The sequence below is a fragment of the Ammodytes marinus genome, assembly GCF_949987685.1.
Source record: "Ammodytes marinus genome assembly, chromosome: 25".
NCBI classification, from domain to species: domain Eukaryota; kingdom Metazoa; phylum Chordata; class Actinopteri; order Uranoscopiformes; family Ammodytidae; genus Ammodytes; species Ammodytes marinus.
The window spans coordinates 1,488,394-1,549,341 of NC_137229.1; the positions used below are offsets into that span (position 1 = coordinate 1,488,394).

The 60,948-nt window shown below is 37.4% G+C and overlaps 4 protein-coding genes and 1 long non-coding RNA gene across 12 annotated transcripts; 2 read left to right on the forward strand and 3 right to left on the reverse strand.

Annotated features, from left to right (window-relative positions):
- The first annotated feature begins 10,369 nt into the window (after positions 1-10,369).
- Positions 10,370-14,263, forward strand: LOC307270261. The gene is made up of 3 exons (XR_013845540.1): positions 10,370-10,420; positions 11,543-11,662; positions 13,886-14,263. It is a non-coding gene; the product is annotated as an uncharacterized lncRNA (long non-coding RNA).
- A 3,167-nt stretch (positions 14,264-17,430) lies between these two features.
- Positions 17,431-23,367, forward strand: nudt17 (nudix (nucleoside diphosphate linked moiety X)-type motif 17). Of its 2 annotated transcripts, none has more exons than XM_080053447.1 (9): positions 17,431-17,468; positions 18,105-18,257; positions 18,737-18,850; positions 19,321-19,504; positions 19,863-19,888; positions 20,040-20,132; positions 20,781-20,879; positions 21,639-21,772; positions 22,675-23,367. In XM_080053447.1, the coding sequence occupies exons 2-9, from the start codon at positions 18,183-18,185 to the stop codon at positions 22,847-22,849; spliced, it is 900 nt and encodes a 299-aa protein (XP_079909573.1). In that variant the 5' UTR covers positions 17,431-17,468; positions 18,105-18,182; the 3' UTR covers positions 22,850-23,367. The 2 variants fall into 2 exon arrangements, with proteins under 2 accessions (XP_079909573.1, XP_079909574.1); XM_080053448.1 differs by lacking the exon at positions 17,431-17,468 and adding an exon at positions 18,003-18,012.
- A 3,465-nt stretch (positions 23,368-26,832) lies between these two features.
- LOC307270260 (apoptosis-associated speck-like protein containing a CARD) lies at positions 26,833-33,945 on the reverse strand. Of its 3 annotated transcripts, none has more exons than XM_080053457.1 (5): positions 33,885-33,945; positions 33,159-33,255; positions 28,607-28,872; positions 28,175-28,222; positions 26,833-27,574 (listed from the first exon to the last, which is right to left on the reverse strand). In XM_080053457.1, the coding sequence occupies exons 3-5, from the start codon at positions 28,860-28,862 to the stop codon at positions 27,312-27,314; spliced, it is 567 nt and encodes a 188-aa protein (XP_079909583.1). In that variant the 5' UTR covers positions 28,863-28,872; positions 33,159-33,255; positions 33,885-33,945; the 3' UTR covers positions 26,833-27,311. The 3 variants fall into 3 exon arrangements, with proteins under 3 accessions (XP_079909583.1, XP_079909584.1, XP_079909585.1); XM_080053458.1 differs by having other exon boundaries at positions 33,159-33,250; positions 33,885-33,909; XM_080053459.1 differs by lacking the exon at positions 33,885-33,945 and having other exon boundaries at positions 33,183-33,254.
- A 1,310-nt stretch (positions 33,946-35,255) lies between these two features.
- On the reverse strand, positions 35,256-43,983 carry LOC307270258 (uncharacterized protein). 4 transcript variants are annotated; one of them, XM_080053453.1, is made up of 7 exons: positions 43,909-43,961; positions 43,707-43,799; positions 43,176-43,273; positions 41,415-41,677; positions 38,830-38,877; positions 37,218-37,265; positions 35,256-36,756 (listed from the first exon to the last, which is right to left on the reverse strand). In XM_080053453.1, the coding sequence occupies exons 4-7, from the start codon at positions 41,665-41,667 to the stop codon at positions 36,479-36,481; spliced, it is 627 nt and encodes a 208-aa protein (XP_079909579.1). In that variant the 5' UTR covers positions 41,668-41,677; positions 43,176-43,273; positions 43,707-43,799; positions 43,909-43,961; the 3' UTR covers positions 35,256-36,478. The 4 variants fall into 4 exon arrangements, with proteins under 4 accessions (XP_079909579.1, XP_079909580.1, XP_079909578.1 ...); XM_080053454.1 differs by lacking the exon at positions 43,707-43,799 and having other exon boundaries at positions 37,218-37,259; positions 43,909-43,983; XM_080053452.1 differs by lacking the exon at positions 43,707-43,799 and having other exon boundaries at positions 43,909-43,983.
- Positions 43,984-44,990: 1,007 nt separating this feature from the next.
- Positions 44,991-59,111, reverse strand: LOC307270254 (uncharacterized protein). 2 transcript variants are annotated; one of them, XM_080053446.1, is made up of 14 exons: positions 59,015-59,111; positions 56,788-56,880; positions 55,744-56,015; positions 54,941-55,200; positions 51,522-51,595; positions 50,439-50,653; positions 50,068-50,327; positions 49,203-49,328; positions 48,747-48,906; positions 47,986-48,015; positions 47,659-47,706; positions 47,280-47,558; positions 46,877-46,924; positions 44,991-46,027 (listed from the first exon to the last, which is right to left on the reverse strand). In XM_080053446.1, exons 3-13 carry the CDS (start codon positions 56,003-56,005, stop codon positions 46,905-46,907), a joined length of 1,734 nt encoding a protein of 577 aa, XP_079909572.1. In that variant the 5' UTR covers positions 56,006-56,015; positions 56,788-56,880; positions 59,015-59,111; the 3' UTR covers positions 44,991-46,027; positions 46,877-46,904. The 2 variants fall into 2 exon arrangements, with proteins under 2 accessions (XP_079909572.1, XP_079909571.1); XM_080053445.1 differs by lacking the exon at positions 56,788-56,880.
- Positions 59,112-60,948: the final 1,837 nt, after the last annotated feature.

Genomic DNA, 60,948 nt, shown 5'->3' on the forward strand with positions numbered 1-60,948 from the left:
CTTTAGAAGATGAGATTTTTAGTTCAGATGCAAACACACGAGGTGTAGTCAAATACACACCTTAATGAACATTATGAACCTTTGATTTATATTAGTATGAAAGAAGACATGTTATGGAAGAAAAATAGACAAAAATCTCAAAATTGACCTGTTTTGAAGAAAAAAAGTTGTTTTTGTCCATAGTATTTTACCTGAAATGCATAACATCTTGTTTAATGCAGCAACTAATAATTATTTTCATTATTCATTTGTCTGCCCATACATTTCCAGATCAACCAAATGAGTTTTCAGTGTATGGAGCATTTCAAATTGTTGCTAAACGTCTTATTTATTCAAGGCGACGTCTGTGAACGCAACAGTGAAAGACAAAAAAAAAAATCTTTATCATTGAAACTAAATCCAGTTAATATTTGCTTTAGCGGTGACTCATGGGGATTCAGATCAACCCACAGATTATCACACAATCCCTGTATGAGCCTTTAATCTGCAATTAAACACTTCCCAGTCAGGTGATTCTCCTATGAGGTCACCAAGTTGAAACTGTTTTCCCATCACTTAAATGAATACTTCACCCATACGGAACCGGTGTTCTATCATTATAAAATCGCAATTATAATATAATGAATGAGGTTTTTCTTCCCTCAGTCTTCCCTTGGCCCAGCTGTCCTGTTAATCCTAATGCAGGGTTTGACAGTGAGACCATAAAACACTGTTTCTGCCTTTTCTCAGGCTAGGATGAACCGATTCCTAAAATGTTTGCACATTTATACATGTTAGTTGTTTGTTATGTTTTGTCTTTTGTTTTTGTGTTCCTTTTTTTGTGTACATATTCTCAAAAGAAATCCATAAAATAAAATAAATACAGTCATATGAAAAAGTTTGGGAACCCCTCTCAGCCGGCATTATAATTGACTCTGCTTTCACACAAAAAATTTAAAAGTGGTATGTCTTTAATTTACCAGGAACAGCTAAGTACTGGGATGTTTTCCAAACAAAGATTTTTTGAAAAGCAGTATTTGGTTGTATGAAATAAAATAAAATGTGAAAAACTGGCTGTGCAAAAATATAGGAACCCTTGTGGTTTTGTTGATTTTAATGCCTGTTACAGCATGTAAAACTGATTACTTTAAACACAAAGTTGGTTGGATTATGTTGTTAAGCCTTGAACCTCATAGAAATGTCTGTTTAATCATGAGAAAATGTATTTTAGGTGCCTAAATGCAAGTTGCACTTCTCTTTGACTCTCTGCTGAATTGAGACAGAATGGGATCATCAAAACAGCTCCCAAAAGATCTGAAAAACAAAGATTGTTCATTGTCATAGTTTAGGGGAAGGCTACAAGAAGCTTTCCCAAAGGTTTCAATTGTCAATTTCGACTGTAGGGAACGTTGTCAGGAAATGGAAGGACACAGGCATAGTGGCAGTTAAACCCAGGCATGGCAGACCAAGAAAAAAACAGGAGCGGCATAGGTGGAGGATTGTGAGAATGGTTGCACACAACCCACAGATCACCTCCAAAGACCTGCAAGAACATCTGGCTACAGATTGTGTATCTGTACATTGTTCAACAATTCAGCGCAATTTGCACCAAAACATCTGCTTTTTATAAAGACCAAATAACTTAATTTTTGTCTCATCAGTCCAAAGCATTTTCTTCCAATATGAAGCTAGCTTGTCTAAATTAGCTTTTGCATACTCCATGCAACTGTATCTGTGGCGTGGGCGCAGAAAGGGCTTCCTTCTCATCACCCGGCCATACAGATGTTTTGGTGCAAATTGCACTGAATTGTAGAACCATGTACAGATACACAATCTGCAGCCAGATGTTCTTGCAGGTCTTTGGAGGTGATCTTTGGGTTGTGTGCAACCATTCTCACAATCCGCCGCATATGCCGCTCTTGTACTTTTCTTGGTCTGCTAGACCTGGGTTTAACTGCAACTGTGCCTGTGTCCTTCCATTCCCTGACAACGTTCCTTACAGTATAAATTGACAATTGAAACCTTTGGGAAAGCTTCTTGTAGCCTTCCCCTAAACCATGACAATGAATAATCTTTGTTTTTAAGATATTTTGGGAGCTGTTTTGATGATTGCATTCTGTCTCACTTCTGCAGAGAGTCAAAGAGAAGTGGAACCTGCATTTAGGCACCTAAAATACATTTTCTCATGATTAAACAGACCTTTATATGAGGTTCAAGGCTTAACAACATAATCAAACCAATTTTGTGTTTAAAGTCCTCAGTTTTACATGCTGTTACATGCATTAAAATCAGCAAGACCACAAGGGTTCCCATATTTTTGCACAGCCAGTTTTTAAAATTTTATTTAATTTCATAAAACTAAATACTGCTTTTCAAAAAATCTTTGTTTGGAAAACATCCCAGTACTTAGCTGTTCCTGGTAAATTAAAGACATACCACTTTTATCTTTTTTGTGTGAAAGCAGAGTCAATTATAATGCCGGCTGAGAGGGGTTCCCAAACTTTTTCATATGACTGTAAATAAAAATATTAAAAAAATTAACCCAATAAAATTACTTATTTTCATCCGTAGTTTCTTCCACTACAACTCCTGCTGCTGTATCCACGGCAACAACCACAGCATCAGTTGTCGATGTTGTATCCACGGTAACACCCGGGTTGGACATTCCCTCGACAGAAGGACCGAGTGAGAACAGCAATACGGTCAACCCAAACACTAGTGAACCCACTGGGTAACTTCTCTTTCAATTCAGCTCATGGTGTGCAATTTATTTTACTGTGGTGATTTTTTGCAGCTGTTGACTTCGGTACAATTAAGTATATAAAATAAGAAAATCCTTTATCCGTCCCACTGTGGGGAATAATTTTTTTATTGAATTTTTTTTATTTTTTATTTTGATTTAATTTTTTTCATTTTTTTATTGTATTATTATTATAAATATTATTTGTATTTTACCTTTTCTAATACTAATTTATCTTAATCCCAATTTCAGTGGGATCGACATTCCTACAACAACAACAATTGCAACTGAGACCAATTCTACTGTCGCATCCACCAGTAACCAGACTATTGGGTAACATTTTTACTTTTTTAATTTAATTTGATTACATTTTTTATATTATTTATATCTAATCTTTTTTGTTCCTTTTTTTATTATTTACTTAATGCAATACAGGACAATCTTGATTTATCTTTAACCCAATTTATTTATCTAATTTTCCTTAATTTCAATATTTTTTCATAGCCTATATATGTAATTGTATTTATTTATTTAAATATATGTTACCTTATCTAAGTATTTTATCTAACCTTACATTATCTTGATCCCAATTTCAGTGCAATCGACGAACCTCCAACAAGTACAACTGAGACCAATTCTACTGTTGGAACCACCAGTAACCAGACTATTAGGTAACTTACTTTTGATAAATTGTCTGCACTTTTTATCCCAAGACAAATTTACTTCAGTAATTTAACTTTACTTAATTATACAAGTTTAGAAAATAAGAAAATTATTTATTTGTACCACAGTTGGGATTTTTTTTAAATTATTTTATTAATTTATCTTTATCTTTATATTTATATTTTCTTCTTAACTTGCATTTTTTATTTAATTATTATTATTAAAAAAAATTATTTGTAACTTACCTTTTCTAATCCTTATATATCTTTATCCCAATTTCAGTGCAATCGACGAACCTCCAACAAGTACAACTGAAACCAATTCTACTGTTGGAACCACCAGTAACCAGACTATTAGGTAACTTTCTTTTAATAAGTTTTCATGTGCAATTTATTTTAAGTTGATGTTTTTATGCAGCTGTTGTCAGCATATTTTAGACAAATTTACTATATATATAAGATATGAAAACCCTTCATGTTACAAAGTGGGGACATTTCTTTCTTTTTTATTTGATTTATTTATTTAATATTATTTATTTCTAATCTTAATTTATCATTATTCCAATTTTTTTTCCTAATTTAAAAAAAATATCAACATTTCTATATATATAGGGGAGAACGGGGTAATCTGAGCCACTTTTTACATTTGCTCCCCTCTAAGCGAGCTAAAATGATTTAGCACTCAAATTTACACATTTCCCATTAATTCAGGGTGTTTCCTAGAAATGGGCATTAGCAGAATTTTTTCAAGACAAAGGGCAGTGAAAATATGATTGTTTTAAAAAAAGTTGTCATGTGGCTCACTTTACCCCAGCTGTGGGGTAAACTGAGCCAGACCAGAAAAATCAGGGGGTAAAGTGAACCACTTACTTTTTCCACTCTGAAACTACCATAACAACATATATTGTAACAATTAGAATCCTGAAAGCTAGCCACACATTCCAGAACTAATGTCGGATTAGTAAAAGAATGATGGGGTTTGGTCAATTAGGCAAAGCAAATTTTCTAAACACTTGAAAGTAACTCTGAACAAAATCAAATACAACATATTATAATTCAAAAGGTTTTAATAAGATTCAAATGAAAGATTAGTTAAACCAGTTAGATTAGAACACAGTCTGGGGGTCAGAACACAGGACCCTTAGAGCCAGCTAGTGTCTTGGGGTCAAAGCATAGGAAAATCAGAACCAGCGAGAACAGCCTGGGACTCAGAACTCAGGAGAAGACCCAACTGGATTATAACATCAGCCTGTCATACTCTACAACTAGGCCTACTCTACATTCCAGCCCTGAAGGTTACAGGGAAAGATGAGAAGGTGCTCTTTCAGTGTGGTTGCCCCAGGTCGTCTTCCTGGTGTATTTCCTGGGCATGATGGCTTTTCTACAATGTGTATGACATTGAAATAAAACATATGTTATGTAATATTACATTAAAATATATTTAAGACTAAACTTAACTTGTGCCTCATGGTGGGGGGAGACAGTGGCTCACTTTCCCCCACAGCATTTGGCTCACTTTCCCCCACCATCATCACCATCATCACATGGTTTTTATATGTTGGTAGTTCATCAACACGTTGATAGAAGTTTTTCTACGTGAATACATTTGCTTTGGCACCACAGTTGATTAAGTTGACAGCAAGAAAATTTACTTTTACATGCAAAATACCTATTTTGGTGAAAATAGGTATTTTGGCACCATGAGGTCCTCTCTTTCAGGGCCACGGGGAAATGAGAGGGGCTTGAAAACATATATCTCTCATGACCATAAATGTTTCCCGTTGCCTAGATACAGGGGGTGGCTCACATTACCCGATGCCTCAGATTCCCCCGTTCTCCCCTATATTTATTTTAATCTTTTTAATTTTTACTTTATGTTACTTTATGGGGAAATTCTTCTATTTTTTTATTTAATTTAATTTAATTCAAATTAGTTTTTTTTTATATTATTTATATCAATTTATCTTTGTCTTTATATTTATTTTTTCTCCTTAATTTGTATTTTATTTATTTATGATTTTTTAATTAGTTTTTTTTAATAGATCTTACCTTATCTAACCTTAAGTTATCTTATCCCAATTTCAGTGCAATCGACGTACCTCCAACAAGTACAACTGAGACCAATTCTACAGTCAACCCAACAAGTAACCAGACTATTAGGTAACTTTCTTTTGAATTATTTTTATGTTGTACAATTTATTTTACCGAGGTGTTTTTATGCAGCTGTTGCCAGCACATTTTGGAGAAATTTACTTTTGTACAATAAATTATATAATAAAAGAAAATATTTTATTCGTCCCACAGTGGGGAATTTATACATTTTGTTTCGTAATTTCTTTAATTTCATATAATTTTTTAAAGTGTATTATTTATTTTGTAATATTATTTATATCTTTTGAAGATACCAAAAGCCCCACAAGTTGAAGAATGGGCCAATGCAATGACTGAAACTGTATCTTATGAATGCATGTTGAACCGATTAAGTGACAATTGGGGGGAGGGGGCATCCTCTTGGGAAGGGTTTTGGGACCACATAAAGGTGGATAGTGACCCAAATTAATATAGCCATAACTGCAAAGGCAGCTAACATCACCGGTCCCATGGTAACAAATGTATTTAGTTTTTTGTCATTGGCCTGTTTTTGCTTGTGGGGTCTGACCATGGCACACTGAGGGGAGAAGAAAGGAGAATAAATATTGGCTCTTATCTCCACATGGGGGAAGTATCTATCAAAATGTTTCTTATTATTTTACTTTTTTCTTTCTCATTTATTATTATTATTATTATTTATTTTTTATTTTTTTATGTCACCATGAAAACAATAATATGGAAGCCATGAAACATGAAATATGACTTTGTATTATGAATTGGTATTATGAATTTGTATCAGATGTCCCTGTATCTATGTGACCACCTGTGAACATTTAATAAATATGTGAATTACAAAAAAAAATATATATATATATATATATATATATATTATTTATATCTTTTCTTACCTAATCCTAATGTATCTTTATCTCAATGTCAGTGCAATCGCCATAACTCCAACAACAAGTACAAGTGAGACCAATTCTACTGTCAACCCAACCAGCAACCAGACTATTGGGTAACTTTCTTTTAAATGATTTTTATATTTACCGGGGTGTTTTTATGCAACTGTTGTCAGCACTTTTTAGACAAATTTACTTCGGTACAATATTTATTATAATATAATATTTGTATTCTTAAGAAAAGAAAATATTTTATAGGTCCCACAGTGGGAAATGTTTTTATTTTGTTGATCGTTTTTAATTGTGTTAATTTTATAAATTTTTATTTATTTTTATATATATTTTTTAATGTTATTTATATATCTTATCCCAATTTCAGGGCAATCGACGAACCTCCGACAAGTACAAGTGAGACCAATTCTACTCTGGGAACCACCAGTAACCAGACTATTGGGTAACTTTCTTTGAAATGATTTTAATCTTGAGCAATTTATTTTGATGTTTTGTGATGTTTTTATGCAGCTGTTGTCAGCACATTTTAGACAAATTACTTCTGTCCAATGAATATAATAAGAAAAGAAAATATTGTATTCGTCCCACAGTGGGGAATTTTTAAATTTAGTTTTTAATTTCTTTAATTTCGTATACATTTTAAAAGTTTAATAATCGTTTTTTAATCTTATTTAATCTTTTCATCTTATCTTACCTAATCATAATGTATCTTTATCCCAATTTCAGAGCAATCACCATAACTCCAACAACAAGTACAAGTGAGACCAATTCTACAGTCAACCCGACCAGTAACCAGACTATTGGGTAATTTTCTTTTAAATGATTGTCAGCACATTTTAGCACAAGACACATTTACTCTGGTACGATAAAGTATGTAAGATAAGAAGATAAGAATCCTTTCTGTCGCACAGTGGGGACATTTCTTTAAATTGTTATTTAATCTTAATTATCATTATCACATTTTTTTCTAATTTAAAAAAAATTATATTTCTTATGTATTTATTTTTTTGAATTTTGAATTTTTTTTAAACTTTTTTTTATTTATATCTTACCTTGTCTAATCTTAATTGATCATTATACCAATTTTCTTTTCCTAATTGAAAAAAATATATAAAATTTCTTTTCAGTTATTTTTACTCTATGTTATTTATTTCTTACCTTATCTAATCTTAAATTATCTTTATCCCAATTTCAGTGCACTCGACGTACCTCCCACAGAAGGACCAAATGAGACCAATTCAACAGTCAGCCCGACCAGTAATGGCACCAGTTCACCCGTTGAATTCACGTCAGCATTTCCTGTAACCGACGGAAACGCCACTACAGCAATGAATGAATCGACCAATCAAACGACAGCATCCAACGAAACCATGACAACCAGCTTTCCAAATAATACGGGAAACTCCACTACAACTATGAACGGTAACTTTTTTTGACTTCTCTCAATGATTTTGTGCTTGATTAAAGCTGGGTTGGAGGATGTGGGCAGAAAATGGCAGTTGGGATAGAGATTTGAATCCAAATACCTCAACTGCTCCACTTGTTCTTTTTGGTCCCTCCCCTATGGTCCCTCCCTGACACGCTCTACACCAACAACGTTGTGCCAAAGTGAATGGACAGTCCCAACGGCCAATAAGAACGGAGAATCGGAGCCTCGGTCTGATTGGTCAAAGTGTCAGCTCATGTTAACTTTGACCAATCAGAAATCATATACCCCAGCTTTAAGGCTACAGCATTTTGTGTTTTTTTTGTTTTTATTGCTAGTATTGTACTAATGTGTCCTTTTGTTAAAGTGTCTGTAAACCTTGTCGAAAATAGTAAAAATCAAGATATTATATCAAAGTTGGGTGTCTCAATACTATTACAAAAATCTAATTAAAAATAATGTTTATAAATATTATAAAAACGTCTTTTTAACTGTCTAGACCGTTTGACAGGACTATGTGGGCGTGGCCGTATCAAACAGTCTCCATGGCAACAGTCATTGTTTTTATAGAACGTCCGGACAGAGAACTGCTGTAATTGGTTCAAAATCCTTATTGTGTCATAAGAACCAGAGCATAGCCCATCGCCTCATCTAAACTGAATTTCTGCAAAGTTTATCCAACCTAAATGACAATAGCTTTAATGTGGATTGATGAATATACCTAACTCTTTTCTGAAGCTTTACTATCATGAAACTAACTCCACACATGACATAGTTTGAAGGATAGATAGATAGATAGATAGATAGATAGATAGATAGATAGATAGATAGATAGATAGATAGATAGATAGATAGATAGATAGATAGATAGATAGATAGATAGATAGATAGATAGATAGATAGATAGATAGATAGATAGATAGATAGATAGATAGATAGATAGATAGATAGATAGATAGATAGATAGAGAGATTAAAATCCACCTATCTAGTTGTAACATAGGTTTTGGAAATTGCTTAATAAATAAACTGTACTTAATTATTTTTACTTCAGCTTCAACTGGAACCAACGAAAACGCCACGACCGCCATCAACTCAACCCAGTCCACTCCTAGTCCGACCAGTGACGTCACAACCGTAACAAATGGATCAGCAAATCACACGACAGCATCCAATGTTACCATGACTACTCCACCTTTAATGTATGTATCTTTTTTTTTATAACTTTATTGGTTTAATTTTTTACACTTTTTTTGGGTACGAAAAAAATAAAACAAAGAATAATGCGGCAATAAGTAAATTAATTAAATAATCAAATATATAAAAATATACATTAAAACAATAGAAAGAGAAAAAAATTAAAATAAAATGTAATAGCAGCCACCACTAGTTTTACTATTTACGCCCTCCTGTCCGGTGCTGGGGATCCAACCAGATACCTCATGGTTACTGGGAGGAGGAACCAGAGACCTCATGGTTACTGGGAGGAGGAGCCAGAGACCTCATGGTTACTGGGAGGAGGAACCAGAGACCTCATGGTTACTGGGACGAACTCTAGGTCATCCTACCACCCAAACTGATATGGACGGACGGACAGACAGACAGACAGACAGACAGACAGACAGATAGATAGATAGATAGATAGATAGATAGATAGATAGATAGATAGATAGATAGATAGATAGACAATAAAGTTTTCTATTCTCTGACACACAGCTCTCCAAACAGCACCGTGAATCTCACCACTACAATCGGCCCGTCTGTTAACATGACAACAACAAACAACAACAACAACATCACAGTTACAACAGCCATGAATGGATCGACCAATGAAACGACAGCGTCCAACGTTACCACGACAACCAGCTCTCCAATCAGCAACTCAGGAAACTTCACCACAACTGCTGCAGCTACAAACGGTTCGTCAAACTTTTTAAATTAAAAAAAAAAATTATTTATATATTTTTTCATAACTTTATTATTCAATGAAAAAGCATTAAAATAACATGAAGCATACATTTACTATAGACATACATACAGTACATCAATAATAAGGGTATAGATTTAAAAATTCAAATAAAGAGGTGGTAAGGTAGGGCATTGTAGAAATGAGGCCTGTTTTTCTTCCATAGGCTTTTTGTCAGTTCTTTTAGATTTTCCAAATATGATTTACTTAAAAAACAAATTTAAATGGTTGATATCGTTATATTTTTTAGACCTGCATTTAAATGTTTAGCCTCAAATTTTAAGAAAATTAAAACATGACATTTATCTAAATAATGTCCTTCATAGCAAAAAAATAAATAAATAAATTCTAACTTATAATTTAACTTTTTTTTTACACCACAGTTTTCCCCGGCAACTCTACTACCATGACAACGTTAACTAGTGCCATGGCAACGCCCACCATGACAACGTTAACTAGTGCCATGACAACAGAAGGCGGAGCCACAGCGACCAGCACGAATGGACCAACCGCAGCCAACGTGACAACCTTAGTCCCGCCTCCCGTAGTCGAGGGTGATGAAGGTGTTCCGGGCTGGGCCATTGCTCTGTTGGTCCTAGCCGCTGTAGTTTTACTGATCTTGCTTCTACTGCTAATCGGACTGGTGAGTTTTATAGCATTGTTTACACTTTATTGCACGTTTTAAAGGCGGGTTTAATATGATACTTGTCTGGTTTAAAGGTGTAGTCAGTCAGTGCGTTTACATGCAGACTCATAATCGGATAACTAAACGAATAAGACCTCAACAGGACTTTTAAACTGCATGTAAACACCTTTATCCGATCTACTTCGGACACGAATCGGCACAATAACGGACAAGAGAAGTCGGATAAGAACACCTAGATAATTCGTTCATTGTCGGCTTTCTCTCTGCATGTATACAGGGATCGGATATCGCATATCGGACTTCTCGTTCTGTGCTTGTGTGCCTGCGCGTGATAGGCTACACCATGGGTTATTGACGGAAGAGAACCGGACGTGGCTCTAAAACCACTTGTTGAAAGCATGGTTGAAAGGGCTACAGCGCCACCTAGCATAGTGGAGACAGCCATGCATCGGACATTTATCCGATTTCTGAAAGGCCATGTATACTCAGACAAGTGACACGGTCCGTTCGAGTGTCTTGTTCGATATATGTGATAATCCAATCTAGTTGTGCCATGTAACCGCACTGAGTGATTCTGGAGAACGCTTGTTGTCAAAATCTGTTTTTGTCAAAATCTCCTTATGATCCACTACCTGTCTGTACTGTGTGTGCTCTGACAAAACGTATGCTGTCAATACACAACGTAGGTTCTGTAAACTGGCATGATGCTTGATACAGTGGACATACATACATACCAGTTTACAGATCCTAGGCTGCATATTGAAACTGGATTTTTTTCAGCACACACACACAGTACAGACAGGTAGTGGATCGTGAGGAGATATTCACTGATTTTGACAAAAAGTGATTTTGACAACAAGTGTTCTCCAGAATCACTGACTGCAACATAACAGAAACTATTTCAAAGTGCGAAACTAAATCATGTTTTGTCTTATTTTATTCTATTTAATTTAAACAGAATTTCTTGTTTGAAATGTTCTGTATAAATAAAGTTTATTATTAACTAAAAACATTAAGAAATTACAATAAAATAATAAAAGCAAAATTAAAATATTCACTTTATTATAGTCTAACGTGTGTGTGTGTGTGTGTGTGTGTGTGTGTGCATTTCCTTTGCAGTTGCTGTGGTGTTGCTGTCGGCGACGCTACAAAGGCTTCAGCCCGTACGATCAGCACAAAGACGAGATCCCGCTCTACCAAACACACAGTCGCTTCGAGGGGCCGGAGCGCACACCACACGTACGTACAATACACACATATTAAATTTGTATTTATTTTTCCTTAGAAATTTTTTTTTTACTCAATAGTTTTTTTTAATCTTGTTTCTGTTATAGTTTTGATACGTACATTTTAATTTAAATTTTTTCTTTAATTATTTTTTATTTTTATTACTTTATAATTTTTAAATTCTTATTTATGTTAATTTTTTTTAAACATACACGACATCCTAATTTACTTTTTTTTATTTTTTTTATTATTATTATTTTTATTTTCCATTCTTCTTTCTATTTTATAATCAAAGTCAATGATTCTTCAGAATGTGTCTTGTCGTAATCACTTTTAGTAAAAATCCGTGAATATCTCCTCATGATCGTACTGTGTGTGCACTGAAAAAAAATCCAGTGTTAATACTCAGCCTAGGCTCTGTAAATGGGCATGTTGCTAGCTACTGTGGGCCCCCTTTTGTTTACATGCCCGTTTACACAGTCTAGACTGTGTAATACGTAATACTGGATATCTTTCAGCGCATACACAGTACGGACATAGTGGATCATGAGGAGATATTGACTGATTTTGACAACAAGCGTTCTCCAGAATCATTGACCCCTGCTGTACATCCAGGTTTTTTCTTAGCAGTAGAATCAACAACTAAAACATTTCTTGGGCTCTTCTTGAGGATTTTTCTGAGCTCCTGCACCAGTGTCGGGGGGCCGAAACCAGTTTGTAAACGCTGCTATACTGAGGAATACAGAGAGAGAGAGTTTTGTGGAGCTGATAGGCTTAATCAACTTTGTGTACACTCATTTGGAGATTGCATAAATGTAACAGGCATTCATTTATATGAAAAAGCCACGCACTATAGCTTTAAGATAAGTTCTTCTGAGCCAGTGTTGCTTAGCAGTAACAACAAGAGGAGGTAATAATGAAAAGAAACCTGGATTAACCTGAGTACACTATGGATTATGGAATCGGTCACACACACTCTAAATATTATCATAACATGAGGACAAATGTGGTGTGTGTGTGTGTGTGTGTGTGTGTGTGTGTGTGTGTGTGTGTGTGTGTGTGTGTGTGTGTGTGTGTGTGTGTGTGTGCGTGCGTGTGTGTGTGTGTGTGTGTGTGTGTGTGTGTGTGTGCAGCAGACTAGGCGCTGCATGCGAGTCACTGGGTGTGTGTTGTCCTGAGGGAGGTTCAACAATTAATAGTTGTTTGAATTTTAATGAGTCACAGTCAACATTTACTCAGGAACACAGAGAGGGAAAAATGGGAACACCTAGTTATGAAGTCATTATTAGTGTGTGTGTGTGTGTGTGTGTGTGTGTGTGTGTGTGTGTGTGTGTGTGTGTGTGTGTGTGTGTGTGTGTGTGTGTGTGTGTGTCTGTGTGTCTGTGTGTGTGTGTGTCTGTGTGTGTGTGTGTCGCTCTTTAATATGGTATTTAATCACTGATAAACCATTAGTGTCACTAAGTGCTTAACAAACTAGGCCTCGCCTCACCTCACCTCACCTCTTAGTAATGACATTATGTAAGTGTTTTTTGTACGTTTTTGACAACATCTTAAAATATATACACATTTGCAATAATTTCAAATATAGGGATTTTTTCTGTAAAATTGTTTTAATGACATTACTTTAGTTATGCAGTTCTTTGAGTTCATCCTGTTTTCTAATTTCACCTCCCAGTAATGCCATTATGTATTCCAGGAGTTATTATATTAACTCTTTAAAGACAGACACCTAAAATAATAGACAGAAAATTTTACTTTTTGGGAAAAAATTTAAGCGTTTTTTGTAAGTTTTTGACTAAATTAAAAAATATAGGCTATATAAATTTGAAATAGTTTCAAATTCAAGGATTTTCTGTAAAATTCCTGTGTTTTTATGTTAGTTTAGTTAGTTTAGGTCCAACCAAAACAGATGTTCTGCCTATACCACTGTGTCAAAATGTGTCTCTAAAGTCGCTACGAGGAACTTCAAAATATCTCTGAAACAGTCTCATTTTTCCTCTGATGATCATAAATTACATGTAACAGTAACAGCAAACGAGACCATCAGTGCAAAGAATGCTATTTTTATATAGTTTTTCTTAATGCCTTTGTCATGGGTATACGCTCACCCAGGAACAACAGCTGGCGTGGTAAAAACACTACCGCTTTTGTCCAAAGGGGGGCGCTAGAATTAACACACACTGAAAGTTCCTCGGAGCACCTTTAATAAACAAATGTGTCTTGCTTTTTTTTCAGGGTGGGCTGGACAATCCACTGCAGAATCGGACAGGAACGTACACACTGAACCACGACCAGTGAGAATGACAAAGGAACCACTAAATACGTCGTACACTTTTACACAGTGTTGTACGTCTGTTAAAGGCACTTGTACTGTGTGTTAAAGGGTCACTATGCAGTTCCAGAGGAGGGGGATTTGTTTACATTTGAAGAGCTTTCAGTTAGTTTACTAAACATATTTTCTCTACATGTAATTCTTAGTGTTGAATAATTCTATCATCATAAATCAAAATTATTTTATTTTTTTGAGGAACCTGGAACCAAACGTAAGACTAGAATATGTTTGTAAACCAAGCTGTGGGCCCTGCTGCTGTAAACAACAACAACAACAACAACAACAGTGAAACAGTAACTTTTCAGGAAGCTTTCTAACTTCAAACAGTGTTCCAGGGATCACATTTTCCTGTGAGGAAAGTGTGTTGATTCAGTTATGAGAATATACCTTAAAAAAATGTTTCACTTCTCGGACACAGCCAAAGTTACACACTGCACCTTTAAATGGTGTAGTTTTATATGGATTATAATCCTGATTTGAACGAACATCTCGATAGCTTTTATTTATTGTCTGTAAAGAACTTTGGAGAAAATAAAAATGTTCTTTAAAAAAAACTGCTGTAAAACATATTATTCATTTACTGAAATATCCTGATTTAAATTTAGATTTTGAAAATCACAACAGATAAACTTATTGCTTATTACATTTTACCATTTTTGTGTGTGTGTGCGTGTGTGCATGTCTGTCTGTATGTGTGTGTGTGTGTGTGTGTGTGTGTGTGTGTGTGTGTGTGTGTGCGTGTGTGCATGTCTGTCTCTGTGTGTGTGTATGTGTGTGTGTGTGTGTGCGTGCGTGCATGTCTGTCTCTGTGTGTGTGTGTGTGTGTGTGTGTGTGTGTGTGTGTGTGTGTGTGTGTGTGTGTGTGTCTTTGTGTCTGCGTGCATGCATATCTGTGTGTGCGTGTGTGTGTGCGTGCGTGTGTGTGTGTGAGTCACTTCTGAACTTGAGCCCGGCACATTCTTCCTTTATATTCATATCAGGATTATATCTCAACTCGCTCCACGCCTCGGCTACTGTTACCAACTCTTTGTCAATAATATGTTTTGTTGTTAATAAAAACTGTATTATTTTAGGTTTAGGATCCACTTTCGAACTGGAAACTTCCCCCTTCTACAAACAATACAATGTGTGTGTGTGTGTGTGTGTGTGTGTGTGTGTGTGTGTGTGTGTGTGTGTGTGTGTGTGTGTGTGTGTGTGTGTGTGTGTGTGTGTGTGTGTGTGTGTGTGTGTGTGTGTGTGTGTGTGTGTGTGGAACAATGTGGGACAATGTGGGACAATGTCACTCCTGCCAAAAATTAAATATGATTATTTAGAGGTGTAGTGATATCTAGAATGCTTGTTGTCAAAATCACCTTTTGTAAAAAAAAAAAAAAACAGTGAATATCTCCTCATGACCCGCTACCTGTCTGTAATGTGTGTGCGGTGTGGGGGGAGAGGGATGCAGTGTTAATACACAGCCTAGGCTCTGTAAACTGGCATGTTGCTAGCTATGGTGGCCCCTTTGATACATGTCCGCAGAATATTTTGCTTTTGTATGAAAAGTTCTTGGAAAAAAATCTGCAACTTAAAAGCTACTTCATTTAACAGCCTTACATGTTTATATATAGTGGGCGTCCTGGGGAAATGCACCTGTTGGAAGACCAAGAAGAAGAAGAAGTACTATAGAATAAATAACTAAATACATCTTCACCTCATCACTTCATATTGTGGAAAGACTTGAGGCAGTGGTGGATGATGCCATCTTTAGTAACTATAGCTTCTTGTCCATGAAGGCCACCATAGCTTCTGTAAATTCTCCCCCAAAGGGAGGGGTTAGCAAGGGAGCGTTGACATCGACAATCTAACCAATAGATGATGCTTAAATACTCCTATATTACACACTGCACCTTTAAGGAAGACAATTCCCCCTCACGAAATACAGTAAATGCCAATGTATGAGTATTTTCCCGGACTGACACACCCTTTAAAACAGGATCTAGTCACTGATTGGTCTGTTGATTGATGATGTCATTAAGATATGAGATTAGATAAAGCGCCTGCACTGTTTGACATAGGAACGACGTATTCAATTATTACACATTTCTTAGATTACTATATTTACCATCCGAACTTTTTTACAAGGACTTAGGTACAAGGGACGACTGTGGCTCAGGTGGTAGAGCGGGTCGGCCGATGATCGAAGGGTTGGCGGGCCGGTTCAATCCCCGCCCTGCCAGTTGTGTCATGGTTGTTGTGTCCTTGGGCAAGAAACTTCACCCACCTTTTCTCGTGTGAATGTCAATAGTTAGCCTGCTATCGGTGTATGAATAGTAATGTGGGAATGGGAACAGGTCTCCCTTGAAAAAGGGTCTTCGGTCTCAATGGGATTTACTTGTATAAATAAAGGTTAAAAAAAACAAGGAATTTCACATTTTGGTTGGAAACAAATCTGGATTTTTCTTATATCTGGGTTTCGTCAATCGGGGTTCAATAAGAAAAGCAATGGTCACATTCACACAAAAAAACGGATTAGGAAATTTTTTTTTACCATTTTTCTTTTATGGACCACAAATGTTTGTAGTCTGTAGTTTTACTAGTCCCTGTAAATACACAAAACATTAAATTTTTTAACTACTTATATTTATTTATATATGAGGGGGAAAAAATTAATATTTTCATCATATACATATATTTGCAGTATCTCTTCAGACTGCAGGTTTGTAAACTTGTTACATCTTTGACCGTCAGTCAAGTGTCTCCATCTAGTGTCTGAAGTTTTTATTTTATTATTTCATTTAAAGGAATACTTCATCCATACGGAACCAGTGTTCTATCATTATAAAATCACTATTATAATATAATGAATTAAGTTTTTCTTCCCTCAGTCTTCCCTCAGTTTTCCCTTGGCCCAGCTGTCCTGTTAATCCTAACCCTACATTTTCCCATGTGTGATGTCACAAGAAGTAAAATGTAGGGTTAGACAGTGAGACCATAAAACACTCTTTCTGCCTTTTCTCAGGCCAGGATGAACCGATTTCTAAAATGTTTTGCACATTTATACTACATAGGATCTCAGAGTTCAATACACCTTCATATTTCCACCGGTGAAGTAGGTCTTTAACTAGTGTCTCTCTCCTCTGTTTTATAGGCCTACAAACTATGTCAAGTATCCTCTCAGCCCCCATACAAAATAGGTCCATCACAAAATTATGAATGATGTTTATCAATGTAATAAGCCGTTAAGAAAGAGAGTTGGCAATATCATAATAATAAAAAATAAAAAAATAAATAAAAATATGTTTTTTTTAACAATTTAAAATGTCCTTTTGATCCAGTGTGTATTGTGTTGAACGGTGTTATCATAATGTTTCCTATTCAATAATGTTCTGTGAATTAATTCCCTTTTAAATAAATAAAAAAGTAATAAAAAAGCTCACCTCTCTTTTATTTTGAAGTGCATAACCGGATGTTTACAGTAGCCGTTAGCCGTTAGCTTGTGTCTCGTCGGTCAGTAAGTTTCTGCTGCTCGTATTGAGTTTGTCACGTGTTTTATTTCAACCTTTCAGTGTGTGTGTGTGTGTGTGTGTGTGTGTGTGTGTGTGTGTGTGTGTGTGTGTGTGTGTGTGTGTGTGTGTGTGTGTGTGTGTGTGTGTGTGTGTGTGTGTGTGTGTGTGTGTCCAACGAAATGTGACTGTTATCAAACTGCTGAGGGTCAAATGGAAAACTGTTAATTTAAGTTCAATAACGAACCTCCAACAGCGTTTAAAGGATTTAGCTAAAGTTAGCGAGAGGTTTATTCATTACAAACCAACATGCCTGTGTGTAAAGTTAGTCAGGATGATAGACAGACACACAGGTAGACAGACAGACAGTGACAGATAGACAGACAATGACACACACACACACATAGACAGATAGACACTCAGACAGACAGTCACACACAGACAGACCAGACAGACAGACAATCACACACATATACAAACATACAGACTATAGAGACATCTAGTTTCGTTAAATAAAGCTACTTAAAAATAGGACTTCAAACTACCTGGTAAAAAAATTATAAAATTGAAAAAAATAAATTGATATGATATATCTTATCATTTCGATGTGCCTGTATTATTGTTTATACTTATTTTGTAGAAAAGGAGCACCGTGGACATGCGCCGTTATTTGGGTTCCTGAATTGTGATGTCACAGTGACGTCATACAGGTAGCAGAATGGACAAAGTTCGGAGGATCCTGGTTTCAGTTTGTAAAGACCGATCGGCTCCACAGCCTGCTCAGTTCGTTCAGGTCAGTGTGTCTGTGATTATCCATTTAAAGGTGCAGTCAGTGATTCTGGAGAATGCTTGTCAGTGAATATCTCCTCACGATCTGCTACCTGTCTGTATTGTGTGTGAGTGTTAATAAACAGCCTAGACTCTGTAAAACAGGCATGTTTTTCTAGCTACGGTGGACCTTCTTCTTTTTTTACATGCACTTTGTTATCATGCCAGTTTACCAACATATTTCTCCTTGATCTGTGTGTGTGTGTGTGTGTGTGTGTGTGTGTGTGTGTGTGTGTGTGTGTGTGTGTGTGTGTGTGTGTGTGTGTGTGTGTGTGTGTGTGTGTGTGTGTGTGTGTGTGTGTGTGTGTGTGTGTGTGTGTGTGTGTGTGTGTGTGTGTGAGTGAATGTGGTAAGAAATGTAAAGCGCTTTGGGGCTGAGAAAATCGGCTAAAAAAAAGCGCTACACAAGTCAAGTCCATTTACCATGTGTTGCTGTGTTGTCAGAGTATCACGGGACACTTCAGTGACTGTGGTGACGAGGTGAAGGTCAACTGCAAACTGGAGAAAAACAACTTCATTCTCTTCAGAGGAGACAGAGGAGGAGAGGTTACACTCAGGGTAGGACACACGCCATCTTTAATATGTTTAAAGTACTAAAAAATACTAAAATAGCATATTAAGGTGCTCTTTAAAGTCTCTACGAGGAACTTTTAAATATTTCTGAAATAGTCAAATTTTTTCCTCTGATGATCATAAATGACATGTTACAGCAAACGGGACCATAAGTGCATGGATGCTATTTTTATATAGTTTTTCTTAATGCCTTTGTCATGGGTATACGCTCACCCAGGAACAACAGCTGGCGTGGTAAAAACACTACCGCTTTAGTCCAAAGAGGCCTCTAGAATTAACACAAACTGAAAGTTCCTTGGAGTCACTTAAAAGACATAAAAACTATATAAAAATATAATTATTTGCACTGATGGTCTCGTTTGCTGTTACAAAAATTAGACTGTTTGAGAAATACTTTTAAGTTCCTTGTAGCGACATGAAATATCTCAGTAATAATCCAGCTGTCCTTTCTCCAGAGACCCGCCTTCTGTCCGATCAAACACCTGTCCGTCACAGAGAAAGCTGCGATCCCATTGGACGTTCAGCAGCGAGGAGTGGATGTGGGCGTGGCCATAATACTACACACAGCCAATCACAGAGTGTTGCTGACGCGGCGAGCCAAAGAACTTCGGATATTTCCCAACGTCTGGGTTCCACCAGGTCAGACACTCACTGACTGACGGCTGTTGATTAGATTTGATTTATTAATATTACACCAATACACACAAACACACACACACTAGCGATATATACATACAAACGGACACACAAGCACACACATACACAATCTCTCAAACACACACTCACACACACACACACACACACACACTGACTCACAGACACACATACCCACACACACAAGCACACACACACACACACAACACAAATGGAACATATGCATAAAAAACAGACACACACACACTTGAGCACGTGCACACAGACACACACACACACACACACACCTCAGACCTCAGACGTGTCTTAATGTTTTTAAAGCTTGTTTTTTTGTTTTTTCTAGGCGGCCATGTGGAGCCAGATGAGACGGTAAATGATTTTCAGTTATAATTTTTTCTTGATTTTGTGAAGATTCTGCAGTGTTTACAAAGTGCTCTCCACGCGAGAATTAACCTTGTGTGTGTGTGTGTGTGTGTCTGTCTGTCTGTCTGTGTGTGTGTGTGTGTGTGTGTGTGTGTAGTTACTGGATGCAGGACTGAGGGAGTTAAAGGAAGAAACTGGTCTGAAACTGGAACCAGAGGAAGTTTCACCAAAGATACTGGGACTCTGGGAGGTAAGACAGACAGACAGACAGACAGACAGGCAGACAGACAGACAGACAGACTATGTACTATGTAACTTTGGGTGTCAGAGAAGTGAAACATTTTCTAAGGTATATTTTCATAACTGCATAAACAAACTTTCCTCACAGGAAAATGTGATCCCTGGAACACTGTTTGAAGTTAGAAAGCTTCCTGAAAAGTTACTGTTTACAGCAGCAGGGCCCACAGTTTGGTTTACAAACATATTCTAGTCTTATACGTTTGGTTCCAGGTTCCTCAAAATAATTTTGATTTATGATGATAGAATTATTCAATACTAAGAATAACATGTAGAGAAAATATGTTCTGTAAACTAACTGCAGGCTCTGTGAATGTAAACAAACCCCCTCCTCTGAAACTGCATAGTGCACCTTTTAATGTGATAAGAAAATAAAAATGGCAAATTAATTTAAACATATTTTGCCTCCCTCCCTCCCTCTCTCTCTCTGTCTCCCTCTCTCTCTCCCTCCCTCCCCTCTCTCTCTCTCCCTCCCTCCCTACCCCTCTCTCTCCCTCCCTCCATGTCTCTCTCTCTCCCTACCTCTCTCTCCCTCTCTCTCTCCCTACCTCCCCCTCTCCGTCTCTCTCTCTCTCCCTCTCTCTCTCCCTCCCTCTCTCAGTCAGTGTACCCCCCCTTCCTTTCCAGAGGACTCCCTCACAGGCATCACATCGTGGTCTACATGCTGCTGCGCTCCTCTCTGTCTCACCTGCAGCTACAGGTACAGTGTGAGCTCACATGGTTTGACAAATTTCTACTGTTCTTTTAAAAATAATGGAATTGAATATATTCTTTATATATAATAAGGGTATTAAAATGTCTTGAAATAACCATTTAAATGTCTAAAAAATCCTAAGTAAGATAATGATTTATTTGAATTTTTTCTGATGTTGGTACAGAGTGACCTCACAGGTTTCTACTGTTCATCTGAAACTTGATGAATTGAATAGAATCTTAGTTTATACTCGGCTGCCTGTCTGTCTGTCTGCCTCTCTCTCTCTCTCCCCTCTCTCTCCCCCTCTCCCTCTCTCTCTCTCTCTCTCCCTCTCTCTCTCTCCCCCTGAGAGAGAGAGAGAGAGAGAGAGAGAGAGAGAGAGAGAGAGAGAGAGAGAGAGAGAGAGAGAGAGAGAGAGAGAGAGAGAGAGAGAGAGAGAGGGAGGCCTTCATGGGTATTAAAACTGTCTTGGAATAATCTTTTAAAAGTAAAAAAAAAAATGCTAAGTTGGATAAGGATTTTGTTTGATCTTTTTTCTGATGTTGCTATTTAAAATAAAAAGAAGTTGGTAAAATTAGATTTTTTAGATCATATGATAAATTTCTCTCACCTTTATATCATGTGTTTGTGGGTGTCTCTGTCTGTGTGTGTGTGTCTGCCTGTCTACCTGTCTGTCTGTCTGTCTGTCTCCCTCTCTCTCCCCCCTCTCTGCCCCCTCCCTTCCCCCTCTCTCCCTCCTCCCCCCTCTCGCTCTCTCTGCTCCAGGCCTTCCTTCGCCCGTCTCCCCCCGAGGTGAGTGCCTGTGTCTGGGCCGACAGTCGGCTGGTCGGAGCCATAGTTTCCTCCAGGGACGGAGAGGACTCAGAGGTGCAAGTGGATGATCTGCCAAACTTCATCAGGTATTATTTTATTTTATTCCTTTTTTCATCTTATCATTATTGTTATTATGGTATTATTGTTGGGATTGCTTTTCTTGTTTTTGTTTTGTTTTTCTGACTGTGTGTTGTATGTCTGTGTGTGCTTATGTTGGGGGATAAAATACTTTTTTTTTTAAACTGCATCTGTCAACACAATACACACAATATGTATTAAAGTTGGAGTCAGTGATTCTGGAGAACGCTTGTTGTCAAAACCACTTTTTACAAAAACAAAGGATATGTTAAAAAAACAATGGGGCACAACATAGCTAGCAACATGCCCCTTTTACAGAGCATAGGCTGTAAATTAATTTTTCGGCGCACACACAGTACGTACAGGCAGTGGATCGTGATTTGACAAGAAGTGATTTTATAAACAAACATTCTCCAGAATTGCTGGCTCCACTTTTAACATTAGAAGTTGCAAGTTCTCAAAATAATACATAACAGAAAAAAACACATTCTGTTGCAATATTAAATGTCCTTGCATTAAAATCACGATAAAGAATTGTCTATATTACAAAATTAATTCTCTATTTTACTGGGGCATTAAAACTCCGTTGCCAAATGAATTTCAAGGGAAATTTCAGACTTTTTGACACAATTTTGACACGATCCCTCCACTAATGTCCTACCCTGTGTGTCATCAGCAACATGCCCATTTACAGAGTCTAGGCTGTGAATTAACGCTTGAGTTTTTTTTAGCGCATACACATTTATAAGTGTGGTATAAGTTCTCAAGATAATGCACAAAAAACTACACATTCTGTTGCAATATTAAATATCCTAGCATCAAAATCACAAATAAAGAATTGGCTTCTGTCTATTTTTTCATGGGTATTTTGACATGAGCCCTCCACTAATGTCCTACCCTGTGTGTGCAGTGTGTCCGAGGTTTCTTCAGAGGGGGTCCTGAGCGAGTGCCCCCTGCCCCTGGCTGTGTTCACCAGCCGCGCACCCGACAGCGGCCCGGACCTGGAGCGGGTCAGCACCGGGACCAAGTTCGCCCTGGAACTCTGGCTGAAAACCCTCGAGACCTCTGACACTGACACCAAATGAGAAATACATTTTTAAAAATTCTCTTTTTTTTGGGGGCAGGGTGCATGTTTTTCGGCTTTATAAGACCGATTTTGAGAGAGATGAAATGGGGTAATCAGGGGAATGACATGCAGAGAACTCAAGACCTTGCAGACATCTGACACTAACACCAAATGGGAGATAACTTTTTATTTCTCTTTGGGGGGGGGGGCGTTTTTTTGCTTTATTAGACAGTTTTGTAGAGACAGAGATGAAATGTGTCAGAGAGGGGAATGACATGCAGAGAATGAACCGGGCTGGATTCTAACCCGGGTCTGCTGTGAAGAGGACTGAGCCTCTATTGGGGGGAGGGGTGATCTAACCAATGCATCACAAGCAGCCCCCCGAATATGAATTTTATTTTTGACAGATTTCGACTTCAATCACTAAACTGTATTTAAACTTTTTTCTCAACATTTTTAATTTTGTCTTGGTGCATTATGAAAAACTTCCTCCTGTCCCTAATACTCTGCGTTCCTTATTGTTGAATAAAACACAACTTCTCCGATCCAATACGTGTTTTTGGTTTTATGTTGTGATCACTGGTTTATATTGTTTTGGGTGTTGAGAGGCCACAGCACAAGGGGGCAGTATTGTGCTGGTGATAGCACACACACAGTATAGACAGGTAGAGGATTGTGAGTAGAAGATATTCACTGATTTTGACAACAAGCGTTCTGCAGAACCACTGACTCCACCTTCAAATCCTGTATTTGTAAACTTGTTACAAAAAATCTTTAAGCTTCAGAAATCCGTGAAAGGATAAACAGCAGTGTTGTATTTCTGAGCCGTATTTCTAATGCAGAATTCTTGGAAATTATAATGGATAATAATTTAAATGTGAAAATTCCCAAAATTAAAATGACACTGGACACTGTGTTTAAAATCCTGACAGGAACCAGTCTCTCATCATTATTAATCACCTAGTTTGTCTGAATAAAAAAATCCGAGCATGCGCGTGCAGGCAGACCAGTGCACACGTGACACGTCACGCTGTCAGTGCGCGAGCTTTCTTCAAAGAACATTCTGGAAAAACGGAAAGAGGACGACACTTCAGAGAGAAAAGCTGCTATTTCTAAGTCTGAATATTCATCTAAATATTGTCTGTTAATGCTTGTACTATGTCAGGAGCGAAAGTTGAATCAGTATTTTTAGACTTTTTACCGATTTTCTTTGTTTTGTTTTTTTACGCTAACGTTAGTCACGCGAGCCGATGCTAGCTGTTGCGTAGGACTCGTTCAGTAGCCGCAAACCTAGCAACGGCAGAAAACTGGAATATTTTCACCTGTAACTCGATGAGTTAAGGATTTATTCCGTCCAAACCAGAGATGGGTATTTCTGGAACAATGAAATACGAACCTGGAAGATTTGGTGAGTTTCATTTATTGTTTGTCAAATTGTAATGATAGATTAGTAGGCTAACGGTTTGTCTCAGTTTGGTGAAAGAGAGAGACTTGAATTTGGAAGGTGAATGAACAAGTGCATATTGCATTTTTCAGTTTTAAGAAAGTAGCTGTAAGAATATTTGTTTTCTTGACATTTTTATGTAGGCCTATGTGTTTGGGGCTGTTTCAGAAAGCGGGTTTACACCTTCCACTGTCAGAAGTCAACTTTATAGTCAATTTCTGCAGACAGACATGCAGAGGGATAGGCCTATATATATACAATTAAATAGTTACTTTTTGGTTATGTGGCCCATAGAGCATGCGCAGTGTGTTTTATCACTGAACCCCGTGAACGCGAGCAGACCTCGGCTGTGTCTTGATTCAGAGACCACGCACTTGGTAGGACGCAGTCTCGCGGTCTATGAAGGCTATAGCCTATGAAGGCCGATTTTAAGGCCGGTTTTAAGGCCAACGAGCCTTGTTAAACGAGACGGTCTCCGCAGGTCTCCGTTTACGAGCATTTCCGGTTTACGTAACAAGCCGTTACCTTGCGTGACGACTCGCCGCTCCTGTGCTGCCTAGCAACCCTGATTGCTGCCAACGGAGACAGCCCTGTCAGCGGAGGAAAAAAGAAAAATAAGTTGTCTACCAGACGAAAAGAAAAAAAAGTACAAGAAAAAAAGAAAGGAAGATAAAAGTTAAGAAGATGGAGCAACACGTTGCTGTTTTGTTATTTTTTATTTTATTTTATGCAATCTCTGAAAAAAACGCAATGAATCTTGGGATATGTTGGGCCACGAAGGATACATCTGATGCAGCCTTCAAAACTGCTTCAAAACCGTGAAACGAAGGCTGCATTTCACGACCGCATATGAGGAGCCTTGCAAGGAGCCTTGCAAATGGGACAGCCTTTGCGCGCCGCTATGACGCAATCGGTCTTCAAATGCAGCCTACGAGGCCGGTTCCAAGACCGCAACCCCTGAATCAAGACACAGCCCTCGTCCAGATTTCGTACTTGTACCAGATGTCAAAATATCGCATGCCCTAGTAGAATCGCATTGTTTAGCTGACATTACAATATTAGCTGTTGAACATCAGGTAAATGATATATTTTATTTTCCTGTCCTGAGCATATTTGTGCATACACAATATTATTTAAAAATTATTTGCCTGTTACAATCTCCTATAAATAATTAGGTAATCAAAGTGCCTGAATACATTAATGTGATGCAAATGAAAACCTCAGACACGGCTATAGACTTTACATCAAAAGTCTGAATATCCTATTTTTTTGTCTTTGTTGAAAGTTTGTTTTATTAGGTTTGCTATGTATTTCAATTAATAAAACACCATAAAAACATTATATTGTATTTGCTTGTTCAACTTCACAAAATGGCTAAAAAAAAGGCAGAACATTTATGTCAGTCAGAGCTGTTTCATTCACTGAACCATGCACTGGGGCCTTTAAAAGCTGCTTCATTTCACTACGGCTCCCTTGTCCGCATGCAAATAAAATGCTTTTGGTGGTATTTAAAAAAAAATCTTTCCTAAATGATTTAAGTACATGGTCTTAAGATAATTATGAGCCTTTGATTGATATCCAGAAACAGTTTTCGGAGACACACTCCTCTTCCCCAGGACTTGCCAGGGCGATACCTCGCGTGGCCGTCTTTGTTTCATGCGGAAGCTGGCGCTGATCCTGGGTGCCTGGGGCAAACTAGGAGAGGAAGATAAAATTCAAATCACCAATTTAAACTTGACGGAGCAGGAGGAGAAAAACCGTTTGAGATAAAGTAAGTAGAATGTCTTTTTTTAATAAGCAACATTACTAATAATTAGGCTTTGCTAAAACCTACTAGACATGTGTGTTGCCTGTGTATGACTCAGTTTGTTGGGGAAGTGAATCCCTCCCCGGTGTCTGAGAGCAGAGCCAAACGATAGGCTACTTTAAACAGCCACAAAGTGAGTGCATAAAATCAGGTTGAAGTACAATAGCTAGTACAGTATAGTTGTTATTAAATAGTTTAACTCCATTTTGCTAGCCTGTAGCTTTCTGGTAGTTAAACTCCATTCATATTTGCATAGTGAGTCAAGCAGTTAAATTACCTTTTTGCCATTTCTTGTGAAATAATTTAAGTATAAAACATGTTTGAGCCATAAATGGAAAGGAGCGGCTCTATCTTTCTTATGTCATAATATGTTGTACTTTTGACTGACTAACTTTTGTTCGTTTTAACTTATAACTAGTATTTTTAACTGGCACCACAATGCAGACAGGAGACAAGATGTGGTAAAAACTATTTCAATGTTAAATAAATTATTTCCATCAGGGCAGCAGCAGAGTCCTCTCGAGTTCTCAGGGAATCCTGACAGAAAGTGAGTTCCAGGGAAGGAGCTCAACAGAGAAACGACAGGTGAAGCTGGGCGTGACTGGATTAAAACACCTCTTAACAATTAAAGGACAAAATGTTATGATCAACGTTCACGTTATTTAAAAGCCCTGTAAGGAAAGACATGCACAAAAGCGATTTCTTTTTTTCCTACAGATTATATGACACGCAATAAATAAGAACCACACAATGCAATCGGAAGATTTTATTATATAATTCAAAATAGGAAAGTGTTGGAATGGTCCCACAAAGAAAAAGAAAAGTGATTAAGACAATATTTCGGTTAAACTTTTGTGTATAACTCCGTTTCAAGTTATATAAAATAATTATAAAAAAAAGTTAAAAACAGACTCCGTTTGTTATTCGTTTGATGAAAACCTGACGTGCCTGGTGGGCTCCTTCCTCCCATTTCTTACATGATTGTCTGATAAACATCTGATTGGTTGAATCTGGTTTCAAACCAAACATTAAATCTCTCAGCGAAGGTGCCACATACCAAACAAATCTCAAATCATTTAAGTGTAAAATGAGTGTCTCAAGTTGTCTTATAAAAAAGAAGAAGAAAATATATAAACACACAGACCCATAGCATTAACATCACACTGTCCTCATTGTTAATTTTAAGGAAGACTTTACATTTGGTCTGAAAATGGATTTCACTACAAAAATTCACTTCTGTCCTTTGAGGTCAGCAACCAGAAGTGGCTCATTTTTCTCAAGGCTTCTGTAGAAGATGTTTTTAGCGGTATTACCAGCTCTCAGACCTCTAGAGTAGATCGCTCTCATCTGCTTCTGAGAGGGTGATAGAGCCATGATTTCATCATAACTCTCTTGATGGAGGACTTTTTCATCATGCAGCTCATCCAAAATGGGTCCAATGCAGCTCACTTTCTGGATCAGCTGGGCTTCATGTTTATCCACGAAGTCCGCGCCTGAGGAAAGACAGAAATATCTCCATTGACTGATTGGATTCGCTTAGTCAATACATTCCGTTTGAAGACAGTTTTCATTACAAGAAGCTATTAAACTTTAGCCTTTTATAATCAAAGTGTAGATTACTCAAATTCATTAAATATTTAGATGAAGAGTATGCCATTTTTAAGTTTTTAAAAAGTTATAATCTTTTCAAATTGTAAATAGTGTAATGTGTGTTGTATTCATACACTACAACACTTTGACCACTAAATGGTAGTATGTACCTAGTCTATGAGGTGATACTATTCAGGTGAGGAGTAATTTGGTAGCGAGAACACAAGGTTTTTACCATGAGTGTAACATAATTGGCAAATACAACAGAATAATAGAGTTACTCAGTTAAATAGCAAGTAGACGCAATGTTATGATGAAATAAATAAGTAAAAGTATGTCCCAATTGTATGCCTACTGCATCCTAAATAGATAATTTTTATGGTCAGATGTAGTATGTAGAATAGTGTAAAAGAAAGAGTATGAGATTTGTAACGCAGGGTGGGTTTCTAGACAATCTGATTACAAGCAGAGTACAAGTCATTTACAGAGGAGACGTTACTTACCGTCTACTGTGGGATTTACAGCAGTTGCTCCAGCTGAGGGTCCTGCAGCTGAAAACAAATGATAAGACATTTTCAAATATCTAAAGAATGGATCTGTTTAAAGTCTGTGACTTCTACTGCCTTTGGCAACCAACTATATTTTTGATTGATCTTTAGAGCAGGGGTCGTGGATATTTATCATGAATTTATGTGTTTATTATACCTTATACTGCTAGATAAGTTTATTGCATTTTATAATAATTATAATATATTTGTTATATTCCTAATGTTAGATGTGTTCAACATGCTATGCTATTTATTTACTAATCCACTATTTTTTAGTTCGATCTGATTCCAATACCTTGGTTATCGTGTCGGCATGCAATTAAGCATTTTATTTTAAAAGCAAAATATTTCTTTCTGTGAACCTGACATGGTGAGTGAGTGTTTTACCTCCAGAGTTGTCTTTGGACAGAAGCTCCACCAGGTCGTTCCTCTGCATCTGCTTCAGAATGTCTCTGGTCACATCCAGTGCCTTCTGGGGGAAGCGCTGCACCAACAGATTCACAGTCTTCGGCCGGTTTAAACCCTCCACGTCAGATTCTTCAATTTTTTTTTCAGATTTTTCCAGGTGCCACAGGAAATCACTGAAATCAGCTGTCCCCAACTTTTTCAGAGTTGTAAGAAGAAGAGCTTCGGTTGGATCCATCGTTGCTCACCTGTGTAGATCAGAGGACAGAGGAAAATTCAGTTGTTGTTGACTCTAGCGCCCCCTTTGGACCAAAGCGGTAGTGTATTTACCACACCAGGGCCTGCTGTCCTTAAGAGCTATGCTAGTGCTTGCTGCTGTGCTGGATTTACTTGTGTCTATGGAGTGACCAGTGTCACCAAGTCTCACGCTTTGGCCGTGAGACACACGCATATCAACCAGTTCACACGCTCACACGCCACACCTCCAATTTCTCACGCAGAGAAATTAATCCCCGTAATATATATTTTTTTTTGGTACTTTTACTTTGAAAGTCTTATTTTGAAAAGCTAAACGGACTGAGTTCCGTGACATCCTCTTTCTGCCATGCTTTCTGCATGCGCGGTGTCTTTATAGGTCCATGGCCGTGTGCAGCATAGACATTAGCCTCGTTCGACTTGGAGCCGTCTTGCTCAGACCTGCGCAACTATGACACGCATCTTGCTGAGCGCACAACAAAAATGCTGCAAAAATGCTGTGCGCTCAGCAAGCCGAGCGTCATAATTGCGCAGGTCTTAGCAAGACGGCGACATCTCAAACGAGGCTATTATAAAGTCTATGGTGTGCAGCCCGTAGCCGCAGCAGCCACTTGGCAAACCACCACGGCCACGCCCCCCTGCGTTACACTACAAAACTAATAAAAACCCTCCGCCTCCCAGTCCCGCCCTTTGTTCAAATTATATGGAAAATTAATGACAACAAGGACGCCGGTATTAAATGAACAAAGAGGTAAGAACACCTTAATTCAAATCAGTCACTTCACTTGATATATTCAAGCTTATTTTGCATTATGTTATTGGGCTGGTTGACACACCAACACATTTTTGTTCTAAAATGTTGTCAATATTAATTGAATGAATGTATTGAGTAACTAAGCTTAGAGGTTACTGTGGGAAAAATATGTTCTGAGAAGACATCAAGTGTCATAGATTTAATATAATAATGGTGAATTGAAATTGGATAATTATAATAATAATAATAATAATAATAATAATAATAATAATACATTTTATTTATATAGCGCTCTTCTCTCACTCAGAGCGCTTTACAAAAACAAAACAATAAACAAACAAAAATAACATGTAGAGTTGGGTTGGTGGGTGAACTAGGGGTAGGCAGAGGAGAAGAAATGGGTCTTGAGTTTGGACTGGAAGATGGTGAGGGACTCCGAGTCACGGATATGTTGGGGGAGGCTGTTCCAGAGCCTGGGAGCTGCCCTGGAGAAAGCTCTGTCACCAAAGCTGCAGAGTTTAGATGTGTGGGTGGAGAGGAGACTGGCTGAGGAGGATCTGAGGGCCCGAGGGGGTTGATAGGGGGAGAGAAGGTCAGTGAGATATGGGGGGGCCAGATGGTGGAGGGCTTTGTAGGTGAGGACCAGGAGTTTGTAATTGATCCGGAATGAAATGGGGAGCCAGTGGAGCTTTTTGAGGACTGGGGTGATGTGGTTCCACGAGTTGGTGTGAGTGAGGAGAAGGGCAGCTGCATTCTGGACACGTTGGAGTCTGTTGATGGAGGTGGTGCTGATGCCGGCGAGGAGTAAATTACAATAGTCAAGGCGGGAGGAGATGAAGGCATGGATGAGTCTTTCAGCAGCATGGGGTGTGAGGGAGGATCTAATCTTTGCAATATTACGGAGGTGATAGAAGGAGGTTTTGACAGTGTGACAGATGTGGGGTTCAAGGGAGAGGGTGGGATCAAAAATAACCCATACAATGTTGAATAGGCCTACATATAGAATAATTACCTTTATTACAGTTTAACCAAATGTTTTAACAATAGGCTACAGGAGATATTTGAAAGCACTACACATGCATTGTAGGCTATTCAATTAAATTTGTGTCAGCGAAACCGTGAATGTTCTCTTTTACTTTACATAAAAATGAATGCAGAAAAGGCACACATTGCTTCATAAAAATTCACCAGAATGCAGGAAATTAAGTGTTTAATGCTAAAAAAATTCTGGGGGGGACCCCCAGACCCCCACTTACAATATGTCCACACCCAATGTTTAATTAAAACCTGTCCTACGACTTTGCAATTCATGAATTTGTTTATTTTAATAAGATTTTTGATGTTTTATCACATTTTCCAATTGTCTTTTATTTCTGATTTATTATGAACAATATGTAAACTTGCAGGACACTAGCAAAAATGATTGGGTGGGAAAGAGGACACGGTTTTGGGTCCCTCGGCCAAAAAATCTCACTCCAAACTTTTGGTGAAACTTGGCAGCCCTGGGGCCTCATTTATAAAGCTTTGCGTGGGATTCACGTGGAAGCTGGCGTACGGAAGAAATGTAGGATGTACGTGCGAACAAAAATATTCGGATTTATAAAACAGTGCGCACTCACGTCCTACGCCTGTTTCCCTTTATAAATCACAATCAACTCTAAATGTGGCGCAGCCTTTGCGGGCTTCACGTACCGCCCATATTTACCCATACATAGTCATCGACACGCCCGAATTAATATCATTTACTGAGTGCATGAAGGCGGTAGTGGCAATCGCCGACTGAAAGGGAAATGGAAAAATAAACTCCACACGGTGTGGATCACTGCGGTCACCCCGAAGTAGCCGTTGGAGAAGTGGCGAACAGGGAAAATATAGTTTGGTGGCAGTGTGAGCGTAAAGGCGATAGAGTGCAGCCTGTGGCGATCTCTGTGAACGCTGTGGCCGAAATAAAAAGAAGTGATCCGACATAAAAGTGGACGCAAACAAGTGCATATCCTCACTCACACAACAGTGTTTGTGCCACGAGCGGGGGGCACTGAGACCCCCCATGAGATACAGATTCGGAGAATTCATCCCGGGGCAGTGACGGGCGGCGGAGGGTTAATAATAAACTTCACAGTCCCTTTCAAAACACAATCGCGACGTGCTTAAACACAAAGAAAAACACATAAATAAAACGGACTAAAAGCCGTGAAAAAAATCACAGTAGCCTATGTGATGTACAGTATGGCTTATCATTAGTGTATGAAAAGGTGCACTCCTGTCTGCCTGACTGAGGCATCGAGAACAGCGTCAGTGTAAAAGTAATAGGCTGTATTCCACCTCAATATTATCAGAATTAATTCCACAACATGCAGATAGGTTATTCTTTAATAACTGCAGAGCTTATTCGAACGTTGCTATTTTGTTTTTATTTGCACTCATATGTCTCCGTTTGTAGGCTATTTAAGATCCTAATTCGTTTTGTTTTTGTTGGTATCACTCCATGGAAAAATCCGTGGAGGCATTTGTTCATTAGTTGTAAGAATGGCTTCATCCGTTTTGCAAAGGAACTCCCAATATATGATAGACCTACATGGCTTATAATAGGCCTATCTGGATAAATTTTACACAAACACATTCGTTCTCGCACTTCATACATGTGCCGACGGAGTCGCCGTTTCTCCTTTCTCCACTTTCTGTGCGTACGCATGGGTCAGAGTTTGCGTGGAGGACCGCACATCTCCCGTCAAGTTTGGTTTTTATAAATCCCAATATTTGCTTAGAAATTGGCGTGCGCCCTCTTCTGGGCGTACGCAACGTTTATAAATGAGGCCCCTGGAGTGACAGAGTAGGGGATTGTGTCAATGCCTGATCAAAACACCCCAAAGCAATAAATAGATCACAAGATGTTCTTGTTGGCAGTTTTAAGGTGGTCATATCCGGCCCCAAAAAAGTCACCAACTCAAATATTTTGTTGGAACATCTTTAGCTTTGATTAAGGCACATATTCGCTGTAGCACATTTTGACATTTGACAGCATGTACTGTATGTTGCTACAAAACTTTATTCTTCTGGCCCCCTCAGCAAAAGTACAATGATGACTTCTGCTACAGCCACGTCTCCCCCAAACTCCTTATAGTGACTGATATGTATATCTCCAAAAGGTAGCACACTTACTATGTATAAGAACTGAATACAAACACACTTAAAAAATACCAAACTATCCCTTTAACACCGTACATGGGCATGACCGTTGAATGAAGTGTATACTATTTGTGATTAAATTAGTTATTTCAATCTTAAGCCTGCTATAACAGATATACAGTATATGGTAATGCATGTAAGCAGTACAAATTAGTAATACATGGAAAATTACCAACATTTATTTTAGGTATTTCTAACAGTGGTTAATAAACCACCCAACAAGCACACAGGAACGTTTAGTTTTTCTTGTATAATGAACATAATGAATGCTCTTGAAGTTCTGCCATGTTTTTTTTATACCTGCCTAAACCTGTTTTATTTCGTCTGTGCCATACACACCTGTCCAGTCACGCCCAGCTATACCTGTCGTCTCTCCGTTGATCTCCTTCCCTGGAACTCACTTTCTGACGGGATTTTCTGGATCTCTGCTGCTGCACTGTTGAATATTATTTATTTAGCATTAAAACAGTTTTTACTGTTTACAGAGTCTGCATTGGGGGGCCAGTTACAAATACTAGTTATAAGTTAAAACGAACACAAGTTAGTCTGTCAAAACTACAACATATTATACAAGAAAGATATAGACGCTCCTTTCCTTTTATGGCCCAAAAATGTTTCTACTTTAATTAGTAATTACTACACAAGAAATGGCTAAACAAAAACTCATGTAACTACTTGACTCACTATGCAAATATAAATGTAGTTGAACTAGCAGGAAACTACTGCAAAATGGAGTTCAACACTTTCGTTACATGGATTCCCCAATACACTACACTGGCTATATAGCTTTCATACTTGACCCTGATCTTATGCAACCACTGTATGGCTGTTTATAGAAGCCTAACAGAGTACCGCACCCTTATCTTGTGTCTGCAGCAGCTTCTGTCTCTGCTCTCATACGGCGAGAGAGACTCACTTCCTCCCAACAAACAGTCATATACACAGGCAAAACACACATCTAGTGCTGAGCAAAACTGAGATATTACTGTCACTGAAAAAATATTTATGAATAATTTTTAATATTTTTGTCATACTCCCAACTGCAATCTTAGTATTTTTACTCACCCTGCCTCAGAAAGCCTGTTTCCCTCCTATAGCACCGTCAAGTTTAAAATGAAGTCTGAACTTTTTACTTTCACTTTCCCCAACTGTTTTGCTCCTCCTCCCTTCTTATAGGAAACAGCTGTATTGGCCCAGTACGTTAAAGGTGGAGTCAGTGATTCTGCAAAAAGCTTGTTGTAAAATCAGTTTTCATCAAAATCAGTGAATGTCTCTTCTTAATTCATGAAGAAATTAAAGTTTTAACAAACAACCGTACACACACAAACAGTGCACACACAGTACAGACAGGTAGCAGATTGTGAAGAGATATTCACTGGTTAGACAAAAAGTAATCTTGTCAACATTCTCCAGAATCACTAAGTCCAGCTTTTTTAAGTACAATTTAAAAATTTGAAATGAATAATTTCACCTTTCAAAAACCCAAGAATGGTTGGTCCAAGATTTAGAACAAAACATGGTGAAGCAGAATTCTGTTATTGACCTCAGACCTGGAGTAACCGCCCAGATCATATCAGACAAGCCCACACTGACTGTTTTAAAGTCAAAGCTGACGACTTTTCTATTTTATATAGCCTATTCCACCCTATTTATTAGCTTTTAAATCGTTTTTTATTGAACTCTGTACTTTGTTGTTTGATTATTTATTGTGAAGATTTTCAGTTGCCTTCCTGTACGAAATGTGCTATAAAAATACAGTTGCCTTGCCAACGTCACCTCATACTTTTGCATATGCTTGCTGTAGTTATCATTTTAATTGAAAATGTGTTTCAAACTGACACAAGTACGAGAAAAATAAATAAATATTCTGTATATGAAAAGCAACAATGAACAACGACATACAATGAGGTAGTCCAACTGGCTTTGCACTAAGTAATATTAAAACATGCCCCTCATTCTTACAAGGTACATGGAGTGAGTAGTGGTGAAGTAATGGGATATCGGGCTATCAAATTATGCTACATCTGAAATCTTATAAAGGTCTTTTTTTAAGCCCCAGTAAAACCAAATCCAGAAATATGCTCCCAACTATGTAATTTGGTGTTAGTTGCATGATGGTAAAGCATCTGAAAAGAGTCAGGTATATTTATCAATCCAAATGGAAAATACTGTCATTCAAATGTTTTAAACTTTATAGAATTGTGGTATAGATTATCTTATTTTATTAACTGGTTCTTATGGCACAGTTAGTATTTTGAACCAATCACAGCAGTTCCCTGCCCAAACGTTATACAAACAATGACTGTTTGCACACAAATGCTCACTTAAAACTTTGAAGTCAAACCAAACACCAAAGACAAAAATGCACACAATACACACATCCTCTCATATGTTCAGTTGTTCTACCCAACCAAAGTTATTTATCAGACAGCTCCCTCTGGTGACACTAAATGCTCATAACATCATCTGTCAAGTATGCAGTCACCAAGAGCTGCAAACAGACTATATCCCTTCTACAAAACATTAGATCCATTATGATTAAACATGCTGGAAACAGAATATCTGAGTAATATGTCAGACAGGAGAAAAGTGGATCGCCCTTACGCCTTTCTTCATATGCATTACATTTTAGAGGGAACCTGCAGCAAAGGAAAGGTGTGGTGGCACCATTCCAATACAATATAATCATGGATATAATGTTAATTGTTTGGTAATAGGCAACAGTCTTGGCAGGAAACATTCAAAACTAAAAAAAAAATGTAGGTGTGAGAAAAATAATATCCAAACGATACACAACATGATCAATTTAAACCTCAACATCATCTCATAAGGGAAGGACTTAAAACACCTCAGAACTACACAAGCGTTATTTAAAAGTTCCCTACCGACTATATGACACTCAATAAAAATATAAGGACCACACAATACTCAGAAGATTTAATTATATATTTCAAAATAGAAAATGGAATAGAATTGTGGAATGACCCCACAATAGAAAAATTAAATTGATAAAGACAATCTTTCGGTTAAACTTTACACAAAAAACTTGGATGATGGATAACGTGGATGGACGTTTCTTACATAAACATGATTTGCTAAATCTGGTTTCAAAACGTACAGTGAAGGTGTGTACGCACTACGCACAACAATTTCAACTCATTTATCTCATTGGTATAGGCTTAGCAAGCCTAACGAGACATTTAAAAATCACAAACAAGAAAAAATTATTACATGATTATAAATAACAGGCTAAAATTATCAAAAATGGAAAATTAAAAGGTCCAAAAAGAGCCCAGATTCACTTCCGCTTCCTAATGTTACAGAGTTTGAGGGTAACATATTTATCATTCCGTAAGGACAAGGTATGTATATGTATCCAATACAATGTATTGGCCAAATAGCAAAGCATAAACATTGAGCATCATTACTTTTTTTCTCCCATTCTTTCTCCCCTAACATAAACCTATTTTGACTTTTTAAGATGAAAGATATTTAAAAAACATTTTTATAATTAATCTAACATCAATCTAACATTTAACATAATTATATTTTGTAATGATGTTTTAGGTTTTTCGCCCTAACCCAGTTCTTCAGAGAGAGGATTTTTCATCTCCAAACTTGGAGTTACAAAGCTATAAAACCACATTCTTGCTGTTGCTTCAGATTAGGTTCAGGGTGCTGGAAAGGCATTTATCCACTTTACAGAGAGCAGCAATCAGAGCTGAGCTGGCTGTAGATCCCTTCTTTCGTACCATGTCGATAAGGTCTCCTGCTTTTTCTGATCTCGGGACTTTTGCCTTGGCTGACTCCATTTCAAGATCATTTATTATACTTTGCTGAAGAAGTTGATCCAGAAGCTGGTTCAGAATAGGGTCAGACACTCTCTGTATGAAGTCGTTCCGAACTGAGAATAACCTTTTCTCATCTTGTTGAGGACCTGAAGGATAACCAGGACAATACTTTGTTATTCACTGACAATCACTTTCAGACAGAAATCTGATCTGAATTCATCAAACTACATTTCTATTTATGACATGACCTTTTCTCCAAACATTTTATTGATGACATTTTGGGAGTTATGTATCGATACTGTATTGCAAAGATAGGTATTGCGATATTTACATGTATCGATTGCTGCTAAACTAAACATCTCCTGACTTTGGAAGTACTCACAAACCAAAAAAAAAGCAAAAGTCCCCCAAATATCAAACTGATAATTCAAACATAGTAGGATGATGCAGCTGTAATCAGAGGGTATTACTCCTGAGCCTGTTCTATATTTAGGACAGGCTAAAGTTAAATAACGGAAGGAAGAACGTTTCTATATCAGATGCTGGATTTCTAGACAATTCGATCACAAGCAGAGTACAAGTCCATTACAGAGGAGACGTTTCTTACCGTCTACTGTGGGATTTACAGCAGTTGCTCCAGGTGAGGGTCCTGCAGCTGAAACAAATAATAAACATTTTTAAATATCTAAAGAACACATCTGTTTAAAGTCTATGACTTCTACTCCTTTGGCAAACAACTATAATTTGGAGATTTTTTTCAGATACGTTTGCATTTCTTTGTTGGGGGACAAGGGTCAATATTTAACAGAAAATGATATGGGTTTAGTCATTACCAGTATAATCATGGGAATTTATCATGATCGTGTGTTTATTTGACCTTATACTGCTAGATAAGTTTATTGCATTTTATAATAATTATAAAATATATGTTCATTATTCCTAATGTTAGATTTGTTTAATATTTTGTTATGCACTGAACTGACGAATGGGAATTATTGTTACAAGAAATATGAATACCTATTGCTATTATTTTTTAAGATTCACCGATTCTCTATTTTTCAGTACAATCTGATTCCGATATCTGGGTTATGAATATCGGCATGCAATTAAGCTAGCAAACTGTAACCCGCAAGTATGTTAGACAACAGTATTGTAGATGAAAGGAAATTATTCACAGCATAGAACAGTATAACAATGTAAAACTAACATGTCATTTACGCACACATCAGGAAGGAATGCCTGTGACTGAGTGGGCAAGCGATAGCGAGTGGGTGAGTGACCTGCACAGGCTAGTTAAATGTCATGTCCAGTGACTGTGTAAAAAAAGACTTGGCTACTTTGTATAGGTACTATTAAAATCAGTTAATAGTTAGAAAACATTTTATTAATTATATATTTTTAAAATTTTGGGGACCCCTGCTTTAGACCTTACTCTCAATACATTCAGCATTTTAATAAAAAAGAAAAAAATGTCTGAAAATGTGTGTGATTGCTGGATGCTTAAAACTTAAAGCTAAACTGGATTGATGAGGGAGTACAATAAAAAGTTTCAAATATGCAATTGGCATGAATCAAAGCGTAGATAACTCAAATTCATTAAATATTAATATGAAGAGTGTTACATTTTTAAGTTTTTATAAAGTTAGAACCTTTTCAAATTCTATATAGTGTAAATTGTGTGTGTTGTATTCATAGACTACAACAGTTTGACCATTAGATGGTAGTATGAAACCAAGGTTGTTACCATGAGTGTAACATAATCGGCAAAAACAGAATAATAGAGTTACTCAGTTAAATAGCTAGTAATCTGATTCACCTTGCATTCATCTCATCAGTGATATTTCTGTCGGTAAGAGAAATGGAACATCAACCAAAGATATGTTATTTTTAAGACATAATTAACTTGATAGGCGCCAACAACTTTGTTTTTCCTTTTTCAAGTGACTATTTTGGAAAATTTGAATTGAGTTGATAGTCAAAACAGCACTGAACTGCATCTGAAAGAGTAAGATTAACGTTTACAGATATAACATCAAGAATTCTCTAAACCTCTCATCAGCAAATTTTTGGGAAAAACACTTAATAACTTTGTCCTAAAGATCGATATTTTTTCGATAAATGTGAATATGATTGTTAGAAAATAAAGAAGGCTTTTATATCAGAGTATTGGTTTCTAGACAATCTGATCACAAGGCATTTACAGAGAAGACGTTACCTACCGGCTACTGTGGGATTTAGAGCAGTTGCTCCAGGAGAGGGGCCTGCAGCTGAAACAAATAATAGACATTTTTAAATATCTAAATAATGGATCTGTTTAAAGTTTATGACTTCTACTCCTTTGGCAAACAACTATAATTTGGAGATCTTTTTTAGACCAGGGTTCCCCAAAACATTTTTATAAGTGAGGGCCAGATACGTTTGCATTTCTTTGTTGGGGGACAAGGGTCAATCTTTAACAGAAAATGATATGGGTTTAGTCATTACCAGTATTATCATGGGAATTTATCATGATCGTGTGTGTGTTCATTATACCTTATACTGCTAGATAAGTTTATTGCATTTTATAATAATTATAAAATATATTTGTTCATTATTCCTAATGTTAGATGTGTTTTAATATTTTGTTATTCACTGAACTGACGAATGGGAATTATTGTTACAAGAAATATGAATACCTATTGCTATTATTATTTAAGATTCACCGATTCACTATTCAGTACAATCTGATTCCGATATCTGGGTTATGAATATAGGCACGCAATTAAGCTAGCAAACTGTAACCCGCAAGTATTGTAGATGAAAGGAAATTATTCACAGCATAGAACAGTATAACAATGTAAAACTAACATGTCATTTACGCACACATCAGGAAGGAATGCCTGTGACTGAGTGGGCAAGCGATAGCGAGTGGGTGAGTGACCTGCACAGGCTAGTTAAATGCAGTGTTGGGCAAGTTACTTCAAAAGCGTAATGCGGTATTTATTACTTATTACTGGCATTTCAAAGTAGTTAGTTACATTACAATATTACTGTCTTTGAATTGTAAGGCATTACACTACTTTTACATTACTTTTGCATTACTTTCACCAAAATAACATGAAATATGGATTTGGTGTTCTCAATAGATCTTCTTGTGTTCAATGCAGCTCATTACACAGCAGGAGGTGACATGGTATGGCATAATGACTGAGCTAGGCTTAAGGCTAACACAAGTAGGCCTATGCTATATAATATAATGGTCACATTTATGGCTCATGGTGCAATACATTTTATAATAGAAATACTGTATCTTTAGGTATTTATTTAGCCTATATTAATATCAATAGAGCTAGAGCCTACTACTGTAGATTGAAAAAGTAAATTGAGCCTCAAAGATTTGTTTCTTGCGTTCTGGCGACTTAAAAGCACAAACAAGTTGTTCACATCATCATCAACTTTTGCCTTTTTTAGTTGTTCCAAAGAATCTGCCTTATCATCTTGCCATCTAATCTAAATGATAACAGCCCATTATGTTTGTTTATCGTCTCTCTTGCGTGACATTTTATAATAACAATAGTAGCCTAAATATACATCTCCTTTGCTAATTCAAAGCATCCACTCATTATGTTGGGAGTCGACGTGTGTGTCAGAGGCATGAATCGACAAAGCGATCAACTCTTATTGTGACTTTTTTGCTGCAGCACTTTTAGTGCTGAGGAGAGCTTGCCAACTGCGCTGTCCTTTACGCACCATCATTGCCGCCGTTATGTTAAGATTTCATAATTTGCATCAAAGCAAACCCTTTAGGCGCCGGGTTTTATTTTTAAAAATACTAGACTTTGACTCGCTCCGAGGGGCTGCTCCGAGACTGACCGCCTCCGAATGCTCTTAGACGGGGAGGGGCTCGCGGCAGCATCCGCTGCTCGTTGAGCACAGATTGATACGTGCTTTCACGTCAGAGTCTCCAAACACCACAAAAGTTTTCAATAACTTGGGCAGTGAGACGGAAGCCAGTAGGCTAGCGCATCTTTGGAATCAATTGTAGCAGCAAATCGAGTTTTCTTCTCCTCTAGCAGTAACATTAGCGTGGGTTTTTTTCTCCTCTGCGAAACTCGCAGTGTTGGCCAATTTGTATAAAAACAACAAACCAGTCAATTTCGGGTTTAAAATGCATTGTAACGCGCGTTTCTGAGCTATGTACCGCGTTACATATTACCATTTTTTTTGCTGTAATGCCTTACATTACCGCGTTACAGCAAAACGTAATGCATTACAGTAATGCATTACTTCCTGTAATGCGTTACTCCCAACACTGGTTAAATGTCATGTCCAGTGACTGTGTAAAAAAAAGACTTGGCTACTTTGTATAGGTACTATTAAAATCAGTTAATAGTTAGAAAACATTTTATTAATTATATATTTTTCAAATTTTGGGGACCCCTGCTTTAGACCTTACTCTCAATACATTCAGCATTTTAATAAAAAAGAAAAAAAATTCTGATGAAAATGTGTGTGATTGCTGGACGCTTAAAACTTAAAGCTAAACTGGATTGATGAGGGAGTACAATAAAAAGTTTCAAATATGCAATTGGCATGAATTTAGTTTAATAGTTGAATCCATATTGTATGAAAGGTGTGGAAGTTCAAAGTCCTAAAGTCTAAACTACATTTCATTTTGATGAAGAAGCACCTGAAAGTGAAGATTTGGAGAAAAAAAAGTTTCTAGTCTCTCAATAAAATTATTATTTAGTGCTAAGAAACACAAATGCTCTAAAAATATTTCAACTTCTCAGTCTTCCTATGAACCTGTGAGTGAGTGTTTTACCTCCGGAGTTGTCTTTGGACAGAAGCTCCACCAGGTCGTTCCTCTGCATCTGCTTCAGAATGTCTCTGGTCACATCCAGTGCCTTCTGGGGGAAGCGCCGCACCAACAGATTCACTGTCTTCGGACGGTTTAAATCCTCCACTTCAGATTCTTCAATTTTTTCCGATTTTTCCAGGTGCCACAGGAAAAGACCGAAATCATCTTTCCCCAACTTTTTCATCATTGTAAGAAGAAGAGCTTCGGTTGGATCCATCGTTGCTCACCTGTGTAGATCAGAGGAAAGAGGAAAATTCAGTTGTTGTTGACTCTAGTGCCCCCTTTGGAACAAAGCGGTAGTGTTTTTACCACACCGGGGCCTGCTGTCCTTAAAGGCCTACTTCACCGGTTTGAATATGAAGGTGTATTGAATTCTGAGATCCTATGTAGTATAAATGTGCAAAAAAAAAAAAAATCGGTTCATCCTAGCCTGAGAAAAGGCAGAAAGAGTGTTTTTTTAACCCTATATTTCCCCTTCTCGTGACATCACAGAAAGAGAAATATAGGGTTAAAAAAGACTTACTTTGTAAATATTACTGTGATGTCTTTTACTGTGACATCACAGTAATATTTGCAAAGTAAGTTTTTTTAACCCTATATTTCTCTTTCTATATAAATACTAGTTATAAATTCAAACGAACAAAAGTCAGGCTGTCAAAACTACAACATATTATGGTATAAGAAAGATTGAGCCATTCCTTTCCTTTCATGGCTCAAGAATGTTTGTAGTTTCAGTTGTTAACTACACAAAAAAAGGCTGAACAAATGTATTTTAACTGCTTGAATCACTATGCAAAATGGGGCGTGCTGGCTGCCATGATTTCCAAATGTTTTTTTTTTTTTTTCTTTTTTTAAGTGCTAGCAAGCGCGATGTATGCTTGTGTATGGTCATATCCGCGCGAAAGGCCGCAATTTCCAGTAAATAAATGTCCAAGTGTCTCTGTAGGCTATTTAAAAGGAAATCAAGCAAGTAGACGAATAATAACATTAATTAATTATTGGTTATCGCATCACAGAAGGCCTATAATAATAAAAAACACCACCTTAACTATGTTTTAAAAAAAAATGAATGAAATGCAAACCTCAGTGAATCATTTGCTCTTGTTTCTCTGTCCTGAGATTCACACAGACTGAGCAGTCTTGTTTAAATGTTACAAATTGAGCTAATAAACTGAACTTTGAATTTTTTTGCTGCAGAAGTTATCTCAGCTAATTGTTGTTATCTAATTTGATAATAAGGTGATTGTATGCAGAATGCTCGTGCCAGAAACTCATACAGTGGTATTGTACAGGTAAATAAATAAATATTAGCAGGTTCTCAATAGTATTTCAATTTAGGGGGGGCGCGAAAAAATTTCTGTCCCCTAGGGGGGGGCATGACAGAAAATAATTGAGAACCACTGCCATAAGGTAACACACTAACTATGTATAATAACTGAATACAACCACACTTAAGAAATACCAAACTATCCCTTTCACACCTCTCATTGGCATGACCGTTGAATCTAACTGTGGTAAATAAACCGCCCTACAAGCATACAGAAACTTTTAGTTTTTCTTGTATTATGAACATGCATCTCTCCTTGTTTTGAACAAGGTTAATGTTTAATTTGTACACTGTCCTTGTTCAAATAAAGTTACATTACATGAATGCTGTTGAAGTTCTGCCATGTTTTTTTTTTTATACCTGCCTAAACCTGTTTTTTTCATATGTACCATACACACCTTTCTGTCCAGTCACGCCCAGCTTCACCTGTCGTCTTTCTGTTGATCTCCTCTCCTGGAACTCACTTTCTGACGGGATTTGCTGGATCTCTGCTGCCCTGTTGGAAATAATTTATTTAGCATAAAAACAGTTTTCAACCCCTTCCTTTGTTTCCTGTGTCTGCATTGTGGGGCCAGTTAAAAATACTAGTTATAAATTCAAACGAACAAAAGTTAGTCTGTCAAAACTACAACATATTATGGCATTTATAAGAAAGATAGAGCCATTCCTTTCCTTTTATGGCTCAAAAATGTTTGTAGTTTCAGTAGTTAACTACAAAAAAATGGCAAAAACAAGTCATGTAACTACTTAAATCACTATGCAAATATGAATGAAGTTGATCTACCAGGAAGCTAATGCAAATTGGAGTTAAACTATTTCATTACATGGAGTTCACAACTACACTACACTGGCTATATAGCTTTTATACTTGACCCTGATCTTATGCAACCACTGTATGGCTGTTTATAGAAGCCTAACTGTGTACCTACCGCACCCTTTTCTTGTGTCTGCAGCAGCTCTCATACGGCGGGAGAGACTCACTTCCTCCAACAAACAGTCACATACACAGGCAACAGACATGTCTAGTAGTTCAGAGCAAAACCTAGTTATTACTGTCACTGAAAAATGATTGATGAATAATTTTTAATCTTTTTGTCATACTCCCAACCGCAATCTTAGTTTTTTACTCACCCTGCCTCAGAAAGCTTGTTTCCCTCCTATAGCACCGTCAAGTTTAAAATTCAGTTTGAACTTTTTACTTTCACTTTCCCCAACTGTTTTGCTCCTCCTCCCTTCTTATAGGAAACAGCTTTATTGGCCCAGTACGTTAAAGGTGTAGTCAGTGATTCTGGAGAATGCTTGTTGTAAAATCAGTAAAAAACAAAATCAGTGAATATCTCCTCACAACCTGCTACCTCTCATACTGTGTGCACTGAAAAAAAGGGTTTACTAAACAACCGCACACACACAAACCAGTGCACACACAGTACGGACAGGTGGCATTTTGTGACGACATATTGACTGATTTGACAAAAAGGGACTTTGTCAACAGACATTCTCCAGAATTGCTTACCCCAACTTTAAGTACAATTTTTAAAAATGTAAAACTAATAATAGCTTAGTTTAATAGCATATTTTAAAACTCCAAGGATGCTTCACAAATAACCCCTTGTGTAACGCTGAGGTCATCTGAAGCCGGCCTACGGGTTGGTCCAAGATTTAGAACAAAACATAGTGAAGCAGAATTCAGCCTGCTACTTACCATAACACCAAGCCCACACTGACTGTTATAAAGTCAAAGCTAACAACTTTTCTATTTCCACCCTATTTATTAGTTTTAAATCGTTTTTTTATTGAACTCTGTACTTTTGTTGTTTGATTATTTATTGTGAAGCATTTTCAGTTGCCTTACCAATGTGACTTCATACTTTTGCATGCTTGCTGTAGTTATCATTTTAATGCTAAATTTGTTTCAAACTGACACAAGTATGAGAAAAATATTCTGTATATGAAAAGTCACAATAAAAAACTACATACAATAAGGTAGTCCAACTGGCTTTGCAGTGAGAAGTAATACCAAACCGCCTTTCTTCATATGCATTACATTTTAGACGGAACCTGCAGCAAAGGAAAGGTGTGGTCGCACCATTCCAATACAATCATGGGTATAATGTTAATTTTTTGATAATAGGCAACAGTCTTGACAGGAAACATTCAAAACTAAATTGTTCTAGGTATGTGAAAAATAATATCCAAAACAATACACAAAAGTATCATTTTAATATTTTATTATATATTTCAACATAGAAAAGCTTTGGAATGACCCCACAATAGAAAAACTAAAATTATTAAGAAAATCTTTCGGTTAAACTTTACCCAAAAAACTTGGATGATGGATAACGTGGATGGACGTGGATAATCATTTGTCTATAATTACCTTCATGTCTTACATAAACATGTTTTGCTGAATCTGGTTTCAAAACTTACTGTGAAGGAACAATTTCAACTCATTTATCTCATTGTATAGGCTTAGCAACTGATCGGCTTATACTTTGGCTTTGATAAGAAACAAATTGTGTACTTAACATACCCAGTGTAACTTTTTTTTAACAATGCATAAGGGTTAAGTATTTGGCTTTAACAATTTTTAAAAAATATTGATGGGCTTATTGTCACACTTGCTACAGTAGGCTATTACTAAAAACCCATGTTACCTGTATTTTCATAGACATAAATCTTAGCATATATCGTTAGCATTTTTTAGAGCTACAATTGGTCCGTCCGAGTCACTTTGTTTTCACACCCATACCCATGTACGGACAGGTAGAATCATGAGGAGATATTCACTGATTTTAACAAAAAGCCATTTTGACAACCAACATTCTCCAGGATTGTTTACACCCCTTTTAAGTGTAAAATTACAGACGTGATTAAGTATCTGAAGTAGATTTTGAAGAAGAAAGACACAGACCCATAGCATTAACATCACTGTAGAAAACTACTCTTTTTTTCAGGTAGACTTTACGTTTGGTCCCAAAATGGATTTCACCACAAGCATTCACTTCTGTCCCTTGAGGTCAGCAACGAGATGTGGGTTATTTTCCTCAAGGATTTTGTAGAAGATGTCTTTTAACAGCATCACTAGCTTTCAGACATCCACAGAATAGTTCCCTTATCTTGTCCTGAGAGGAAGATAGAGCCATGATTTTTTCATAACCCTCTTGTTGGAGGACTGACATCATGCAGCTCATCAAAAACGGAGTCACTCTCTGGATCAGCTGGAATCTATGTTTATCCACAAAGTGCTTGCCTGAGGAAAGACAGAAAAACTCCAATGACTGACTGGATTTGCCAAGTTAAAATATTTCTTTAGGAGACATGTTTCATTACAAGAAGCCATAAACCTTCCGCCTTTTATATTCAAAATGTAGAGTAGTCAAATGCATTACATATTTAGAGGAAGAGTGTTCAATTTTTAAGTTTTTAAAAAGCCATTTACAATTTGAAAAGGTTTTAAACCATGGTGTGTGTTGTATTCATAGACTACAACACTTTGAGCACTAGATGGTAGGATGTTCCCACTCTATGAGGTGATACTATTCAGGTGAGGAGTGATTTGGTGGCGAGAACACAAGGTTGTTACCATGGAAGTAAACATGATCGGCGTATACAACAGAACAATAGAGTTATTGAGTTTAATAGCAAGTAATCTGCTTCACCTCACGTTAATCTCATCACAGTGATATTTCTTTCTGTAAGAGTAATGGAACATCACCCAAAAAGTCATGTTTAAGACATAATTAACTGCATAGGCGCCAACAACTTTGTTTTCCCTTTTTCAAGTGACTATGTTGGAACATTTGAATTAAGTCAATAGTCAAAAAATAGTTTATTTATAATTTTGTAATAAACTGCATCTGAAAGAGTAAGATTTACATTTACAGATATGACATCAGGTATTCTCTAAACCTCTCACATCAGTAATTTTTTGGGAAAAACACTAACTGACTGTTCTAAAGAGTAAGATGAGAGAATCAATATATTTTCAATAAATGTGAATCTATGAGTCTTAGAAATTAAGGAAGGTCATATCAGACTCTGGGTTTCTAGTCTGATCACAAGCGGAATACAAGTCATTTACAGAGGAGACGTTGCTTACCGTTGACTGTGGGATTTGCTGCAGTTGCTCAAGGTGAGGGGCCTGCAGCTGAAACAAATGATAAAACATGTTAATTATAAAAAATTCAAAAATAAATCTGTTTGCAGTCTTTGACTTCTACTGATTTTGGCAACCAAAATATTTTAGAAATGTTATTTGTAGCAGGGGTCCCAAAACTTTTTTAGGTTTCATTGTATGAAAGGTGTGGAAGTTTAAATTCTAAACTAGATTTAATTTTGGTAAAGAAACAGCTGAAAGAGTCTGAAGATTTTTTTTTTTAAAAGAAGAAGATGAAAGATGATTTCCTAGATAAAATTATTAATCAGTGCAAAGAAATACAAATGCTTCAAAAATATTTCAACTTCTCAGTCTTTCTGTGAACCTGACATGGTGAGTGTTTTACCTCCAGCGTTGTCTTTGGACAGAAGCTCCACCAGGTCGTTCCTCTGCATCTGCTTCAGAATGTCTCTGGTCACGTCCAGTGCCTTCTGGGGGAAGCGCCGCACCAACAGATTCACAGTCTTCGGCCGGTTTAAACCCTCCACTTCAGATTCTTCAATTTCTTCATATTTTTCCAGGTGCCACAGGAAATCACTGAACTCATCTGTCCCCAACTTTTTCATAGTTTTGAGAATAAGAGCTTCGGTTGGATCGCCCACAGCAAGGCTTTTGTTGGAGATGTCTTTAAATATCAAAAAAAGACACCTTATATTTCTAGACAATCCAATCAGACCCTGATCACAAGCAGAGTACAATTCATTTAAAGAAGAAATGTTACTGACCCTCCACCATGGAATTTACACCAGATGCTCCAGCTGAGGGGCCTGCAGCTGAAACAAATGAAAGGAAAAGTTGTGTGTTTAGGTAAGACTTATAACCACTACACCACGAAAATGAACTTTGAACGAATTTAAAATGACCAGTAATTTGAATATATCCCCCGAACCACTAATATGCTTCTGAGACTGCAGTACATATATCGAACCGGAACTAGGAGTTTAAATAAGAACTTTTCACCCCACCTTCGAACTAAACAATTTTAGAATAAAAAGTGACAGCCCGAATACAAACGCGCACACACAAGCACACACAAACATGCAGTATCTTACCTTCTAAATGTGCATGGGTTTGATAGTCAACTGAAATAAAATGCAGAACAGAACAAAATATGGACACCTGATATTGTGGTTTTATGTGTTGCATTTACAATACTTATCTAGTGATATCATTAATATGCAAGTCGAATGCAAAGAAGAAATCAAAAGTGACAACAAGGTATTTGATGGAGGGGATATGGGATACCATACAATTTTCAAATTTAGGGGACGTTTTCTAAAACAGACACCTCTTGCGAGTAGGACCAACCATTACAAATTCTATTTTATCTGCATTAAGGATCAGGAAGTTAGATGACAACAAGTCCATACACTCTTCAAGAGTACATGTTTTAGACTTGTCATTTGGCAAAATTGCTACATAGTTGCTTGTCATCTGCAGTGGAAAACAATACTAAACGTGTGAATTTGCTTCATAGCAGTTTTAAATACACTAAATGCAATTTGTGGAGGTGGGAGCCCACACCAAACTGTCATTTTGTTGTGTGTTAGGTCTTATGTCAATGGGTCTGTCCTAGTCAAGATCCCTTTTGTAGGTATCGCACTTTCCATAAGTCAACTGTAATTTCCCCTCATGATCATTTAAATCACACAAATCAAGTTTATTTTCAGTATGCGTTGGTGTTTGGACATTAAATGTTATTTGTCTCTCATTTTCTTATTGAGATCTATTACATCAAATATCTAATCCCAGGTAAAACACAGAAGGCATCATGTCTTTCATTGAGTAGTAATGTTGTTTAATAACAACTAACCTTTTCGAATTTTACAGCGCCATACTGGTGGAGGTACAGAAGAGGGTGACTCTTCTGTGGGAGGTTTTGTGAGTGTAAGGCAGAAGTCTCTGTCCGGCTTTTCAATGTACACCTCATAGAAATTTGGGTCACTGCTTTGATGTCTGAGAGTTAACTCATCCTGCATAAAGAATATAACATAAAAAGAGAGGAGTTAGTCAAGTTAAATTGTAAACAACAAAAACCAAAGGAGTCCCCTGATCAAACTAGGTTAATTAGTGTTTGGCTAAACATTATGGTGACAGTAAAACATGCCTGTGTATCACGTGAGCCAAATTAAATGCATAAGGCCCTGTGCTGCCACACTATTGTACTCCATTGTTGCAATTGCTTTCATCCTACTGTGTCTTACAGTATTCCGAAACAAGATTCACTATGTATACAGATTTCATTTCTGACATACAGTACAAACTATACCTCTGGAGTAATTTCTGCTGTGTCTATGTCTGCTTTGAGTTGAAATCTTTGCTCCTTTTCCAGGTACTTGTCTGGGGGTGGCTTTTCGATTGTTTTGTACTTGTCCCTCTTCTTTGTGTCCAATGCCTTTAAAAAAAAAAAAACATTATCATCTTATCTGTGTTTTAAGTACATTCATTAAGAAATACGGTTTAGTATTGTGAATTGAAAGAAATTTCAACAATAGTGATATTCAGGCGAAGAGCATTCAATGAGAATAAAGTCATAAATTTAAGAATATTTGTAATAATATCAAATTATATCCCATTTTCGTCCATTCTTTTTTTTACAACAGCAATGCTGTACAATTGTCTTGTATTTTAACAGAAGTTTATTTTTAAAGCTAAAAATTATTTTACAATGATCTGTCTTTGACTCTTTTTTTTTAACAATGTCATGTCCAGTCAAATTCTCACCCATTTGGCTTAGGACAGGCTGTTTTGAGCACTTTTCCAGAAGCCTACTTTCAAGCAGTTCCCACTGCCTCCTGGTATGTGAAGTCAGACACCTCTGGTCCAATAATTGAGATCCACATAAGGTGTCTAGCAGCAGAGCTAACGTTAGCATCCTCTTCTCATGCACATAAATTAGATATAACGTGTTTACTTGTATTAATCAAATGGCACCTTTTTTACAGAAGGGGAAACTCTTGTACATTGTCAGTTTTACACCAAATAGTTCCTGTAAAAGTTGTCAGAAACAACTCATCTGTTTTAGGGTGCTCTGCAGAACTACTGAAAGAGTACAACTATTTCTGTCTTTGTCAGCACAGGCCCTAAATTCAGATCTAATGATTGGGATTTTTGACAGTAAGATATTTAACAACCTGTTTTACAGCATGATCATGTGGGATCAGGTAAACATGAAGCATGAGGTATGTTGTGTTGGGTAGGTAGTATATCAACACGTTGCAGCGTATTTTCCGGTAATAGGACTGGACCCAGGAAATCAGGACTGCTATCGGAGAAAAAGTTGGTTCATGTAGCTTGACATGGGACGATGTGACCTCTGACACTTTTTCCACAACATCTCCAGATTCATTGATGTGTAGGACTGCAAACTCTTTTATTATTTCAGGGTTGTCATCTGCACAAAATACAAGCACAAACAATTAGTGAAGACAAAAAAGAATGGATTAATTTTTGTATATATGTTGTCAGATTTTAAAACTTAGTAATTATTTATTTCCTTCTTTACCTATGCAGATCCAGTGTGGCAGGTACACTTCATCTAACTTCCCGGCAGTAACATTGATGTCCATTAGGGAACTTGCTGGCATGTATTTGATGCTTTTCATCCTCTCCATGTGTTTCTCCCAAGAGCGAAACTGGTACTTGAAGCTGACGTTGTCCTTACAGACCCAGCGAAAGCCAGAGACACTACATTCAAAATTGCCTGCTTTTGAATGTAGACTTAAGAGATAAAGAGAAAGCAGGTGAGTTTCTGTAATGCACAAAAATGTGATCAACCTGTGGCACTGCTGAGTTGTTGTTGAAGCCCAGGTTGCTTTGATAGAGGCCTTCAGCATGTTTGTATTATTGGGTCTGGTGTGTCTCATCTTCCTCTTGATAATAGCACATTGCTCTAAAATCTCTTGCTAGATGGCTGTGTTGACTTTAGAATTGATATGACACTGTGGACAAACGCCAGCAGACGACATGGAACCCGAAATCCTTACTGACTGGAAACTTGACAGTGGACTTCAAGAAACTCCAGTCTTACTTCAGACTCTGGGACCTTGATTTTCCAAATTAAGTGCAACATTTTATTTGGATCAGTGTTGATTTGGAGTCCGATGTAATCTGCATAACACCTCAGCAGTGCCACAGGCTGATCGTCTCCGAGCCATGCTGCATTAATTAATGCAATAATTCATGCAAAAGGATCCCGACCAAGTATTGAGTGGATGAATGAACATTCCTTTCAGAAGGTCAACATTTCTGTGTTAAATTGTAAATGCTTTTTTTGATTGGCCATATGGAATATTCTAATCATTTTAGATGCTGGATGTTCATCAGCTGTAAACCGTAATCTGCTAAATTAAACAAAAAGGGGCCTGGGATATTTCACTTTGTCTAATGAATATAGAATATATGGAACTTTCACTTAAATTAAGTTCAAGAATAAAACAAGCTTTTCCATTATATTCTAATAATATGAGATGCACCTGAAACCAGCAAGAGCAGAGGGAAAGTCCCATTTAGAAAAAATTAACCAAGCATGACTTCCTTTTTATAGTTAGTTTTGGATGTGACGCCATATTTAGGATGTTATTTTTACCTGTAAATTGGAGCCTCGTCTGCATCTGTACTGTTAACTTCAGGTTCAAGTTTAGTCCAGCCATTGGAGTCCTGCTGCTGACGACAATTATTTTTGTATATAAGTGGAGATACTTCTTATTTCAACATCACATAAATGAACACATAAATGAACTGAATGAATATATGGGATAACCATAATAGTTCCAGCACTCTTAAGCGTCAAACTTCTTGATGGCCCTTTTAAAGACTTTTTTTTTGGTAAATGCAGTCATACCTCGTACCAACAGGGCAGAAGATTTCCCCCTATTTATAGTCATTGTGCTATGAACTTTGGGTTAATCCCTTAGGCAAGGTCAGCAGAGATGCAGACTTACCAAAAGGGTGCATGAAGGGCACAGAAAGAGCCCATGTGGACTTGATGATGTGATGGTGGGACAGCCCTAAGCCTTCACTGACTTAAATGTAGCACACCTCAAAGTCTGTGAAAGTGGACATTGGGTTTGTTAATTGAGGATGGGCGGCGCGCACATGCAGGAGCCCAAGGAGTTTCCGTGGCACAGAATTACTTATGCCGCGATCACGCAACTAAATACAATATACGTTGTGGTATAAACGATATAGGATATAAACACTGCTTGGATAGCCTCCTACCATTGCGATTCCAGAATGTATTCTTTTGAACTTAGTTTATAACTATATATAGGGGAGAGTGGGGTGAGTTGTGCAAGGGGGGAAGTAGTGCCACCCCCTTGATTCTAGAAAACCATAGAAAAAATTGGTCGTGACCAGTGTTGCCACAGTTACTTTGAAAAAGTAATCCGATTACTGATTACTAGTTACTCCTTAAAATAGTAACTTAGTTACTTTACTGATTACGTTATGTTAAAAGTAACTAAGTTAGATTACAAGTTACTTTAAACGTTACTTTACAGGTTTTGAAACCCATATAGGCCTATCTCAATTTAAAACATGCACATATTAAGAATCATTGAAAATATATAAAATAAAGCTTGTAGGCTAGTAGCCTATTGGCATACTGTTTTCAAAATAATAAAAATTATGGTTTGAAAAATGTAATAAAAAAAAGCCTTTTTCCCCCCATGAAAATAAATGCATTCCTCCAAAGTGCAAAGACAGTAGCAGTGTCTTTAAACTTAACGTGATTGGCCCTTCACTCTCATGCATTAATTTGACTTTTCTCTGCGATCTCTCATGTGTTGATAGACTGGGTGTGTGCGGCCACCGGTCGCCACGTGACTATACGTTTCCAAGTTTTAAACACTTCTATCTCTTCAACGTCACCGTACCCGAATCCTAAATATCCCCATAGCAGACGCTATATTTCATGGGGGGGAAAACGTTTGTTTTGCGCCACAGTTCAGCTTAGACTCGGTCGTAATGCTGCTGCACACACACACACACACAGGCACACACACGCTGCATGTCAGAGACGAGGGGCGCTACCAAAAAGACGAGAGGAGCGGTTGGAGCAGTTGGAGCGTTTAGAGACACATGCGCGCACATTTATTTACATTAAATCGCAATCGCAGTCATTTGTGCAGCTATGTAAAATGTTTCACTAAGGAAAATGACAGAAAAAGTAACGCACAGTGACTTTGATGAGTAATTTTAATCTGATTACTGGTTTGGAGATAGTAACGCGTTAGATTACTCGTTACTGAAAAAAGAGGTCCGATGCCGGTAACGCGTTACTTAGTAACGCGTTACCGGCATCACTGGTCGTGACCACATTTTTGAAGAGTCATCCATTTGACTCATCCTGTTAAAGTAAAATTTCTATTCTAAGGTTTTTTTTTTATTATTGTGTCTGAACAATAACAGACAAGTTTGAAAACATTTGACACACGTTTTAGTGCTTTAGTATGCTACACTATGAGTCTACAGTTAGCATGATGTTAGCCCGAAACTGCTGCATCATGCTAGTTTTTCCAAAATGCTGGGGTTGGGATGATTTGTGCCAAAGGGCCTGGGGTGAGTTGTGCCTGTGGCTTTATACGCTGATCACCAAAAAGAAAGTGATTGTCTACAGTAGCTCGGAAGAGCCTGACATAACTGATGAGAGTTCAGATGGCAGGTAAAACCACCTAGACCTGCTAGGCCTTGTTTAAGGAAAAAACTAAAAATATATAGGGGAGAACGGGGGAATCTGAGGCATCGGGTAATGTGAGCCACCCCCTGTATCTAGGTAACGGAAAACATTTGTGGTCATGTGAGATATATGTTTTCAAGCCCCTCTCATTTCCCCATGGCCCTGAAAGAGAGGACCTCATGGTGCTGTGTTAAGCATGTTTTTTTCACCAAAATAGGTATTTTGCATGTAAAAGTACATTTTCTTGCTGTCAACTTAATCAACTGTTGTGCCAAAGCAAATGTATTCACGTAGAAAAACTTCTATCATACGTGTTGATGAACTACCAACATATGAAACCATGTGATGCTGATAACTGAAGATTAGCCTGAAATGCTAAGAGAGGTAGTTTTTTCTCAAATTGTGGTGGTGGGGGAAAGTGAGCCAAATGCTGTGGGGGAAAGTGAGCCACTATCTCACTTTCCCCCACCATGAGGCACAAGTTAAGTTTAGTCTTTAACATATTTTAATGTAATATTACATAACATATGTTTTATTTGAATGTCATACACATTGTAAAAAAGCCATCATGCCAAGGAAATACACCAGGAAGACGACCTGGGGCAACCACACGGAAAGAGCACCTTCTCATCTTTCCCTGTAACCTTCAGGGCTGTAATGTAGAGTAGGCCTAGTTGTAGAGTATGACAGGCTGATGTTATAATCCAGTTGGGTCTTCTCCTGTGTTCTGAGTCCCAGGCTGTTCTCGCTGGTTCTGATTTTCCTATGCTTTGACCCCCAGACACTAGCTGGCTCTAAGGGTCCTGTGTTCTGACCCCCAGACTGTGTTCTAATCTAACTGGTTCTATCTTTCATTTGAATCTTATTAAAACCTTTTGAATTATAATATGTTGTATTTGATTTTGTTCAGAGTTACTTTCAAGTGTTTAGAAAATTTGCTTTGCTTAATTGACCAAACCCCATCATTCTTTTACTAGTCCGACATTAGTTCTGGAATGTGTGGCTAGCTTTCAGGATTCTTACTGTTACAATATGTGTTGTTATGGTAGTTTCAGAGTGGAAAAAGTAAGTGGATCAGTTTACCCCACAGCTGGGGTAAAGTGAGCCACTTGACAACTTTTTTTAAAACAATCATATTTTCACTGCCCTTTGTCTTGAAAAAATTCTGCTAATGCCCATTTCTAGGAAACATCCTGAATTAATGGGAAATGTGTAAATTTGAGTGATAAATCATTTTAGCTCGCTTAGAGGGGAGCAAATGTAAAAAGTGGCTCAGATTACCCCGTTCTCCCCTATATATATGTATTATTTTTTTTGATGACGTATACCTGAGCTTCCTTGAGGTCAGCTATGAGCATTGGCTGATTTTTCTCAAGGATTTTGTAGAAAATGTCTTTAACGGCACCACCAGCTTTCAGACGTCCAGAGTAGAGCGCCCTCATCTTCTCCTGAGGGGTCGGTAGAGCTCTGATTTCATCATAACTCTCTTGTTGGAGGACACGTTCAACAAGGAGCCTATCCAAAATGGGTCCAATGCAGCTCACTCTCTGGATCAGCTGGACTCTATGTTTATCCACAAAGTGCTTGACTGAGGAAAGACAGAAATATCTCCAATGACTGATGATTTTTCCAAGTTGAAATATTTCTTTTGGAGACAGGTTTCATTACAAGAAGCTATAAACCTTCAGCCTTTATATTTAAAATGTAGATTAGTCAAATGCATTAAATATTTAGATGAAGAGTGTTACACTTTTAAGTTTTTTAAATGTTATATACAGCAATACAGCATTTTAATAAAAAATAAAAAAGAATTTCCTGCTGAAAATGTGGGTGGATGCTGGATGCTGAAAACTTAAATCTAAACTGGATTGATGGAGAAGTACGATGAAAAGTTTAAAATATGCAAACATGAATTTATTTTAATAGTTGAATGATAACCAAATTGTATGAAAGGTGTGGAAGTTCAAAGTCTAAAATACATCTCATGTTGATGAAGAAGCAGCTGAAAGAGTCTGAAGATTTGAAGATGAAATTATTAAATAATTAGTGCAAATAAATACAAATTCTTTAAAAATATTTCAACTACTTTTTAGTCTTTCTGTGAACCTGACATGGTGAGTGAGTGTTTTACCTCCAGAGTTGTATTGTGACAGATCCCGCACCAGGTCTTTCCTATCGATGTCCTCCAGACATTCTCTGGTCACATCCACTGCATCTTCGGGGAAATGCTTCACCAAAAGATTCACGGTCTTCGGCTGGTTAAAGCTGCTTAAACCCTCTACTTTAGATTCTTTAATTTTTTCATATTTTTCCAGATACCACTGGAAAAGACTGAAATCATCTGCCCCCAACTTTTTTATAATTTTAATAAGAAAAGCTGTGGTTGGATCCATCGTTGCTCACCTGTGTAGATCAGAGGACAGAGGAAAATTCAGTTGTTGTTTCTAGCGCCCCCTTTGGACCACAGCAATAGTGTTTTTACCACACCAAGGCCTGCTGTCCTAAAGAGCTTTGCTAGCACTCGCTGCTGTGCTGGATTAACTGGTGACTATGGAGTGACAGAGTAGGTGACTGTGTCGATGCCTGATCAAAACACCCCAAAGCAATAAGTAATTTACAAGTTTTAAGATGATCATATTGCTATTAACTTGATCTACTGGAGAAATCAAACCCTTCCATACAGCCTCTAAGTGCAATATGCCTCGTTCATTGACTTGGAGTTGCATTGTTATGATTATGTGTTCCCTTTATTTTTTTGAGCAGTGTTTATATTTAAGGGTTCAAAAAAGTACATTGTTTCCACATATATATTTAGGGGGATTTAAATTTAATCAGGCGATTTAATTGTTATCGTAATTTTTCCCTGAAAGTTATCGGCATCGGCCGTCAAAAATCCATATCGGTCGGGCTCTATTTCATACAGCCTATATGTGCAGTATGACTCATTTCAACTGAGCAGTGCGGCTCAGGTGTGTGTGTGTGTGTGTTATCTCCACAATGTAACACACTAACTATGCAGATGTCAGGTCCTAACAAGTACACAGGACTGCATTGATGTTGCCAAGTTTTTCTTGTATGAATGTGTTCTTGTATGTACTCATACGGAGTGCATTTTCTAGTAGTTGCTGCCATGCTTTTTTTTAAACCTGTTTTATTTCCTCTGTGCCATACACACCTGTCCAGAGTGCCCAGCTTTGCCTGTCGTCTCTCTGTGGATCTCCTCTCCTGGAACTCACTTTCTGACGGGATTTGCTGGATCTCTGCTGCCCTGTTGGAAATAATTTATTTAGCATAAAAACAGTTTTCAACCACTTCCTTTGTTTCCTGTGTCTGCATTGTGGGGCCAGTTACAAATACTAGTTATAAATTCAAACGAACAAAAGTTAGTCTATCAAAACTACAACTTATTATGGCATTTATAAGAAAGATTGAGCCATTCCTTTCCTTTCATGGCTCAAAAATGTTTGTAGTTTCAGTAGTTAACTACAAAAAAATGGCAAAAACAAGTCATGTAACTACTTAAATCACTATGCAAATATGAATGAAGTTGATCTACCAGGAAGCTAATGCAAATTGGAGTTAAACTATTTCATTACATGGAGTTCACAACTACACTACATATTATTATATATTTAGCTTTTATACTTCACCGTGATCTTATCTACTCACTTTATGGCTGTTTAAAGAAAATAAATAATGTAATTAATATTATTTTGTTCCTGATTACAATTATATGCTGTTTATCAGAGTCCCTTCATTATGCGCTGATTAATTATTAACTGTGTGTTCCACGTATGCTCAAGCTTCCTGTCCCCTTAAACATACAGTATTACAAACTGACTAACATCACCTCAACTCAACTCAACTCAACTTTATTTATAAAGCCCTTTAAAACAACCACAGCCGAAACAAAGTGCTGTACATAATGCAGATAAAACAATTTAAAAACAAAACAACAATTTAAAATTCAGAAAAAACAATTTAAACAAATAAAACTAATAAGCACAATGAATAAAATACACCATAGGACACTAAAACAAAATTAAGGTCTCATGCTGGGTTGAAAGCCAAGGAGTAAAAATGGGTTTTAAGACGTGTTTTAAAAATGGGCAGTGAGGGGGCCTGTCTAATATGGAGGGGGAGCTCGTTCCACAATTTAGGAGCGGCAACTGAGAAAGCTCTGTCCCCTCTGAGCTTTCGTTTAGACCTCGGTACCTCCAGAAGCAGCAGATCAGCTGATCGGAGGCACCGTGCAGGGGCATAGGGGTGAAGAAGCTCAGAGAGGTAAGAGGGGGCCAATCCATTTAAAGATTTAAAAACAAATAAAAGAATCTTAAAAAGAACCCTAAAGTGCACAGGCAGCCAGTGAAGGGAGGCCAGGATGGGGGTGATGTGCTCCCTCTTGCGGACACCAGTTAGCAGGCGTGCGGCCGCATTTTGCACCAACTGGAGACGTGCAAGAGAAGTCTGGCTGACTCCAAAATAAAGTGCATTACAGTAATCCAGCCGAGATGTAATGAAGGCATGGATTACTGTTTCAAAGTGCTGATGATGTGCCAGGAGCGGTTTGACTTTTGCCAGCTGTCTGATTTGGAAAAAGCTGGACTTTGACAAGTGTTACCTGAGGGACTAGGAGCGCTCTAGTGTTGTAGTAAATACATACATTAGGAAACATCAATAGACATGGTACATGGTGCATACAATAATGATACATTTGCTCACACTGCTTTAACATTAGAATGTCTTGATACTTCCCAGATGACACTACAACTACCCTGTAATGTGGCAACATGTTCATGGTTGTGGCGTTTAAAATCCTAAATAGTATCCTGTGAACGTTTTAAAAAGCACACACACACAAACAACTGCGGTTTTAAAAGGATAGTTCAAATTTTTGGCACTTTAAATGTAAATAATTATATCTTTGATATATTTAACTTAACAAAGCACCTGATCACATAATGTAACAGACTCACTATGCAGAATAACCTCAATCAACCCCACTTCAAAAACACTGAACTATCCCTTTAACACCGTACAAGGGCAAGACCATTGAATGTACACAAGAAAGACAAACTGTTTTTCTATGGCCTCTCTGCAGAACTGTATTACCGAATTTTTTCCTTCGGCAAATGTGGTTAAATAATAATGTCTGTCTTAATCCTGCTATAACATTTATACTGTATAATAAAAGTAGTAAAAATAAGTTATACGTGGAATATCGCTAACATTTCTTTTTTTGACATTTCTAACAGTAGAACAGTAGAACGTTTAGAGATGTTTTTCTTGTATTTATGTTTTCTTGTATGTACTCATACTGAGTGCATTCTCTTGTAGTTACTTCCCTGTTTTTTTATATACCTGTCTAAACCTGTTTTTTTTTTCATATGTGCCATACACACCTTTCTGTCCAGTCACGCCCAGCTTCACCTGTCGTCTCTGTTGATCACCTCTCCTAGAACTCACTTTCTGACGGGATTTGCTGGATCTCTGCTGCCCTGTTGGAAGTAATGTATTTAGCACAAAAACAGTTTTCAACCCCTTCCTTTGTTTCCTGTGTCTGCATTGTGGGTCCAGTTACAAATACTAGTTAAAAGTTCAAACAAACAAAAGTTAGTCTGTCAAAATTACAACATATTATGGCATTTATAAGAAAGATATAGACGCTCCTTTCCTTTTATGGCCCAAAGATGTTTCTACTTTAATTAGTTAACTACACAAAAAATGGCTGAACAAAAAGTAATTTACCTAATCACTATGCAAATATGAATGTAGTTGAACTAGCAGAAAGCTACTGCAAAAGTGAGTTAAACTATTTTGTTACATGGAGTTCACAACTACACTACATATTATTATATATTTAGCTTTTATACTTCACCGTGATCTTATCTACTCACTTTATGGTTTAAAGAAGCCTAACGTACCCTTTGGCACTGCTCTCATACGGCGGGAGAGACTCACTTCCTCCAACAAACAGAGTCAAATACACAGGCAACACACACGTCTAGTAGTTCTGAGCAAAACTGAGAGATTATTGTCACAGAAACATTTTCAATCAATTATTTGTTAACTTCTTATGATTCCCCCAGCCACAATCTTAGTATGTTACTCACCCTAAAGCCTGATCCCTCCTATAGCACCGAGTCTGAACTTCTTACTTTCACTTTCCCCAGCTACTTTGTTCCTCCTCCCTTCTCATAGGAAACAGCTTTATTGGCCCAGTACGTTCAAGGTATATAAAAACAATGACTGTTTTTGTAAGAGCTTACACACTAATGTGCACTTAAAACTCTGAAGTCAAACCAAAGACCAAAAATAAAATGCACACAACAATACACACCACCTTTCATATGTTCAGTTGTTCTACCCAACCAAAGTTATTTATCAAACAGTGCCTTCTAGTGACACATAATGCTTATAACACCATCTGTCAAATATTCAGTCACCAAAAGCTGCAAACAGAGCGGATCCCATCTATAATCATAGATCCGTTATGATTAAAAATACTGGAAACTTTGTTGTTGTTTATTTTGTTTTTTGTTTGTGTGTTTATGTTATGTTTATGTTGTAAAAGAAAAAAATTCATAAAGTATTAAAAAAAATATATATATAGGCTACTGCTGCAAACAGAATTTATGTTCCATACCATCGAGTATAGAAAAATATCAAGCATCGAAACATCTCTTGTCATTCAACGTCAGTAAGCATTTTTTCTTTTATTTGACAGTTTGGAGAGACAGAGATGAAATCAGAGAGGGGAATGACATGCAGAGAACGAACCGGGCTGGATTCTAACCCGGGTCTGCTGTGAAGAGGACTGAGACTCTTTGGGCGGGGGGTGTTAACCACTACACCACAGCTCCCCCCCCCCCCCAGCACATTAAACGTTAACAGTTCATTCGCCGTCTGTCGTTATGCGTCCAGTCCATATGTCTCCTGGTTTTGGCCCGCGGGACAGAGGCGCTCCGATGTGGCGCTTGCGTTGCATTCAGGGTCATCAGGCTGCTGTGGGAAACGGGAAAGAAGACAAGCAGGTCAGAGAGAAATACACTGTACAGCTTAAAAAATTGTGGTTTACTTAGAAAATTACCTTATTTTTTTTTTTTTTTTCAATTTAGTGAGTCAATTGTAAACAGGGCACATTAAAATGTGTAGTAGGCCTATATGTATTTGGAGTCAGTCAGTGCATTTCTATGGGACAGCTAGATAGGATTAAGCCATACCGATTTTGCCACTCGAACGGACCGCGTCACTTGTCTTGAGTATACATGGCCTTTCAAAGATTCGTTAAATCTCTGGAGCATAGCTGTCTCCACTATGCTAGGTGTCGCTGTAG

Bases quoted from the DNA above. Each gene is read 5' to 3' on its own strand.
- nudt17 (XM_080053447.1), top strand. From the start codon at position 18,183: ATGGACAAAGTTCGGAGGATCCTGGTTTCAGTTTGTAAAGACCGATCG. The intron at 18,851-19,320 runs GTAGGACACACG...TCCTTTCTCCAG, and splicing joins GAGGAGAGGTTACACTCAGG to AGACCCGCCTTCTGTCCGAT. The intron at 21,773-22,674 runs GTATTATTTTAT...CTGTGTGTGCAG, and splicing joins GATCTGCCAAACTTCATCAG to TGTGTCCGAGGTTTCTTCAG.
- LOC307270260 (XM_080053457.1), bottom strand. From the start codon at position 28,862: ATGGATCCAACCGAAGCTCTTCTTCTTACAACTCTGAAAAAGTTGGGG. The intron at 28,223-28,606 runs GTAAAACACTCA...ATTTGTTTTCAG, and splicing joins GTCCAAAGACAACTCTGGAG to CTGCAGGACCCTCAGCTGGA. The intron at 27,575-28,174 runs GTAAGTAACGTC...GTCTTTCCTCAG, and splicing joins TGTAAATCCCACAGTAGACG to GCGCGGACTTCGTGGATAAA.
- LOC307270258 (XM_080053452.1), bottom strand. From the start codon at position 41,667: ATGGATCCAACCGAAGCTCTTCTTCTTACAATGATGAAAAAGTTGGGG. The intron at 38,878-41,414 runs GTAAAACACTCA...TATTTGTTTCAG, and splicing joins GTCCAAAGACAACTCCGGAG to CTGCAGGCCCCTCTCCTGGA. The intron at 36,757-37,217 runs GTAAGAAACGTC...GTTATCCTTCAG, and splicing joins TGTAAATCCCACAGTAGACG to GTCCTCAACAAGATGAGAAA.
- LOC307270254 (XM_080053445.1), bottom strand. From the start codon at position 56,005: ATGGATCCAACCACAGCTTTTCTTATTAAAATTATAAAAAAGTTGGGG. The intron at 55,201-55,743 runs GTAAAACACTCA...GTCTTTCCTCAG, and splicing joins GTCACAATACAACTCTGGAG to TCAAGCACTTTGTGGATAAA. The intron at 51,596-54,940 runs GTATACGTCATC...TGTCGTCAGCAG, and splicing joins CTGACCTCAAGGAAGCTCAG to CAGGACTCCAATGGCTGGAC.